Source organism: Papaver somniferum, unplaced genomic scaffold (assembly GCF_003573695.1).
Source record: "Papaver somniferum cultivar HN1 unplaced genomic scaffold, ASM357369v1 unplaced-scaffold_29, whole genome shotgun sequence".
NCBI lineage: Eukaryota > Viridiplantae > Streptophyta > Magnoliopsida > Ranunculales > Papaveraceae > Papaver > Papaver somniferum.
The window spans coordinates 82,156-154,244 of NW_020639929.1; the positions used below are offsets into that span (position 1 = coordinate 82,156).

At 39.2% G+C, this 72,089-nt stretch overlaps 1 protein-coding gene, 1 long non-coding RNA gene and 2 pseudogenes across 2 annotated transcripts; all 4 read left to right on the top strand.

Annotated features, from left to right (window-relative positions):
* The first annotated feature begins 25,887 nt into the window (after positions 1–25,887).
* LOC113341376 lies at positions 25,888–30,741 on the top strand. The gene is made up of 3 exons (XR_003355908.1): positions 25,888–26,020; positions 26,182–27,574; positions 27,695–30,741. It is a non-coding gene; the product is annotated as an uncharacterized LOC113341376 (long non-coding RNA).
* Positions 30,742–31,233: 492 nt separating this feature from the next.
* LOC113341322 lies at positions 31,234–33,406 on the top strand (annotated as a pseudogene).
* A 17,603-nt stretch (positions 33,407–51,009) lies between these two features.
* Positions 51,010–51,095, top strand: LOC113341496 (annotated as a pseudogene).
* Positions 51,096–64,229: 13,134 nt separating this feature from the next.
* Positions 64,230–65,189, top strand: LOC113341338. The gene has a single exon (XM_026586249.1). It carries the CDS (start codon positions 64,230–64,232, stop codon positions 65,187–65,189), a length of 960 nt encoding a protein of 319 aa, XP_026442034.1.
* The last annotated feature ends 6,900 nt before the right edge of the window (positions 65,190–72,089 follow it).

A 72,089-nucleotide genomic window follows, 5' to 3' on the forward strand; every position in this document is an offset into this window, starting at 1 on the left:
TAGAGTCTCCAAAGAGACCAATAAGGGTCCTGATGAGCCCGGCTTTGTTCCCAGAGCCCCGTTTCCCCAACTGCTAGTTCCGACTAAGAGGGAGTACAACTTTAATGATATATTGGAGGTTTTTAAGCAGGTTAATATCAACCTTCCATTATTAGATGCAATTAGGCAGATTCCCTCTTATGCCAACTTCTTTAAGGACTTGTGTACGCGAAAGCGTAAGCTCAGTGTCCAGAAGAAAGCCTTCATAGCTAGTCATGTGAGTTCTATTATTCAGAATACCACTACTCCTAAGTATAAAGACCCAGGGTCCCCTACCATTGCTTGTACAATAGGTAAATACCGTGTTGAGAAAGCGTTGCTTGACTTAGGAGCCAGTGTGAACTTACTTCCGTACCATGTGTACCTTAAGCTAGGACTTGGTGAGATGAAACCTACCCAGGTAACACTTCAGTTAGCTGATAGGTCCGTTAAAGTTCCTCGTGGTGTGATCGAGGATGTTCTCATAGAGGTTGACAAGTTTATTTATCTAGTGGATTTTATTATCCTAGATACTCAACCTGTCCCTTACCCAGAGAACCAAATACCAGTGATTTTAGGTCGCCCGTTTTTATCCACGTCTAATGCGATCATAAACTGTCGAAATGGTATTATGAATCTATCCTTTGGTAATATGACTATTGAGTTGAATATTTTTAATGTTAATAAGCTACATTCTGAGCTAGATGACACATGCATTGAAGAGGTCAACATGATAGGAACCTTAGTTCCGAAGTCTGTACCAAACACCGAATCGGAAGATCCATTAGAAAGTTGTCTAGACCGTTTTAACATGGATTTCGACGATGATAGCAACATTGAACAAGTAAATGCTCTGTTGGATTTTATTCCTATGTTAGATATCGATAGATGGAAATCTAGGTTTGAACCATTACTAGCTACCAAATCTACCTTGAGCCCTTATTTCAAAGAGCCTAAAGATCCTCCTAAGTTGGACCCCAATTATGCATTTGTAGGCCCATCTGAGATTTTGCCTATAACTTCCGATTTGGATAGTGATCATGAGATTAGGCCAGTAACCGTGCTTCAACAGAATAAGGAAACTCTAGGTATGACCATAGAGGATATGAAACATATAAGTCATATAGCTAGTATACCTCAAAAGAATTTAGAGGATGAACCACCTGATTATAACTCAGAGAAATCAATTGACCTTTTTCAGGAACCGGATGGTCTAGAAATTAGGAATATTGTGACTAGTTTATCTAGAGACACCCAAAACTCTAAGTTTGGGGGTAGTGAACTAGAAGAAGCTCTAGAGTATTTTAAATACTATCCGGATCTGGAAATTCAAGCCATAGTTAAAGGTCTTACGGAGAATAGTGATTACCCTAAATTTGGTGGTAGAGAGTGTCAATTATCCCCAGTAGAAGTCCCTAACTTGGGACTCAAGCCTAGTGCATCTGAGGTATCGCTTGAGTCTATTCAGACTCCATAACCTGATCCTCCTGATATTGTTCAGGAGGAAATCTATATATTAGAAACCCGTTTTTCGAATGAATCTATTTTTCAAGACACTCTTATGAAGCCCAACTGGAGGCTCTGGATAGATCCGGTTGTCTTTCAAGAAACCTTAGATGAGGATGTGCTCCTTTTGTTCATTTTTATGAACCAGTGCAGTTGTCTCATATTGGTGTTAGCTCTATTTGGTATTATGGACCCACAACGTTTTCGGCTATTGGTATATGACTTTGGAAGGTGAAGATCCTTTTTGAGGTATTTGATGTCTGGCTGAAGACTTTAAACTTAGCACTTCTTGGGAGGTAACCCAATTTCACGCAACACGGTAATATCTTTCCTCAACCCTTTTTGCTTCAAGTGGTAACAATTTCTCCTCGTTCATGCTGTTAATTTTATCATTAGAAACATTGAGGACAATGTTAGATTTAAGTTTGGGGGTATGGGAGAAACTTTTTAGTTGCACTTTTGAAACTTCTAGCGTCACATGGTATCCGGTTAGCTAAGTTTGCATATTGTTTCTCACCGAAAAGATAGAAATTTAATGCTAGAGATAACAACTTATTGAGACATTAGAGAAAAAGACATTGAGATCCTTGAAATTCAGGAGAGAACTTGTTCTTTTTAGAGGGTAACCGTGATGGACCTAACCATACATGATGGAAAGGCAAGTAGGTCAGGAAATGCCAGAAAGACAAAGCAACCTCACAATGTAGTCTTAGTTACTGTATTGCGACTCTCTCTCAGTAGAAACTTATCATCATCAACAAGCGGAGCGACATCAAAATCTATGAAGAAAGTGAAGACGTTTTAGGTTTAGAAGCAACAATAGAAGAGAATAATTCAAAAATCAAAGTTGAAGTTATAAGAGCAAATGATATAAGTTGTTAGAATCCATGATACCAAGACATCACAAGTTGCGAAGATCCAAGTTTTGAAAGTCCTTCTCTCATGGCCATGTAAATTTTTGTCTTGTATTTTAGCTAAAAAAAATGAAATAAATGGAAAAAAAAAACATCATTACGTTCTTTTTGTTCAATAAGGCCATAGGGAAGAAGAAATTTATAAGTCAAGCAAGAAATCTAAGAGAAGAGTTAATTGTCAAGGTTCTATGAGGTTCGAGAGTTTATCATCAACAGTTGAAGACCGAAGAAGGCGTTGTTTCTACTGGGCACTGTGAGAGAGTCGAAGAAATATGCATTTTGGTTGCTTTGTTAGTATGCTTTCAATCTGGCACAAGATCTTTCTAGCACTGGTTTAACTCATCACACGTAATTAGTCCAGCTGTGTAGCAGATGTCCCTCTCATTTTTATCTCTCTCCTAATCTTATCCAGCTGTAAAGCAGCGGACACATCTTACAATGTTTATCTAGCTGTATAGCGGATATCTCTTTATCTAAGTCGTGTGGATGTGTCTCCCCTTTTCTTCAGTTAGCTTTAGAGCTGACACCTTTAATTTCTATGGCATTCTATTTACTTAGAGATAGGTTGAGAATATGTATGTCCTCATAGCTCTTTGGATACTTGTGACCAAATAGAACTAAGGTTTTGTGGGTACACCTCTGGTAAACCCTCCGGAGACAACACTCCGCCACTAGGGCCACCTAGTGGTTTAACGGCTTACTGCACGTGCTAAGTGTAGTCATTTTATTTTAGATTAGATTTGCTCGAGGACTAGCAAATAATAAGTTTAGGGGTATTTGATAGACGCATTTATGTGTCTAATATAGCTCATTTGTATATATTGTTAGTGCTCGATATCGTACTTATTTGGTTATTTTATTTATTTGTAGGTGTTTTTGGAAGAATAAGGCTTTGTGGCGAAATTGGCTAAAAATGCGGCATTTGGACCTCCGTTGATAATTACCAGAAGCACCCCAGAAGTATGTTGGAGACACCCATAAATACCCCGGTGGAACCCCGAAAAAGTATGGAAAACATCCCAGAAGAATTGCTAAAGGAATCCATAAGTTGGATAAGGGGCACCCACTTGAAAAGGGTTGACCACTTGCTGTTCGCACCCCATCAGAGGATAGGGGGACACCCTTCTTCTTCACGTTCAAAATAGAAAAATGGCGGGAAATTTGGAGTTCACAGCAGTAAATTAGAGTTTGGATTTTTGACGTGATTTTATGAGATTCAACACTGGATTTCGATTGGGCTGGACTCTAATAGACTTAACAGGGCTTCTATGGGAAATTTCCTCGATCCAATTGGGATGGAATAGCCGGGAGAAGAGATCAAAGTCCAAACAGGACACCGCTTCTCTGTTTAGGGTTCAAGAATTGTTTGAGAGAATTATGGGATATTCTTACGTGAAATACACATCAAATCAGTTTATTCCAAGTCATAGAAGAGATTTGTGACGAGAGAATAGCTAACAAAACAGTGGAACGCAACAAAAAGGGAATTATTCTCCCAACTTCCCGTAAAGAATAATGGGAATTTTCAACGATTTAGATCGAGTTTCTAGGGGATTTAAAGCCTATAAATAGTTTGGTTTATGTCATAGAAGGGTTAGAAACCCTGAGGAGAGAATTGAGAGTCCAGGAGAGCCGAGGAGAAGCGATTACAAAGAAGACAGTGATGCTGCTGCTGCCATTGAAGAGATTCAAGAACACGAAGAACAGACTCACATAGTCAGTCGTTCTTCAACAGTCTTAAAAAACAGTACCAGTGTCGTTCTTTTACAGCAGTAATGGCTTATCGTTTACAGCAGTCGCACTTACCCCTTTGTAACAGTGACGCTGTAACACTTTTACAGCGTCGCTAATTCCTGTTTCATCTTATATACATCAATAAAAACACATATTTTAGCCATGAATTTATCTTGTGAGTGTGTTTTTGATATGAGGAGCTAAACCCCTTAGCCAAGGCGACGGAGGAAGCCATTGGTCCTTATTTATGGTATAATTCTAACTTTATTATTTATTTGAAATATTATTACATGATTATTTGCATGGAATTTTTATTGGAAAATTGATTTTTATTGAACAATTGTGATTCATTTTGATGGAGCATGCTTAGTTTAAGACTCTTGATGTTTCATGCTTGGTGTTTACATTTATTACTTCAAAAATCTACAAAAGGCATAATATTAGAATCACTCTAAAAGAAAAATTGCATGAATATTAATTATTAGAATTTATCAAATAATGGGTGAATGGTGGAATCCAAGTCTTGGTGTTTTTCCCTAAAGTTTTCAAACAAATTTATTTGCATGTTTAAATTTAAATCTAGAAAATTGTTTTCTTCACAAGTCTGAAAAGACCCAGTTTTACCACTACAACTACAATCACTTTTGAAATACCATCAGTGATCTAGAAAGTAGGCTAGTGACCGTCCTTCAGAATAACATGGAAGCTTTAGGGTGGACCATAGCAGACATTAAGGGTATAAGTCCTACTGATTGTATGCATCATATCTATTTAGAGAGTGACACCAAACCTTCTAGGGAGATGCAACGTCGACTGAACCCTAATATGAAAGAAGTAGTTCGAACCGAGGTTCTTAAGCTGTTAGATGAAGGCATTATCTACCCAATTTCAAACAGTAAGTGGGTCAACCCCGTTCAGGTTGTTCCCAAGAAATCTGGTATTACTGTAGTCCAGAATGATAACAATGAGTTAATCCCAACCCGGGTGACCACGGGTTGGCGTGTCTGTATTGAATATAGTAAATTCAACAAGGTCACTAGGAAGGACCACTTTCCCCTTCCCTTCATCGACCAAATGCTAGAGAGATTAGCTGGACGTAGCCATTATTGCTTTTTAGATGGATACTGCGGTTATAATCAGGTTGTTATTTCCCCAGAAGGCCAAGAGAAAACCACTTTTACCTGTCCCTTTGATACCTTTGCGTATAGACGCATGCCTTTCGGGCTATGCAATGCCCCTGCGACCTTTCAACGTTGTATGTTGAGCATATTTTCTGACATGGTAGAACGGTTCTTAGAGGTCTTTATGGATGATTTTTCAGTGTTTGGTTCGTCTTTCGATGAGTGCTTGCATCATTTGTCATTAGTTTTGACTAGGTGTAAGGAAAAGAATTTAGCTCTTAATTGGGAGAAATGTCACTTCATGGTTCGTTCAGGAATTGTTGTAGGGCATATCGTATCTTCGAAGGGTATAGAGGTAGACAGAGCCAAAGTTGACCTTATTAAAACTTTACAGGTCCCAAAAACCGTAAGAGATATTAGATCATTCTTGGGGCATGCAGGTTTTTATCGTCGATTCATTAAGGATTTTAGCTTAATTTCTAGACCTCTTTGCAATTTTCTTACAAAAGACGTTAAGTTTGTCTTTGATGATGCTCGTTTAGAGGCTTTTGAGAAGCTTAAGAATTGACTCACTACCTCCCCCATAGTCCAGGCACCCAACTGGAACCTACCCTTTGAGATCATGTGTGATGCTTCAGATTATGCTATTGGTGTTGTGCTAGGTCAGCGATAAAGTAAGTTACTTCATGTGATTTACTATGCTAGAAAAACTCTGAATGATGACCAGTTGAACTATACCACTACGGAGAAGGAACTATTAGCTATTGTGTTTGCCTTAGAAAAGTTTAGATCCTACCTCTTAGGTTCTAAGGTCATAATCTTTACTGATCATGATGCTTTGAAGTATCTTCTTTCCAAGAAGGATACTAAACCTAGATTGATTAGATGGATCCTATTGTTGCAGGAATTTTCCTTAGACATTAGAGATAAAAAAAGGTGCAGAAAATGTAGTAGCAGACCACTTGTCTAGGATTGTTGTGGATACCTTTAATGATTCTCCTCATGTTAGGGATAGTTTTCCTGATGAACAACTGTTCTCTGTTACCGAAGCACCTTAGTATGTTAATATAGTGAATTATCTTGTTACTGGTCGAATGCCCAAACATTGGGGTAAACAAGATCGTTATAGGTTTTTAGCCTAGGTGAAGCATTTCTTTTGGGATGATCCTTATTTGTTTAAGTATTGTTCAAACCAGATTATTAGGAGATGTATACCTGAGAGTGACCAGTCCAGTATTATTTCCTTTTGTCATGATCATGCTTGTGGGGGTCACTTTAGTGCTAAGAAGACTGCTGCTAAGATATTGCAGTGTGGATTCTATTGACCTTCGTTGTTTAAAGACTCCCATAGTCACTGTGTTACTTGTGAGCGTTTCCAGAAGTTAGGAACCATTTCCCGTAGGAACATGATTCCCTTGAACCCTATTTTAGTTGTTGAGGTCTTTGATGGGTTATTGACTTTATGGGTCTGTTTCCTAATTATTTTGATAACCTTTACATCATTGTCGCTGTAGACTATGTATCTAAGTGGATTGAGGCGGTTGCGTGTAAAACCAATGACCGTACGGTTGTGATTGAGTTCTTAAAAAATAATATACTTACACGTTTTGGTACATCGCGAGCTATAATTAGTGATGGAGGGTCTCACTTTTGTAATGGACCTTTTAGGCTTTTGATGAAGAAATATGGTATTACACATAAGGTAGCTACCCCATATCATCCACAGACTAGTGGTCAAGTAGAGGTTTCCAATAGGGAGATAAAACGTATATTAGATAAAACAGTTAATCCTAATCAGAAAGACTGGTCGTCTGAGCTTATTGATGCCTTATGGGCTTACCGTACTGCGTTTAAGACCCCCATTGGAATGTCGCCTTATCGGCTTGTGTATGGAAAGGATGTCAATTACCTGTTGAGTTAGAACATAGAGCTTATTGGGTTGTTAAGAAGATTGACAAGGCAGGAGCCCATAGGAAACTCCATCTCAATGAGTTGGAAGAGATTCGTGTAGATGCTTACGATAGTGCGAAGGAGTATAGGAACAAAATGAAACTTGTGCATGATAATAATATTTTAAGAAAGTCATTTTCTCCATGTCAAAAAGTTCTTCTGTATGATACCCGCTTACATCTTTTCCCTGGGAAGTTACGTTCTCGGTGGACGGGTCCTTTTATTGTTCGCGTTGTCTTTCCTCATGGAGCTGTTGAGATCGAAACACCAGATGGTAGTAGTTCTTCGAAGGTTAACGGTCAGAGATTGAAACCCTTTTTAGAGCCCTTTCTTACAGGTGATGTTGAGGAGGTCCCTCTGGAGGACCCTGTTTACCCTTGATTGGCCATCAAGGCGATTGTATGTTGTATATTAGTTTTTGATTTCTCTCTTCACCCAAATACTATCTTTCCGACTTCTCTCTTTACTGATCCCTCATGTTACTTTTCTTTTTGATATTGCTCTTTCATTAGAAACATTGAGGACAATGTTAGATTTAAGTTTGGGGGTGGGGAAGAAACTTTTTGTTAGCTTTTAGTTGCAATAAATAAACTCCATAGCCTTGAAATTTATGCTTATTATGGTTGGCACTAACCAATCTAAGTTGATGGGAACATCTTGGTTGTAGGAGTTGAGGAACCTATCTGATTAGATGGAAACATCTAAAGAGTCTATTCATAAGAGCACAAAGCTCAGGTGTTAGAATTATAAAAAAACATGGTAGTTTCGCCATAACTCGTTGAATCCTAATCCATTCGTCTGTTTTTAACTTTCTTTTTTCTCTCTCATGGTGCTCCGGCGACCATTTTGGTGATTCCAAGCCAGATTTTTTCTCCGTTTTCAACATGATTCTGTTGATTTTTCTTCTTCATTTGTTTTCCGTACTCGTTTCTTTCGATCTTCCACGGTTTTTTTTTGTTTTTTCATTTGTCTTTCTACGGTGTTTTGCTTGCTTTCCTTTTGATTTTCTAGGGTTCGAACCTTTTCTTTTTAGGATTTTTTCGTTTTTGTTGCCGCCATGCCTAGCATCACTAGGGCTTCTTCCTGTTCGATATTGCCTGCATCTTCTCCTTCCCGGTCTTCTACTTCCATAGACGAAGCCACGCCATAAGACATCTTTTGCCATTTTCTGTTCAAGCATTTCCATGGATGTATGGATGGGGTTAACATCAGAGGTTATGCAAAGGGATCCTTCTTGAAGCACGTATACGACAAGCACTTAATCTATGAAGATTCTAAAAACTTCTGCAGAGAACAAACGGCTAACAACCTGCACATCTACACAGCTTGGGAGAGGGTTCTACGATGTTTGCGAATGTGGTTATGCAGCAGATGTATGCTTCTGCATGGTTGGAAGAAATCTTGCAAGGGAAGTGATGGTGCTGTGCACAGAGACTTCATTGCTGGACCTTTCAAGGATCAAGGGGTTGAGTTTCTTCTTTATGGTTTAGATAAACCAGGTGAGGATACGTCAGTTTGCTTGGGTTTTACAACTAATGTGGTTTGTGATGACGTTACAGAGGATGGTGTTGCTGCTGTCACGGATGGAGCTGAGTCTATAAGCTTATCCACTGATCTACTCAACGCCGTACTCCAAAGACACTTCACGACCGTCACTAGTTTTCCCCACAAGTGCAGGCTTGCCTTTGCGAGAACGCTGAAGGATTTCCTAGAAAGAGTTATTGCTAATCCCGGTAGTCTGTCAGCATGGTTGCATCTTGTATTCCTCCCAATATGCACTTTCACCTTGTTCAAACCGAGGAGTTCAGCCGAGAAGAAATCTGGCAACAAGAAAAGGTTGCAGGTCGCAGCTATCCATCAAGCTCTGTCTGTTTAGAAGGAAAATAACGGTTTTTCTATATAGGGGTGATCATAAAAACCGGAACCGCGGATTTGACCCGTATCCGTCCGCAAAATTGCGGATTTCACCCAAACCGCAAAACGTATGGGCCGGACACGGGTGGGATTCTCAAATCCGCACGTTTTAGCGGTTTGGGTGCGGTTGAATATTGAAAACCGCGGATTACCCGTACCATAGGTTAGTAAAGTAAAACCTTATAACATAAGACAGGCCCAGACCCCAATTCAATAGCATTGGCTTCCACTAGGCTTAAATGGGCTTCCACTAGGCTTCCAATTCAATTCAATATTAAAGTAAAACCTTAAATGAGCTTCCACTAGGATTTACGCAATGGTAGTAACGACTACCCACTAAAAAAACGATGACAAAGACAGGCCCAGATCTCTTTTTTTTTTTTAATCCCTAATCCGCGGTTAATCCGCAACCGGACCGCACAATCCGCGGATGATTGGGCCGGTCAAGGTTTGATTTTTCAAATCCGCAGCTTTGACGATTTGGTTGCGGGTGACCCCTAATCCGCAGCCGTCCGTCCGTTGCACACCCCTAGTTCTATACTGTTATATAAACTCTTACACCAGCCTGCACTTAATGGGCTTAAGAAGACAGATGAGAAAAGACAAGGTGCTGCTACCTTGTTGGCCTGCTAAAAGAAGCTAAGTTGCGGACATTTTGCAGCAACCATCCATGTGTTATCTTCGTATGGGGTGGCTCCTTGTAACGAGGACACTTATCTTGAATTATTAGACAAGCATCCATCTGCGCCTCTCCTGCTATTCTCGGCGATGCGGTCATTGCGGATCCAATCACAGTGGATTCACGAGCTGTTTTAGGATCTATCAAGAGCTTCCCAAAAGGCACGTCATGTGGCCGTGATGGTTTGCGTGCACAACACTTAGTAGATGCAATGAGTGGGGCTTCAGAGGTTGTTGCAGATGATTTACTAGTTTCGATTACAGGAGTTGTCAATCTTTGGTTGGATGGAAAATGTCTTGCGGTTTTAGGAGAGTTTATCGCCAGTGCACCTTTAACTCCACTTATTAAACCTGGAGGTGGAATTAGGCCCATTGCTGTTGGTACGGTATAGTGTAGGTTGGTTTCCAAAGTGGCTGCTTTCTCTGTTGGAAAGGATATGTCGTCTTATTTGGGAGATTACCAATTCGGGGTTGGTATTCCTGCTGGTGGGGAAAGTATTTTACATGTTGTAAATCACTTATTGGAGATGAAGGGTCACTCGGACAAAATGTCAATGTTACTCATTGACTTTTCCAATGCTTTCAACATGGTGAGCAGATCGCAACTCATCAAGGAAGTTCGCCTTCACTATCCAGGTATCTCTTGTTGGGTAGAATTTTGTTACTTGAGACCTTCTAAACTCTATTACGATCATTATATTTTGTCCTCTGCACTTGGAGTTCAGCAAGGTGACCCTCTCGGTCCCTTACTATTTGCATTGACACTTCACCCACTTGTGAAGACTATTGATTCTCAATGTAAACTCGACCTGCACGCTTGGTACCTTGATGACGGAATAATTATTGGGGATACCTTGGAGGTATCCAAGGCCTTAAGCACAATTCAGACTGAAGGAACTGACAGGGGATTACATCTTAATATAAAGAATACGGAAGTCTTTTGGCCGAGCACAGATGACGGTTTTTTCCCCCACTGATATTGGCAGACCCTCTGATGGTGTTAAACTTTTGGGTGGACCAGTGAGTTTGGATTTGAACTTTATTAGCGATATGATGTTGAGCAGTATGAATAAGACTGTTCAATTAATGTCAGCAATCAAGAAACTCAAGGACCCTCAGAGTGAGATGCTATTACTTCGTAATTGCACTGGTGTGTCTAGATTATATTTTGCAATGCGTACTACCAATCCTGCAGCCCTGCAATCTGCCACTTCCCTTTTTGATGATCATCTACTTAAGTATTTGAGATTACTAATTACTGGTGATGGTGCGGGGTTTGGTCCTTTACAGCAGCGATTAGCTACCTTGCCTATCAAAGATGGTGGACTTGGCATTTACACTATAGCTGATACCAGCGCTTATTGTTACCTCGCTTCTCAGAGTCATACTACTTCGGTGCAAAAGGTGATTCTTGGTAATTCATTCTCCTCAGACAAAGGGTCCGCTTATCACTTTGCGCTTCAGAATTTTATTCAGTTATGTGGTTTACCTTCTACATACTATGTCGATGATACTGCCTCTCCTTCCATGCACTCCCTGGAAGTCACTTATTTTGATGCAGTTAAGAAGCAAATCCCATACCAATTTTTTATGTCTGCAAGAGATTCCATCTTATGGCAGTGTAATCGTATCAAGCGTGCTCAAGATTATTTATTGGCTATTCCCATTAGTGGGCTTAATCAGTGCCTTGGTCCCGGATATTTTAGAGTTGTGCTTTGTTATCGTCTTGGTATCCCATTGTTTGTTGAGAATGGCTTATGTCCAAGTTGTAAAAAATCCATGGACATCTTTAAAGATCACGCTCTTCATTGTGCTAAGGATATAGGTCCTAAGTTTCGACATGATTTTGTTCGTGATATAGTCTTTGACATTTGTTACAAAGCTGGTGTGCCTGCGCGTAAGGAAGTTTCTCTGGGTTTCCTGACGGATGATGACAAAGAGTTGAAACCTGCTGATATTCTTGTTCTCAACTGGGAAAACGGGAAAATGTTTGTACGGATGTCACTAGTGTCTCTCCCTTTACTGGTGATGGAGTCCGCTCTTTCGTCCCTGGAAAAGCTATTTCTTATGCGGTCTCACGTAAGCATACTAAATATTTGGATAAGTGTGTCTCACATGGCCATGGCTTGGGTGTTTTAGCTTTCTCCACTTTAGGAGAATTGGGTGAGGATACTTTTTGCTTTTTCAAGCGTCTGAAGAACTGTTTAGTTAGTAATGACGCTGGTAGTAGTTTTGGTAGTTTTATTTTTCATAGATTAAGCATTGATATTCAAAAGGGTGTTGGAGTCCAGCTTGTTGCTAGGCTACTAACCAAAATCTCTGTTTAATAATAAACTATAGAGATAAAAATATGTTAAAAAAAAATCGAGGCCAAACCATCAGACCAACCGGAATAATTTCAATAAAGTCGACCACTGGTGCCCTTGTATATGCCAGTTGTGTTGACCTAGAGTTAGATTTATCGACCACTGGTGCTCTTGTATATGCCAGTTGTGTTGATACTAGTCAGACCGGTATCTCAGTCCATTAGGATAGGTTCATCTTGGCAGAGGCCTTCATACAGATATGGGAAACACCGTTCACTTTAAACCATCTATTTTTCTCTTTATTCATCTTCTTAATCTTTCCATGTGATTGGTTTACTCCGGTAATGATGTCTAGAAACTATCTGAGTAGAGCTCTGTCACTTATATATGAATTATAGTATGTTGAGTGCAAACTCGTGTACATCAATTGGAATTTCGCATCAGGGTACTTCCTCCTATAGTCAATGTTTGTATGCCAACCAAGGAGATTCTTTAGTGCCTTCCAAGGTTCTGAGTAGATAGCTAGGGTCTTAAGTAATGGTTTTGTGGGTACACCTCTGGTAAACCCTTCCGAGACTATATCTCGGTCGCTAGGGCCACCTAGAGAGTTAGGATTTTATTTTTCTAGATTAGTTTTGCTCGAGGACTAGCAAATAATAAGTTTGGGGGTATTTGATAGACACATTTTTGTGTCTAATTTGTCCTCAATGTTCTGTATTGCTGGTACTCGATTTCGTACTTATTATGGTGTTTTATGTGTTTGTAGGTATTTTTGGGAAATAAACATTTTTGGAAAATTCGGCTCGAAAAGTTGCTCGGGGAACCCCCGGAAAAGTACTAAAGGCACCCTCATTGTGGATAAGGGCACCCCCAGGCACTCCAGCTGTTAAAAGCGCCCATACTCTGGATAGGGGGCAACCATCATCTTCCTCATTTGAATTTTGGTTTTGGAGGGAAATTGGTTTTTCACGCTGGCAGTATAGGGTTGCGATTTTGAAGGAGTTTTAGGGAGATTAAAGAGCTGATATTGATTGGGTATGTTCCTATGGGCTAGACAGGGATGATAGAGGTGTTAGATTCGATCCAGTGTGGCTGGATATTCCGCGAGAACAAAACAGAGGAGTTTATTCTCGGAAGAGGTTATCACGGGATTGCGCAAGATTTAGACGTGTTTGGAGTGTGCTAAACTGGATCAGAAACGTGTAGAAGACAAATAACAGTTTGTTGGATGGCTACAGACGCGTGAGAAGCTGAAAAAAAGGGAAGAAATCCCGTGACTGGCAGTGAAGAATATTATCGAGTAAATGAATATTATCCGGAGTTGTTGGCGAGTATTTTTGATTCTGGAGAGTATATAAAGGGTGCTGAGGGTTATTAAAAGGGTTACGGAGAGTTTGGAGAAGGACAATGCGTAAATCAGAGCTGCAGAGAAATCTTTTCTGCTGCTGCATAAGTTGAAGAACACGAAGAACATAGACCCACAGAGGCAGTCGTTTTGCTACAGTAACAACGACTGTTAGGTTCTATCGTTCCCTGTAACAGTTCGGTTTGTAACACTATAACTGTTACAAAGCCGGTTTTAATTGATTTCTCTCCCATTTCATCATTTGTACACCACCTTTGAGCAATAAAAATGAATATTGAGCGTGTTTTCCTAATGATGAGCTAAACCCAATCCTTGGGGTGACGGAGGAAGCCATTCTTTCAAGAATTATGTGGTAATATATTTTTTATAAATTTATGCAATATTTTTATATGATTAATTGCATTGATAAAAAAATAAATTAAATGATTTTTATTAATCAAATGTGTTTTCTCTTGATGATGCATGCTTAGTTTTAGACTCTTGATGTGTTATACCTGCGACTAACATTTGATATTTTGGGAATCTGATTTTGGCAATACTTTAGAATCGAATCAATTGTTTAAATTGCATGATATAAATTAATTTAGAACCACATAAGTATTGATGAATGGTGAAATCCTATCTCCATCCTCTCCATAATTTTCACAACATATCAATATTTATTTGCTTTATTTTCTTTGCTTTAAAATTAAGTCTAAAATCTATTGCTTTCACAAGTCTCAACGAACCTACTACTACAACTCAATTGAAAATCACATCAATAGTATCGATAGATAGAATGGTAGAAATAATAAGTAAATAGGATATATATCCAGTTTTCACATATATGTTTTCGTTGATCTTCAATCTTCAAGAGTCAATTGGTGAATTAATTCTGACGCTCAACTACCATGCTCCAATCCTAGTCCGATCCAGATGACTTTAGTAGACTATAAATCAAAATATAGTTTTGTACAACTAACAATAATAACAAGTCTGACATATCAAAACTTGTGAGTTTGACCGAATGATGCTCTAACAATCTTCCCCCTTATCAATTTTAATAACAAATCCATTATTTACATACATATTCAAAATAATAATAAACTTTGATCTCATTCCGCATAATGCTTCTTGATTTATTGAATCTTAAACACTTTTAAATTATTCGTTCTTTTATGGTTGGTTTTTCATATGTTCATTCAACACCTTGTTTGTGAAGATCCCTAGGTTGAAAACAACTTACGAGAATATTCAAGTTAGAGCATTTAGAATTAATGGTAAATCTAATCAAGCTATTATGTCAGTGGGTTGTATTTTTACCTACTTTAAAATCCATTGTACAAAAACTTTAAAGCAATACTATGGTGATATTTTCTCTCCTTAGCCTTTACTTGTTTCTTTTGCTATATTTTTAGTTTACCTTTGCACAAGCAATCCCCCCCCTCCCCCAACCAATAGATTATTACTAAATAATTCTCCAAATTTTTGTTATAAATTAGCAAAGGTTTCTATTATTCTAACTGATATAGTTCTTGATGTTGCATAAAAACATGTGACTATGTAAATATCCATAAACAACAGATGAAATGTACCATGGAAGAATATATCCATGGTCGATTACTTGTATTACACATCTAATACAAAACTTCATTGTGTTGAATTTTTTGGGATCAATGGTTGCGGTATTAACTAGAAATGAAATTCATTACGTTACATTAAAATGTTGGGTCAGAGAAAATATCGGTAATATCCAAAATTAGGCTATATCTTTTGCATTTTTGATTAATTTAGATTAATAAAAGGACAATTCCATTGTTATACTCCCTCCATCCCACACATATATATATATATATATATATAAGATGAGGGGTCTTTTAAATTAAAAAAATAATACTTGGAATTCATAATTTTTCATGTTTTTCTTTCTTTTTATTTTTACGCTTTTGTTCTATTCCTAACATAATTGTTCACGTACCATAAATAAGGCCATAAGGATATGTGTGCAAAAAATTATTTTGGAAACGAGTTCCGGTCCTCGTAATAGGGAGAGGGAGTTACAAATTTTCTCGTATATTACATCTTAATACCATATGGTTACTATCATGCCCACTTTAATTTTTTTTCCTTACACAAACCCATGGACGTAAAAATTCACGCGCATACCATATGTTTTTCTTTTCTCATTAGGGAACCATTTTTTTTTTGAAGTAGTGTGTTATTCATGATATTTTTTCTTTAATAATTGCCAATCAATATTCTTCTACAAAGATACGGAGAGGAGAGGTGCGACGAGAAAACTGGTGAATTTTTCTGACTATGATTCTTCATTTTTAGGATTTAGATTTTTGTGTTTATCAAATATCTCAAGGACACGAGAACAAACTTTTCTCTTTGTTAAATCGTTCCCGAAATATCTTTCTGAAAGACTCTCCCAATAAATTAGGATTTTTGTATCAAAATTTACATTCAAATTTGGGGATTTTTTTTTATCGGTCAAATTGGAGATTTTAGGTTTTAACTACTATTTGAGTTATTTGACGAATTGTATTGGAGATATTGAATGCAATTCTTACGTATGTCCAGCCTCGAAATCCTAAGGTATCCTTTATGAACTCTAGTAGTTGTCACTTTTATGAGTTACACACTGTATGTTTGTGTTCTATTTTTTCATGCTGCATACATAAAATTATTGTTTTTCTTTCTTTCTAGTAATATTGTTTTTAACCTTTTTATTTTTTTGCACTAGAGCAGGTTGTATATACAATAATGCACCTTCAGAAAATATCCACGTTTTAATGAGTTGCTAGAAAACATATATATTATATGGATTTTTAATTTATAAAATACTTCCTCATTTATCTTCTTTGATTGTTAGTAAATTATGGTTTCGTATTTGAATTATGATCAACTGTCTTTCTTTTTCCTAATGAAGACCTCCTTAGAGCAGCGCTCGGTCGATCTCGCAAGCTTTTATATCTCAAGCTTGTTGTCAGTGTTAGATGTACAAAATTATATCTTGATTTCTAGTCTACTAAGTCAAGTCCCAGATTAGGATTAAAGTATGAGAGTTGAGTACCAGACATCAATGAATAACCCTCAAAAATTGAACACTTAAGAAAATAAATAAATACATTTGCGAGAACTTCATCAACAAAGAGGTATGTGAAGACTGAATCATCCTATTTAGTTATGACGTTTGCCATTATTCTATCTTATGAGACCATGTCGTATGATTATAGTATCGTGGATTTAATATTGTGAAGAAGAATTTTCGAGTTCAAGACAACTATTGAAGTATGATCATTCAAGCAATGGATGTTCTAGATCCTTAAAATTCTTAGTTAAAAGCAATTTGTTGTTCAAGGACTATTTTTGTTTCATGTTGACCATTTAGAAATTTCTCAAAATGCATACATTATTATAAGGATATTGAGAATGTTTCAAATTGATTATGTAGAAATAACTACATGGTGTTAGGTAAACATACTTGTATGTTTTACCGAAGGCAGTTTGAATTCAGCAGACTGTAGAGGTTCGGAAACCCGGTTTGCAAACCTTTTACATTTGATGCTCGGAAACTAGATAGGTTTGCAAACCACTACCAACTGACGTATGCGAACTACCAAGGTTTGCGAACCTACCCATTCTACTATCAACACAAATAAAAGAACTATTCTATATGATTATGTTCAACTTTTTTATGATACTCATAAACACTTCTAAGGCAAATATATCACTAAATCACTTCGTGGTTGTGAGTCATAGATTAGTCATAAGTATTATTGAACATCGTTTGTTCCTGCGTGATTGATTTACAAAAGTGTCTCCCACCCCCTTCTCACACATGATTAATCCACATGGTATATATCATTTTCCAATTTATGCACTACCTAAAAACCAGGTTACACTTTCATTAATTAATTTAGTTGTTAAATTTCCCGTCGCAAATGTTGGGGGTGGGGGAATCAATATGGTGGTTATAAAAATAAAAGACCAAACAAAGAGAGCGGCTCTTGTGCAACCTGGTTATTAGGTGTGTGAAAATATTGGTTATCATGTATGGGAGCAAGCATCATGAAAGGGATTTTATCTTACCTTTGTTAGATTACAACCAAGAGAAACCATTGTAGGCTCTTTCTTGATTAGGTTGTGGATTTAAGCCGAGCTTTGGCTAATGGATGGATGTTAGAGATGTACGAAGCTCACTGGTCAAGAAATTGTTATAAAAAGCTAACTTGCGGAAACAAAATTTCCATAAAATACCTGTGAGCACACGAACCACGTCCGTGTCCGAACGCTCACAATCAATCTTTAACATCTAAGGAGATTATGGTGATGGTACCCTGGTGTTGATTCATTGGCTCAAAACCTTCGGGTTTATCATGGCCTCCTCCAACCACTCCAGGCGTGGCGTTTGTGCATGAGATATAAATATTAAGGAAAACAAAACACATAAGCAAACACGTGTGGAGCTAAATGAATGTAAAGTGCTGAAATGTAAATAACACCAAGGTTTACGTGGTTCAGCACTAAGGCCTACATCCACGGGATTTGTTGTTCTACTATGTTCTTCACGGTTACACGAACAGTTGAATGATTTTTGGGGTTTACATGTTTCTCTCCTCTCAGGGATTAACCTACCTTTGCTATTTCTCTCTCTCTCTCTCTCTTTCCTTCCCTTCCTGATATTTTTTCCCTCCCCCTCCTCTTGGTGGAGATTGGGTATTTATAAGGTTAGAACGTGGGTCCCATCTCTGAAGACCGTTGGAACCTTATCTTCTTGTGTCCTTTCGTCCATCGCGCGGAGGTCTGCGTTTCCCCCTTGATCCCGCAGAGGCATCCTCGCTCGTTCCACAGGTTGGTCGACACGTACACTGCTCGGAGTGTTTAATGTGGGTAGTTGAGGGGTCTGCTCGTGTCAGACAAGTGTCTTCTGCCCCTGTCAGTCCGTGTCAGCTAACTTTCTCTCCACCGTTGATCTTGGCTTCTCTTTTGGGGATGAGATAAAGTAACTCCTCGGGGTTTATTTGGTGTTTCGTGACCCATCATGTTTCGATGTTTTTGGCCTGCATGCTTTCCACGTGCCTCTTTATATACACGTGTATGATAGTGAGATATATGTGTACACAATTTGCCCCTTTTCTTCGGGCTTGAATGACTAATGGGTGCCTTGAAGAAAAACTATCGTCGCATATTCTTCTCACTCCTAATAACTTCTCCTAGATATTTGGGCACGTCTTTTATTCGTGCATTAACTACTTATGTAACGGGCACGTTTTCCCATTCCTCTCTTAATTTCATTCTCTTTCTTTCGGGTATTTTAAGGATAGAAGGAAAATTTAATTTCATTCTTCCTAAACACTCTCTCAGTTTTCATTCTTCCTTTAAATTTTCTGTCTGTCTTCATTGAACCTGTGACCTTAAATTCTCTGTCAGTCTTCATTGCACTTGTGATCTTAAATTTTCTGTCAGTCTTCATTGCCCCTGTGATCTTAAATTCTCTCCACCTTAGCATTAACCACGCCCGCTTCTCCTGTTTGTTTCTTCTACTGCTGTTTTTGCCGGTAAGTTTTCCTTTTCTTTATTTCCACCGTTTTATGCTGTGTTGACTTGTGAATTTTCTGCTACTGTTGTTCCTTGTTTGTGATGAAGAACTTCTTCTGATGCTTGTATACTAGTTTTCCCCTGTTCTTCATCTTAAATTAAGGAAGCCATTACTTCGAGGGTGAAATATTGAGCATGTATACTACTTTTAGGGTTGCTACGTTATCGTGTTTGTATTACTATGGATGTGTTTTTTGATTTTGGTGATTTTGGTGTGTAACTTGTTATTGATTTTATTCTTTCCGCAGCCATGTCTGACCGTCCGCGGCCTACTTATCAGACTCCGGATTCTGGGTTATCGAGATCTCCTCCGCGTCGAGAGTCTCAAGATGATGTTCGTCGGAGTCGAGTTTCTTCTGGAGCGAAAGCCTCGTCCTCTAGGGAAGATATTCCCCCGATAATTCCGTCTGGTTCTCGAAGAGTCTTTGATCGCTCAGTGGCTCGTCCTCGTGATGATACTAGGAGTACGCAGGCTTCGCCCCGCGCTGTTGCTTTTGATACTAGGAGTACGCAGGCTTCACCACGTGCGTGTCCGAACGCTCACAATCAATCTTTAACATCTAAGGAGATTATGGTGATGGTACCCTGGTGTTGATTCATTGGCTCAAAACCTTCGGGTTTATTATGGCCTCCTCCAACCACTCCAGGCGTGGCGTTTGTGCATGAGATATAAATATTAAGGAAAACAAAACACATAAGCAAACACGTGTGGAGCTAAATGAATGTAAAGTGCTGAAATGTAAATAAAACCAAGGTTTACGTGGTTCAGCACTAAGGCCTACATCCACGGGATTTGTTGTTCTACTATGTTCTTCACGGTTACACGAACAGTTGAATGATTTTTTGGGTTTACATGTTTCTCTCCTCTCAGGGATTAACCTACCTTTGCTATTTCTCTCTCTCTCTCTTTCCTTCCCTTCCTGATATTTTTTCCTCCCCCTCCTCTTGGTGGAGATTGGGTATTTATAAGGTTAGAACGTGGGTCCCATCTCTGAAGACCGTTGGAACCTTATCTTCTTGTGTCCTTTCGTCCATCGCGCGGAGGTCTGCGTTTCCCCCTTGATCCCGCAGAGGCATCCTCGCTCGTTCCACAGGTTGGTCGACACGTACACTGCTCGGAGTGTTTAATGTGGGTAGTTGAGGGGTCTGCTCGTGTCAGAAAAGTGTCTTCTGCCCCTGTCAGTCCGTGTCAGCTAACTTTCTCTCCACCGTTGATCTTGGCTTCTCTTTTGGGGATGAGATAAAGTAACTCCTCGGGGTTTATTTGGTGTTTCGTGACCCATCATGTTTCGATGTTTTTGGCCTGCATGCTTTCCACGTGCCTCTTTATATACACATGTCTGATAGTGAGATATATGTGTACACAATTTGTCCATTTTCTTCGGGCTTGAATGACTAATGGGTGCCTTGAAGAAAAACTATCGTCGCATATTCTTCTCACTCCTAATAACTTCTCCTAGATATTTGGGCACGTCTTTTATTCGTGAATTAACTGCTTATGTAACAGGCACGTTTTCCCATTCCTCTCTTAATTTCCTTCTCTTTCTTTCGGGTATTTTAAGGATAGAAGGAAAATTTAATTTCATTCTTCCTAAACACTCTCTCAGTTTTCATTCTTCCTTTAAATTTTCTGTCTGTCTTCATTGAACCTGTGACCTTAAATTCTCTGTCAGTCTTCATTGCACTTGTGATCTTAAATTTTCTGTCAGTCTTCATTGCCCCTGTGATCTTAAATTCTCTCCACCTTAGCATTAACCACGCCCGCTTCTCCTGTTTGTTTCTTCTACTGCTGTTTTTGCCGGTAAGTTTTCCTTTTATTTATTTCCACCGTTTTATGATGTGTTGACTTGTGAATTTTCTGCTACTGTTGTTCCTTGTTTGTGATGAAGAACTTCTTCTGATGCTTGTATACTAGTTTTCCCCTGTTCTTCATCTTAAATTAAGGAAGCCATTACTTCGAGGGTGAAATATTGAGCATGTATACTACTTTTAGGGTTGCTACGTTATCGTGTTTGTATTACTATGGATGTGTTTTTTGATTTTGGTGATTTTGGTGTGTAACTTGTTCTTGATTTTATTCTTTCCGCAGCCATGTCTGACCGTCCGCGGCCTACTTATCAGACTCCGGATTCTGGGTTATCGAGATCTCCTCCGCGTCGAGAGTCTCAAGATGATGTTCGTCGGAGTCGAGTTTCTTCTGGAGCGAAAGCCTCGTCCTCTAGGGAAGATATTCCCCCGATAATTCCGTCTGGTTCTCGAAGAGTCTTTGATCGCTCAGTGGCTCGTCCTCGTGATGATACTAGGAGTACGCAGGCTTCGCCCCGCGCTGTTGCTTTTGACATTCCTCCTCTACGTTCGTTAGTGCCCGAGCATCATCTACGGTCTTCTCCAACTTTTAAAGGGAAGAATACGAAGAGCGTAGCTCCTAGGGTTGAATCTTCAAAGAATCCCCCCGTGAAGAGAAAAGCTTCGGAAGCGTTCGTTAGTTCATCCGGCCCTGTCGAGGAGGATGAGGCTGCTCCCTTGATACGCAGTGTTTCTGTTAGCAGGAAAAAAGTAACTTTTAAGCACATCGATCTTGAAATATTCAAGGAAAAGCATGAGCTTCAAGCCTTCGGGGTTCGTTTCTATGCCCGTGAGGATGATATTACGTATGAGCTTATCTCCAAGTACGAATTCGATGAGTTTCATTTGTTAACGACGGTTGGGGCATTCGAGGCTGGTCTGATGCTACCGTTGTACAAATCCGGTGATTCCTTCTACTACGACGTGCTGGCTAGTCGTGAGGGTTCTTCCACCAATACTCATAGCCGACTATCGGGGAATTATCTCCGCGCCCTGAAGGAATGCTATCTGCGGAGTAAGGGGGAAACGTCGATGACTTGTTACGTTCCCAATCCCATGGAGAAAGGAATGATATACGCCTGAGAATTTCAATAACTCCTTTGGGGATTACGTCAATAGTAGGAATCGCAAGCCGTGGAGTGTCAGCCTTCGGAATCTCCCTGCTCCTCGAGGCGAGATTCGTCTGTTAAATGAGGTCAGCGATGCCAAGCTGAAGTATGTTCCTGGCACGGAGGCGTCCAGTCGTCGGAAACTCTTCCCCGCGCGAGAGAGGATCAAGCGCGATCATGATTACGAGTGGCACGCCACCGTTATCGAGATAGTTGGTCCGTGGGCTTACGGTTGGATTCCCGGTCCCCGCGGTTGGCGGCCTACCGAGAATAGTAAGCCGCGCGAATCTCCTCCTGTTCGCTATGGAGATTTCTGCCCCTGGCGTCTGAACTTTGCGGGCATGAATTTTCCTTATGCCCTGGACGTCATAGAGGGAGACGAGGAGGATGGTTCCGGTGCTATACTCCCACCGAAGAATATCTCAGCTGCTCAGGTATGCAGATTCTAGCTGCGCTTCTTTTTTAGAACTTCCATCAGACGGGAAAAATAATTCTTTTTGTGGTGTTGGTTTCAGGTATTGAAGAAGAAAAAGATTAGGCCGAAGCAGTCTTCTACTACGGTGATGGGCGAGGTTGAGGCCCAAGAAGAAGTTACTAGTCCAGTGAACGAAGAGTTTGCTGAGGACGAGATTACAGATGGGGAGGAACGTACTGGTACCTCCCCTATCAATGTCGGAGAAGAGGTCTTCGCTGGTCACGCTGGTGATGAAGGAAGGAACAAAGTTGTGATGGCTGATGACGTTGTCATTGGGGATGTTTCCGTCCCTGCTGGTGATGTCGCGGATACCCTTCCCACTTCTCAAGAATTTTCTTTTGATCGGATGTATTCCACGGGGGAGTTTTTTGACGAAGCCCTCGATTTTCCCGAGGACTTCTCTTTACTTTCCCCCAACTTGTTTATTTTTTAATTGCCTGATCTCTGCCATCATCTCATCTCGTAGTTCCTCCATTGCGCGTTGGTGCTCTAAATTCTTCCGCTCATTACCGTCTGACTCTCCATCGTCATAATCCGGGTCGGATACGCTACGTCTCCTTGTCACGTCTTCATTAGCCGCTAGGACGACTCTACAGTCTTGGTTTGGCTCTGGTGCTTTGGAGCTTGCTTCATCAAGTTGTTGGCTGGTCTTCATGCTTAGAGCCATCCGCTCCTTTAAATCTTGATTTTCTCTGGCCAACAGATCTACAGCTTCTGCGTAAACCTGCTGGTTCTTCCTCAGTTCCTCAAGCTCAGCCATTAGTCGGTGTGATTGGTTGGACCCCTGATTGGGAGTCCCAGCGCGTGCCGCTACAGCCGTGGTACCGCCCTCCTCCATGGTCTGTACTAAAGGTGGCAGGGGCTCAGCTTCGGTTGCTGGTGTTTCCAAATTGGAGTGAGCGCCCCTCTGCGGTGCCAGAGCAGCCGGTATGGTTTGATTCTGATTATTTGTTAGCGGCATTCCAAAGGTTAGCAGGTGCGCGGGTTGGAATGTTCGGGATTCATCCACCCTTTCTCTTGGTTGATTAAGTTGACTCATGGCGACGGTATTGCTAGCCTCCGCAGCCTTCGGAACTACCGCAGCCTCCCCGTATTTTATCGTTGCTGCTCTGAGAGCCGCCGCTGCAACTGAATTAGCGTTCATGGGTGAAGTGATTTCTGCAGTATCTTGCCTTCGATTGGTCACTTTAGCTTTATCTCCTTTCTGCTTGCTTCGGGTGATGATCGGGGTTGTCCTGGGCGTTTCTTTTGACAAAGCTTTGGATTTTCCTGCTTCCTGCGTCTTTTCCATCACGTGCCCTTTTGTTGATACTGAAATCTCGCGTAAACTTGCCTTCTTTACTCACAACACGTTCTCTCTGCATAAGTTATTTCAAACAACAGAAACGGGAATATCCGCGTGAAGCGGGTTAGTTGGCGAAATACAATTTTTCAAGAGGGAATTAATACCCGCAGGCTATAAACTACGGGTTAGAGTTTTATTAAAAGCGATCCTTAGTATAAAAACTACGAAAATTGTAAATCCGATGGATTAGAACAATAACCCGCTTAGAACAATAACTCTTATCGAAGACCAAAGGTGGGTTTTTGAACATAATACAGTTGACGAATGATCTATACGGTCCGAGCTGATAAAATCAGAGCAATCATATGCCAAATTAAAATGAAATCACAGGACAAGATAAATCTTTTACCGGGACGAAGTCCCTGTTTCTAGCGCCAAATTGTGAGCACACGAACCACGTGCGTGTCCGAACGCTCACAATCAATCTTTAACATCTAAGGAGATTACGGTGATGGTACCCTGGTGTTGATTCATTGGCTCAAAACCTTCGGGTTTATCATGGCCTCCTCCAACCACTCCAGGCGTGGCGTTTGTGCATGAGATATAAATATTAAGGAAAACAAAACACATAAGCAAACACGTGTGGAGCTAAATGAATGTAAAGTGCTGAAATGTAAATAAAACCAAGGTTTACGTGGTTCAGCACTAAGGCCTACATCCACGGGATTTGTTGTTCTACTATGTTCTTCACGGTTACACGAACAGTTGAATGATTTTTGGGGTTTACATGTTTCTCTCCTCTCAGGGATTAACCTACCTTTGCTATTTCTCTCTCTCTCTCTTTCCTTCCCTTCCTGATATTTTTTCCCTCCCCCTCCTCTTGGTGGAGATTGGGTATTTATAAGGTTAGAACGTGGGTCCCATCTCTGAAGACCGTTGGAACCTTATCTTCTTGTGTCCTTTCGTCCATCGCGCGGAGGTCTGCGTTTCCCCCTTGATCCCGCAGAGGCATCCTCGCTCGTTCCACAGGTTGGTCGACACGTACACTGCTCGGAGTGTTTAATGTGGGTAGTTGAGGGGTCTGCTCGTGTCAGACAAGTGTCTTCTGCCCCTGCCAGTCCGTGTCAGCTAACTTTCTCTCCACCGTTGATCTTGGCTTTTCTTTTGGGGATGAGATAAAGTAACTCCTCGGGGTTTATTTGGTGTTTCGTGACCCATCATGTTTCGATGTTTTTGGCCTGCATGCTTTCCACGTGCCTCTTTATATACACGTGTCTGATAGTGAGATATATGTGTACACAATACCCATCATTGTGATTACGTATCCAGTTTATTAAGGAAACTTAGTTTTTGTTTTCAGTTTTTCGTTTATCTACGCACAACACAAGTTGTCACTATTTGGAACCATAAATCCAAATGAAAAGCAAAAAAAGCTTAACCATCTAAGCAAAGTTGTCCAAGTCAGGTAGGTGATTTCCATAACCGATCATGGCGACCAAGTCTCATCATTAGTGTGTGATCCGACTGTAATTGGATCAATGGTTGAAAACCTTACCATTGTAGCCTCTTACTTATTCCAATAATAAAATGGTTCTCCAAATATATGGTTACTTATTCCACTTTATTTTTTTAAAGAGAAAAAACATTTGATTATTCTTAATAAATGAATAAAAAAAACGGAAATGCTATTTGACTCACTATTTTCCACCTCCCTACAATCTTAACCACACATCCAAATTTAGATTCACATTCAGGTAATGACAGGGTTCACCAATCTCCAAATGTGGGATTTAGATTGTAGGGAGATGGATAGGGAGGTGGAAAAGAGGAAGCCAAATAGCACTGCCGTAATTCATAAAAAAAAAAAATTAATAAAAAAAAGATTACTAATTCGCAGTAGTTTTTGTCTGATACAGTAGAGTATTTGTTGTTGGGTCTCAGCAGAGGCTAGCCGGCCTTGCCAAGGTTAAGGCAAAGGCTATTGTGGCCAGGTCTAAGGCAGGTAACTGGCATAACCGGTCAGTGCGGCCAAGTCTCATGCGTACCGTTTGATTTGACTACAATGTTCCAGGAGACAAAAAGTCTTGTTAAGACAATACCAGAAGCCAAGCAGCCGCTCCCAAATGAAACTGGTTCAGTTCAGTTCAGACAAAAAATTAGGGTTACCAATTTCAAGAAGAAGAAAAAGAAGAGAGGAAATTTCTATTCTACAGGTATGAAAGATCCACCAATTCCATTAATTTTTGGTCATAATACTGTGATTTAATTTTCAAAGGTTTCATTTTTATTTTCCCCTTTCTAATATCTCAAACTACACACTGGTTTCAATTGATTTCTTTGATAATATTGAAGAAATGTTTGGTTTTTATTGCAGATATGATGTTAAGATGTCTTTTAGAAGATCCAAGCATCTCTATGGTATTTGGAAATGAGGGATTAGCTCATGAATCCAGCTCCAGATCTGGAGGTTTTATCTGAAACTATGGATGTGTGGTGGTAATTGGGTACTTTTGACAGCTGAGGGTGTGACAAAATGATGTGTTGATTTCAAAATTTTGATATATTGATTTAGCTATTTTGTTGTGAATATTTGGGGGTCTGGATTGCATGGTATAATGAAAAATTAGATAGAGTTTAAAGGATGATATGTTTGTATATGCTTTAGATGTGTTGGATTTGGATAGTAACAACCAGAATATTGATATTGAACAACCCGATGTTGAGATTGATGAAAGTAGTGATGGGATTTGGAAGAACCCAGAGAGAGAAGAAGGGAGTTTGGCATACCGGAATCTGGTTCTCCTTGGATGGAAGAAGGTGGACAAGCTCGTGTATCTGTTTCTGAAGTTTCGCTAAAATGTTGAACAAAGACACAATGAGTATGAGCTGAGGAAGAAACAGATGGTTTCGGAATTCTTTTCAGAGCTGCTTTCCTGCAAAAGATAGGGGTATTGCTTTCGGTGAGAAGTTAAATCAACTTGAAGCGGATACTGGAGAACTGTTGAAATAAGGAGAAGAATTGTTGGCAGATGCAGTCTTCAAGACTAAGATTGGTTGGCATAGGTATGTGTGGAGGAACTGCGCGGATCCTTCCATAGCAGCACAAGCATGAAACGGTTGAGGAGTTGTTGTGCTAGTGATTCTAATCTTAGAAGAACAGGAGTGCCTTTGGTTTTCATGAGTTTATGAACTTTGCAACGGTGAGAATACTGAGCCAGCAATGAGTTGGAAGGAGTTTTTTGAGCTGTGCCAAGTCAAGGCATCTGCATTAAGAATCTGGTCGAGGCATGATAACCTCGAGAAGGTAGAGATAAGGCGGAGGGCCCTGGCGCATTGTCATCATCATATAGGAGAAGTGATATTCTTCGAAGATTCAGGGATCTTAGACTGTGAGTGGTTCTGGTGGGAAGTGCTTACTCAATTGGTGAAGTTTGATTGCCCAAGCCAGGCATCTTTGGAAAAGAATGTATGTATGCCAAAGAAAGAACTGGATAGAACTCTTGAAAAGATGTTTACAAAGTCGCATTCCAGGCATGAGCTTTTCGGGAATTTTTGGAGTCTGGTGATCGGATGATGTTAAAACTAGAACTGCGCCAGGAACAAGATCCAGATGATACAAATTCGCGGCTTCTACGAATTTCACTTTTTCAAGAAGGGAGAGGAAGATCACAAATATGGAAAATATCAGTGCCAGATTGCATTTACATGTTGAGTGGGCCGTTTCGGACGGCACTCTTCTCACTCCAGGCTTCTTTCCCAGGTTACAGGTACAGAATGCTATATGTCATTATATTTTGTTATGTTTTCAAATCGAATTCAAATGTATGCACGCAAACAGGGAAACAAGAAATTTTGGGGCTAATCATGTCACTTGTTTCTGGGTGCAGGTATACCTATCTACACAACAAGATCTCCAAGTGGCAGAATCAGCAAGGAGCAACTTACTGTCTTGGGAAATACGTCATCTCGCTATCTATCAACGGAATATATAGTGATGTACTTGCTTGCGTATCCTAAAAAAAACCTGACTGAAACTCCAAGACTCTTGGGGCAGCTCATAGTTCCAACCATTCAAAGCCAACTCCAGATCTAGATGTTTTATTTGAAACTATTGATATGTGGTGGTGGTAATTGGGTACTCGGAGGAAGGAAAAAATGTTGTGTTGATTTCAAAATTTTACTATATTGTGAATATTTCGGGGTCTGAATTTCATGGTATAATGAAATATTAGAGAGAGTTTGAAGGATGAACTGCGCACATCCTTCCATAGCAGCACTAGTATGGAACTCTTGAGTAGTGGTCGTGTTCTAATCATAGAAGAGGAGTTCCAGCAGTGAGTCGGTAGGAGTATTGTGAGCTGTGCCAAGTGAAGGTGTCAGCGTTGAGAATCCGGTCGAGGCATGATAACGTCGAGAAGGTATCCTCATCTTGCTATCTATCAAGGGAATACAGTGATGTCCTTGGTTGCATGTTCTAGAAAAAATCTGACCAAAACTCTAATGCTCTTGCGGCAGCTCATAGTTCCAACAATCCAGAGCCTCTGCCGTGGTCTCAGCTTAACTGAGAATGTCGTCGGCCACCAGAGTGCGTGAAAGATCTGACAGCTCCAAGATACAGGAAATCCCTCTCGGTTCCGGGCAGAGAGCATGTATGATTGATTGTCAACATAGATGGAGTTCAGTTTCTCATGGTGGAAGACTAATCTAATTTTACAGCCTGGGTCTGAGTTTGAAGGAGTTTTGTGAGCTGTGCCAAGTCAAGGCGTCTGCATTAAGAATCCGGCCGAGGCATGATAACGTCGAGAAGGTAGAGATAAGGCGGCGCGCCATGGCGCATTGTCTTCGTGATATTCTTCGAAGATTTAACATTTCGATCTTAGACTGTGAGTGGTTCTGCGTGGAACTTCTTAGTCAATTGGTGAAGCTTGGTTGTTGAAGCCAGTCATGATTAGAAAAGAATGGATTTATGCGAAAGAAAGAACTGGAGAAAATTCTGAAAGAGGAAGTTTACAAAGTCACATTCCAGGAATGCGCTTTTCGAGAATCTAGAGTCCGGTGATGGGATGATGTTAAAACTGGAACCGTGTCATGAACAAGATCCAGATGATACAAAATTCACTGCTTTCAATACCTCCACTTTGAAGAAATCAGGCAGCCATCAGAGAGTTTGCAAGTTAACATCCATTCCGTTCAGAGACTTATTGAGAGAGAGATTCCAAAGATTTGTTGAGTTCCAATTAACTGCGTTCACAGTTGATGCAAGATCATCCATCTCAGTAGGCAAACTCACTCGCCATCTTTGAAAGACCAGCAAGACAAGATACTCAAAAGAGTGGCTCGAGGTTATGAACTTCGCCACGATCTAGTAAAAATTCTATCTAGTTGGAAGTTGGAGAGTTTTGTGAGGTGTGTCAAGGCGTCAGCGTTAAGAATCCGGTCGAGGCATGATAATGTTGAGAAGGTAGAGATAAGGCGGTTTGTCTTCATCGTGTAGGAGAAGTGATATTCTTCGAAGATTCAGGGATCTTAGACGGTGCGTGGTTCTGTGGGGAAGTGCTTACTCAATTGGTGAAGTCTGATTGTCGAAGCCACGCATCTTTAGAAAATAATGGATATATTTCCAGAGAAAGAACTGGGGGAATTTCTTAAGAGGAGGTTTAGCATTCCAGGAATAAGCTTTTCAAGAATTGTTGGAGTCTGGTGATCAAATGATGTTAAAACTGGCAAGATCCAGATGATACAAATTCACATTCCAGGAATGATTTTTTTTGAGAATTTTTGGAGTCTGGTGATTGGATGATGTTAAAACTGGAACTATGTCATGAACAAGATCCAGATGATACCTTCACTTTTTCAAGATCACAAATATGGAAAATATCAATGCCAGGTTGCATTTACATGTTGAGTGTGCCGGTTCGAACGACACTCTTCTCACGCCAGGTTTCTATCCCAGGTTACAGGTACAAAATAAGATCCCCAAGTGGCAGAATCAGCAAGGAGCAACTTACAGTCCCGGGAAATACCCCATCTCGCAATCTATCAACAGAATATATACTGATGTCCTTGCTTGCGTGTTCTAGAAAAAACCGAAACTATTGACATGTGGTGAGGGTGGTAATTGGGTACTTTTGACAGCTGAGGAAGGAACAAATGCTGTGTTGATTCCAAAATTTTAATATATTGTGAATATTTTGGGGGTCTGAATTTCATGGTATAATGGAAAATTAGAGAGAGTGTGAAGGATGATGCATTTGTTGGTGCTTCAGATGTGTTGATATCGAACAAGAAGAGGCTGTTGTTGGATTTGATGAAAGCAGTGATGAGATTCAGAAGAACCCAGAGAAGAAGTGAACTTGATATATAGGAATCTGGTTCTCCTTGGATGAAAGAAAGTGGACAAGCTCGTGTATCCGTTTGCGAAGATTCACTGCTTCCGGAAATGTTGAACAAAACTGTTGCCAGGAGAGACACCGTCTATGGCACGTGAGTACGAGCTGGGAAAGAAACAGATGGTTATGCTACTCATTACACTATTATGAATGGGAAGCTGTAATTCAACCACAAATTACAAATCTAGGTTGGGTTGTTCAGAGATGGATGTTGTTTCGCAGCATTGGGCAGCGCTGAGAAAAACTATTGCTGGCAAGAGTGCATGAGAATGAGAGAGAAGCGGTGTTTTCAGTGTTGCGTGAGGAACTGCGTTCCTGCAGAAGATAGGGGTTGAAGCCGAGAACTGTTGGAAGGGATGAAATAAGGAGAATTCGGACTGGGGTTTTATTAGGTTTTGTTTTAGGGTTTTTGTAATTGATGTATTGTTATCCATGATTTTGGTTTTAATTTCATAGTATCATGAGATTCAAGTTCTTAGAGTTGTATGATTATTATATGATGTTCTTCTTTTGTATTTGTCTTAGATTATCATGCAGCAGACTAACAGTAAGTAACTCTATTCTTTTGTTTAGACTTGTTTTCTGAATATCTAAAACATTAGAAGGGTTGTATACTTGTATGTATGTAACTACACAACCTTATGCAGAGCAACTGTCAGTGTATCATTTCTAGGTATTTTGTATCTTCTTTTGCTATTCACGGTTTGATGTCAATTACGGTTCTCCATCATAGTTTTTCTACTTATGAAGAAGAGATATGAACATTAGAAGTAAGCAGAACTTGTTTACCTCATTAATTCTCATCTACTACAACAAAATTTATTGGTTTTTTGTTTGATTCATGGATTTTTACTTGGCACCAAACGTGGCATGTTCAAATGATTTTTGTTAACGGTATCCACTTTTCGTGGATTTTATAGTGTTTCTTCTTGGTGGTGGTGGTATATATATGGTTATTGAGTTGCAAGTTTTCATGTTTTAGTTAGCAAACGCGTATTTTGTACTCATGTGGATCTCTCCTCCTGTTTGTGCAGTACTCAGACATGGGTGCTGAGAAAGTGCACATCAGCATTGTTGTCGTTGGACATGTCAACAGTGGGAAGTCTACTACCATTGGTCACTTGGTCCACATGCTTGGAGGTATTGACGAATATGCCTTCCAGAGGATCGAGGAGAGGGCTGCTGAGATGAACAGGGCTTCATTCAAATACGCGTGGGTGCTTGACAAACTGAAGGCCGAACGCGAGCGTGGTTTGACCATGGACTACAGACACCAAACTTCCTGTTATCGGTCATTGATACTCCCGGGCATCGTGACTTCATTCACCAAATGATCGCTGGTACCTCAATGGCTGATTGTGCATTGCTGATGATCGACGCAAGCCCAGGCGCCTTTGAAGAAGGCATCTCTCGCAATGGTCATGGTCAGACACGGGAGCACGCTCTTCTTGCCCGCACTTTCGGCATCAGACAGATTATCTGTTGCTGTAACAAGGTAGATACAACTAACTTTAATCTTGTTTCACTTAGTTTTCCATAATCTGCACGGGCATGCCAACCAGGAATCTCCAAGTTTTTTTCTTCGTATGGTAGCAGCTGATAGCTCTTTTCTGCCCACAAAAACGCAGATGGATGCCACCACCCCCGTGTACTCTCTAGATAGGTACAACGAGATTGTGAACAAGACCTCGTCTCTATTGGAGAAAGTTGGCTTCAGGCCCGAACAGTTTACATTCGTTCCAATGTCTGGTTTCGGCGGCGACAACTTGGTTGAGATGTCCCCCAACCTCGGCTGGTTTCAAGGACCAACTCTCATCCAGGCTCTTGACCAGCTCGCTATGCTAACTAGGCCTGCAAAGAAGGAGAACCCCTTGCGTCTTCCTTTAGTGCGTGTACGTATGGTCGATGGTGTTGGCACCGTGGCAGTTGGACGTGTGCAAAGTGGTTCGCTGAAGCCTGGAATGGCTGTAAACTTCGCACCCTTTGATGTGACACAAGAGTTGACTGCTGAAGTCAAGTCTGTGCAGAGGCACAAGTATCACGAAGCTACCCGTGAAGCTCTGCCAGGGGACATTGTAGGATTCAATGTCAGTGGGATCCCTTGGAAGATGTTGGAGCGTGGTCTTGTAGCATCCGACTCAGTGGATGACCGTGCCTGGGGAGCATCCAGCTTCACAGCTCTTGTGTCTGTTCTCGACCACCCTGGTCACATCAGCGAAGGTTACACAGCTAGTCTACACTTGCATACATCCCATGTGCCTGTGACGTTTGTTGAGATCATGAGAACGGTCGCCATGGAAAGTTCAAATGTAATCAAAACTATCGAAAAAAGTCCCCCTTTCCTGCAGAGAAAGGATGTTGCAGAGGTACGAATGGTACCGATGAACCCTGTGGTGTTGGAGTCCAACTCGGAGAACCCACCTCTTGGACGATTTGCTGTCAGAGATCTTGATCTGAACAACACCGTGGCTGTTGGTATTGTTAGGAGCGTGGAGAAGATCATCCCTACAAGACAGCAGAAACTGGAAATGGAGTTAGCCGACGTGGATGCTAAAATCGAAAGCTTAGCAGCGAAGATCAAGGAAATGATATGAAGACTGAAATACACTCGCATTTACTTGGGTTGGCAGGTGATATAGAAAAGGGAAAGAGTTGTCAGAGTTTAAGCACTGTAAGCAAAGAATGCAAGATGATTTGGTTAGGCATAAATTGAAGTTGGATTCATCTTTCTCAAGGAAGGTTTGATTGCAAGGAAGTTGATGACCTCCGTCAGTCTCTGCAGGTTTGTTAGATCTAACTTGTCCTTTGTTTTTATCTGTAATTACTGATTTGCTAATTCACATGTTGTCTGTCTTTTCATATAGAGTTTGGAGAAGGAATTGAAGGATCTGGAGGAAATCAAAGGTGTGCTGAAGAGAGAAATGAAGGTAGCTAAGCACAGCAAGAGCTGAAACTAATGCAGAGAGTACTGAATGACTTCTGGGAATGTTGAACAAAACTGTTGTCATGCCACTCATCACACTAACTAACCAATTACAAAATTAGGTCGTTTGAATTAGTGGGTTGTTTAGCAGCTTTGAGATGTATCGTTTTATATGGGAAAAAAAATTACTGAGAAGAGATATAGATCCTTTGTTAAGATACTGTAATAGTTGTTTCATTGGATGTAACATCATTTGATGAAATTTTTCCTCCATTTTCTATATGAAATATTATGGTTCTGTGTGATTTATTCAGTTACACTCACTAAACTTCAGATTAAACAGTTCCTTCTTTTGATAAATGATAATAATTGAAGGTGAAATATCCATGATCATAATTGAAAATAAAATAAAATAAAATCGGAAACTAAAAAATAGGCACTACCATTTGTTACCAATATCCCTAACAACCCTTTAAAACTTAAAACCAAAAAAAATTAAGGCAAACCAAAAGCTTAGAGAAGCCATTGATACAGTCTTAGTTCGCGGTGGTTGCACTGCAACAGAGCCATACACTCGGCTATTACTCGATCAAGCAAAAAGATTGCAGTCTCATGTAGAACCCAACAGTACTTACCTCCAAAACCGTCTCCTTCACCTCAAAGTGAAATCTGGCAAAACCAATGATGCGGTTAAATTGTTTGGGAAAATACCTACTAAAGATGTGTTCTCATGGAATATAATGTAATGCTCTCAGCATACTCTGAAATGGGCGAGACTGGGAACTTACGGGCAGCTTTTAATGTCTTGCGATTTTAATGTCACCTTCAAGAATGGTCTATGAACAAGCTTAGTGGAAGATGCAAGGAGATAGCTTATCGAGCTCCTTTCTCGATCACAAGGATCCAACAAAGGAATTCTACAACTTCCACAAACCATAACATCTCTTGTGACGTGTATGGACAAAACTTGCATGTGAGGTATACATGCATCACGACACCAATAGACAACTGTGGTGTGTTCACTGTGTTGCGAATCTACCACGTAAAAGAACGGTCTTTTTCCTTTTTCAGACAGTTATAGTCTTGTAATAAAGCTTAACAATTCTGATATGCGGCACATAAACGCGTTCGCATCTTAGGCGGTCATATTGTGGACGCATATCACTTGTTTTTGCAGAAAATTCTCCGGAATAAATAGAATCCATAGAGACGTATAAAGGGCGGAATTATTATTATACACGCCACCACGTCGCCATACTGAGTTTGTCGACGCACAAGAAGAACTATCAAAAATCAAAAAATAAAATAAAAAATAAAAACAAGAGGGAGAGAGAAGCAGATGTTGATTGTGAAACTGTGTAAACTACTAACACTTCTAGTAATTAAGAACATCATGGCCGATGGAGGAAATAGATGCGGGTTTTATCGGTTCTCTATTGTTAAAAAGCTTCTAGACAAGGGTCATAACGTTAGCGCTACATTAAGAAGCCTAAGTATTCATCACACTTCCTCTCTTTGTCACTCTCTGATGAAATAAACTTGATCTCTGAACTATAATTTATTTATTGTAAGAGGTGATGAAAACAAGGTTGGGTTGTTAAAGAGACTAGAAGTAGCAGAAACAAGATTGAAGTTATTTCAAGCCTGACATTTATAATCATGAAGAATTCGAAGTTGTGACTGTAGGAGTGAAATATCGCACACTTACTATCTATGCGATATAATGATAATCTAGTATGAGCGAAGGGCGTCACTCATGATTAAACTAAAATGACGTATCAAATGATGTTAGCACAGTTACGAGTAAAGTGTGAAGAACCGTGCGAAGTGTATGCGAGAATGATCTATGTGAATGTACGCTAGTAACGCACAATGAATCCGAAAATAAATGATTTTTTAGCTGTCATCCACAATAAAGGATTTATGAGCTGTCATCCATTATGTATAACCCTATATAAAGGGTAGATCAACCATGTAAAGGGAGATCTTTTGGAGTGCTTAAACAAGAAATTTATGAGAGAGAAAGTTTATTTGAAGAGCAAGTTAGGGTTTTCTTATTATCTTGTATCCAATTTTGAGATCTTAATGAATGATTATGTGATTTCCACCATTATTTCTTAGATTATTGTCTAAATTCTTACATGGGTGCAGTTGTGGGATTTCCTACAACTACATTTTGACGGTAGAAAGAGGGACTGAACCTGTATGATATACCTTGTTGATGGAGACAAATTAGAAGATCTAGACAAGGGTCTTAATGTTCGCGCTACATTAAGAAACATAAGTATGTATGCATCACATTTCCTCTCTCTAAATAGGTTTTTTCCTCAAGTAATTAATAAGCTAGATTTCTCAACTACAATTTATTTATTGTACAAGGTGATGAAAACAAGGTTGGGTTGTTAAAGAGATTAGTCCCGTTTGGGATTGTTTTTTTCTACCAAAAGTACTTTGTAACAAATTTATAACAAACTTTTATTAAAAATTATGTTTGGTAAAATTTTTTCAAAGTGCTTTTGGAAAGAAGCACTTCCATTTTAGGCCTGCTTTTAAAAGCTACTCACCACTAGCTTTTAAAAGCTGGAAAAATAGAAGTTGTGGACCCACATGATTTGATTTAATTAATTCTCTATTTTAACCTTATATTTTATTATAAAGACAAATTATACTTTAGAATATTCTACAATTATCATTATATTTCTAACTTCTATTTTTTTTTGTTTGAAATAATAAAAGTTAATTACAATAGTAATAATAAATTATTTAGGAAAAAAATTACAATAAAACTGAAAAATAATAAAATTAAAAAGAAAAATTAAAAATATTTTTCAAACAAACAATAGTAATATTTTTTTTATCAAAAGATAAAAAATAATAACAAATAGACTTCTTATTTATTAATAAATGTATAATAATAAAATAAATAAATATATTAAAATTTAAAATATAATTTATAATAATTACGGTGTATTTATAAAATCATGTCTATTTTCGTCATTAGCTACATCACCAGCATTTTGAATACCAACTTACCAAACATAATTTACAGTTTGTCAATTTCACAGCGCTTTTTAAATTATTGTTTACCAAACGTCATGCCTTTTTATTTGCACAAGACAGCAACGCACAACACAACATAACAGAAAAACGCTTTTCTAAAACTCACAACAATACCAAACTAGGATTAGGAAGGAGCGGAAACAAGATTGGAGTTATTTCAAGCCGACATTTATAAACCGGACGAATTTGATGTTGTAATAAAAGATTGTGATTTCGTTCTTCATGTTGCAACCCCTTTGCTGCACTCCACTGAAAACTCTCATCAGGTAATTCGCAACTCTACTTGGTAATAACCGTTGATTAAGCACTTTTGTCATAAAGATCTGCAAATATTTTCAATCTTCAAATGCTTGATAATTATTGTAGTATCAGAACACAACAGAGGCAGCATTAGCAGGAGCCAAAAGTATTGGAGAGTCTTGTATAAGATCAGGCACAGTGAGGAGACTCATCTATACAGCTTCGGTGGTCTCACCATCACCGTTAAAAGAAGACAGGACGGATATAAAGATGTGGTTGATGAATCTTGTTGGGACGCCTCTTGGTCATCGTTTCCCATATGCCAATGATTTTGTGGAGGTGATCACAAATTATATAATTGAACTACTAAACTAGAGTATATTATTAGGACTGAACTACGCTTTGGAAGATTTTTTTTTGGTTTAGTTTTTCTTTTACTTATCCAGAAAATTGAACTGTACTGTACGGGTGAGCTAAAATTGAACACGCAGTTGGGGATAATGGAAACTAGTTGGGGATATGAATTACTTTCCCCAACCAAAGGTGTCTGCTAAGGGGTGTTTTTTGGGGCAAAAATACTAAAACATCCTTAGATTAATTATAAAACATTATGAAAAGACTGTTATACCCTTTCAACTAAAACATAAAATCAAAAATCAAATTAAATGTCCTCCATTTCTCTATCTATCAGTTCCGGCATTCTCAGTTAGGGTTAGGTTTCAAAATTTGTTTTTCTTCATCTTCTTCATCGTTCACACCATTGTTCTTCATCGTCGATTCAAAAATTTCTTCCTCGCTTAAAGCTTACCCAAATCCATAACAATGCCGCCAAGAAAGAAATCTGATGCCCAATCAAAATCAAAATCGATTGCTCAACAAAAACAACAAAAGAAGCTTGCTTTGATTGCTCAAGTGCAAGAACACGAAGAACAAGAGTTATCAGACGATCAACTACTCAGACACATGGCTTCTGTGAGAAGGTAAGTGATTTAAAACTGCTTAATTAGTGTTTCAATCGATTTGTAGTTATGAGTTTAGGTCAAAATCGGGAAACCCTAACTGAAACAGTTGAGTTTCAGTTGTTCCGGCATTCAATTTAGTATGAATACCACACCGGAAACACATACCGTCACTCAATTTAAGATGAAGACCACACCGCTAGATTCTTCCGGCATTTAAATTAGGTTGAAGACCACACCGGAACTTAGTTTTAGCAATCTATTTAAGATGAACACCACTTCTGAACCCAGTATCGGCATTGATTTGAACTTTTACGAATACGCGGGTGGTGAGCTTCTCATAAACAGAAAACCAAGGAGTTTGTTATATGTACCGGCATACATTTTAGGTTAGCTTCCATGCCGGTACTGGAGTTTTGGTATCCAGAAACTTCAGAAATAGTACCGGCATCCTCGACATTTTTTTGTCATGCCGACATTAGATCCCGGCATTTGTTTTTATTTTACGTGTCTTCCGGTACTCCTGTTATGTTATCCAGGAATTTCCTAAAGTGTACCGGCATCTTCGAAATTTACCTGTCAATGCCGGTAGTTATTCCCGGCATGTATTAGTTTGAGTTTACCATGCCGTTATTTACTTACGGCATGTTCGATACCTATTTTCAGTATGCCGGTAAGGATTATTCTATACAGTAATGTGGTGTATCTATGCCGGTATTAGAAATGAAAGTTAGTTGTCTTATATTTATTTCGTGCTTCTTTTGAAATAGATCTAAAGCAAAGGAAGCTAAAGCATAGCAAAATAACATAGGAAAAGGTAAAGATGCTGTCACTAAGAAAAGAAGGAAGGACGGTCTTGATACTCCTCAGTCTCTGCCTCCTCGAGGGAAAAACAAAAAACGTTTGGGTGCTAATACAAGAGGGGCAATTTGGGAGAGTGGTCGTGATCGTAGTAAACTCGTAATCCGTGAATCTACCGGAGCAGTTGAGGAGGAAGATGAACAAGATGAAGAGGAAAGTGAGGAGGAAGATAACGAGATTAATCCAACCCAATTAACAAACCAAAGGCAAGGAGTAGTGGAACAAGGTGGTCCAAGTGAACAAGCCACACAAGGAAATGGAAAAGGCAAAGTCAAAGGAAAAGTAAAAGTTAAAGGTTCTCACCTTCCTCATGTTGATGACATGATACCCGACCTTGATCGTGGTGGTAAAATTTACGCAACTTCTTTTGATCCGGGGCATCTATTTGGATACAAGGACTCATGGGCTTGTACTATATATCAAACTTATGTAAGAATTTCTATCTCGTGCATATGTTTGTTTTGTATTTATGCAAAATCTCTTAATCGTATTATCTCCTAATTGTAGGATCATACGAAGGATGTACGTGTTTTCCGAAACCAATCCGCTGCTCATTGGGATTTGTCTAAGGAGCATGAAGAGGTCCAAGCAATAGTAAAGGATTCTGATCTATATCCTTTGGTTGAAAATTATGTGAAGCCAGATATTGTGACAGTCAATTGCATCGTCGAAAGGTTCCGTGGTGAAACTGATACCATGCACTTCGCGTTTGGAGAAATGACCTTGATCCCTGATGATGCTCAGAACATTCTAGGCTTAGAGGTTATTGGCATCAATTGCAGAACGAGATAATCATTCTTTTGAGCTAGAATGGACGAAGTTGCACGAGCTTACTAACAAGTTGTTTGGTTGGGACTACAAAACTTCTGTGGAAAGCTTCTATGTATCTAAGGTTAGTAGGACAAATACCATCAAGCCGACCCTGCTGAAGGAGAAGTTTGAAAAGTCAAAGGAAAGAAGTTTGAAGGATGGATGGGACCCCACACAGATTCGTTATACAGCCGCTGCGTACCTGTTATTCATCTTGGGCACTAGGGTGTTCCCTGACACTAGTAGAAACAGGATTAGTGCAAACTACCTTCAATATCCGTTGGAAGAGATCTTTATCTATTCATGGGGCACCGTGGAAATGGAACATTTGATGACAAAGATTAGAAGTGCCTCTAAGGCGGTTTCAAACCAATTTTTTAGGAATTTCACTCTACTCCAGGTATTTTTGTTTTTAAACTTATGTTCTTATTTATATTGTTCACATGTACCCTTATCATGAATTTAGAAACAAAATTTACTGATTTTTATATGTATCATTTCACATTTGTATAGGTGTGGGCTTATGAACATTTCCCAACATTGTTCAAGGACAACCCCTTCTTGAAGTTTATTCACATTGATGACCCCGAGGAGACTAGAGCCAAGAGATACAAGTTCAACAACCATCTGAAGCCCGGTAACAATCATCGACTGGCAGAAATGAGATTGGCTCTGGACGCGATGACTACCAAAGATGTTGTGTTCGACCGTTACAAGGAGGCTAGAGAGAACCTCCAATAAAAAAGGTATTATAACGTTGCATTTTATCAAGGGCCTTTGTTCCACCCAAAGGGATACGTTATGGCTGATCCTCGACGTGTGATGCGGCAACTTGGATAGAAGCAATTACCTAGAAGCATGACAGCCTCTCATGAAAGATACATTCTTGATATTTCTCAGTGCATGACAAGTTCCACAAAGTTGAGGGTAGGGTATGATCTAACTCTAGAACCAACACATTGGAGGGATAGGGAACCACGTTGTTTGGTAGATGCTACTAATTGGGAGCTTGTGAACAACGGTGACGAAGCCGACCCAACCTACATTGATGATTACTTGGAATGGTCACATCCTTTTGTCGTGCTCCCGGAAAACATCGAAGTTCCACCCCATAAAAACCCTCCCGTTCCAACTCCTATAGAGGCACCACCTACGATGACCCAACTTAATAAGACCGTTGGATTGCTAGTAAGTATTGTTAATTGCTTACTCATATAATGTACACATAATTTTATATTAGCATATATATACTAATTATATGTTGTATGTATGAAACTAGAGGCGTCGACTTGGCAAGTTGAAGAAGATATTAGGTTGTGAGTACGAGGAATGAGAGGTGTTATCCCTTGAAGAGGTGAAGGTACTCGCGGAAAATCTTGATCGAATTGAAGACCCAAATGCAAAAGCTTTGTTTGGGGAAACGAGGAACGCGCCCGTTTCCAAGAAGCAAAAGACCAAGTGATGAACTATATAGTTGTGTTTCGTTATTTGGATGGCGGTTGTTATGTTTTGAACAATTTCAAACTTGTTTTTGGTTGAAATATTTAGTTGTTTGGTTTACTTTTGGTTTGTGATATCTTGATGAAGAACATTTAAGCACGATTTAGTTGTTTGGTTTATGTTGAACATGTTTAGATTTCTAGTAAAATGATGTCTTTCTAAGTTTTGTTTACACGAGAAACGCTGGCATTCAAATGCTTAAGTTCCACAACACCGGTAAAGGTTCCGGCATTATAAAAACGTAAATTGTTATGCCGGCATTAGCACCGGCATGGAAGATTTTTCTCCAAAATCATGCCGGGTACAATGGATGAAAATGTCAAAGTTCTTGTGTAGGTTATGGAGAGTTCCGGTATTCAAAAGTTTTAGTTCCACTGCAACGGTATATGTTCCGGAAATCCAACTTGATGAAAATCTATGCCGTCAGTTGTACCGGCACAAAGTAGTTTCTCTAAATCAATGCCGGATACACTGGATGAAATTGACCAATTTTCTGTGTACATCATGGGTATTTCCGGCATTGTCGATATTATTGAATCCATGCTGGAATTCTGATTTTCTTACTCTTGCATAGTTTTTCACAATTCCGGCATTAAAATGGATAAAAATACTATGCCGGTATTGTTTATAAATAGGTTATGAATGCTCCATTCATTTCATTCCTAGATAATCAATTACATTAGATTTCAAACTTTAAATTAAAACATACTAAAACATGGTGATGGAGCATTTTTGGTTTAAGATGCTCTCCTATTTAGTAACCCATCCCTTTTCAACAATTGCGGAACCTTTGAGCCTTTCGCGAATATCTTCGAAGACATCGTCTGAAATCTCGGTGTCAAGGACCATCTTCATTGGTTCATCTTCTATTTCAACATATTCCTTTCCCTTCATATAACACCCATCACACCCATCAATAGGCTTGCACTGTCCCTTGTGATTTTTTATTGCCTTTGATAGTTCTACAGCTTTGTCAAACCACTGGAACTCATCGCATTTTGGGTGATTCAAACACCTTAGAAAAATTCTTCCATTTTCAGCATCATTAGTTTTGGCAATCCAAAGCCGGCGTGTACCATCACATTTCCTGCACTGGGAATAACCAAATGGACAGTCCATGGATAAATGAGAAGGAGACTTGCAAATTTGACAGATGTAATGATGACTCTGTAAGAGAAAATTCAATTAGTGATGCGTTCTAGTAAAGAAGATTTTAACTCTCGATGGTAATGGTGAATCCGTAAGAGAAGATTAGTAATGGCGAGTGTACTTACTTTGCAAATAGAGCTTGATGGTAGTTTGTTGAAAGAGCTTGTTGATGAATCATCCATCCCTTGTGAAACTTGAACCGTGATTGCTTGATCGATTTTCTCACTCTTGCGTTCTTGAGAGAAGGATTTTTGTTATTTGGTTGGTGCTTTAAGTATATGTTTACCATGGAATGGTTTTGTATTACGTAGAATGAAACTCCAACGGTCATTTTTTTTTTCAAAATTTTTTAGAAAAAAACTAGCCGTTTTTTTGAATTCCACCAACTCCGGAATGGTCGTGTGAACAAACACAATGCCGAGATTACTTCCCAAAAAAACCTCCCAAAAACATATGACATGATTCCAGAATGCAGTGATGGAAAACACTGGGGTCAGCCGAGAGATCCGAAACTCTTATTTGACTACAAGGACTCTTGGTCTCGTTGGATCTATTTAACTTATGTAAGACGTCTGCATCTTGTTATTATATTGTTTATATATGATCAAGTGAATTGAAGTTTGTTTGGTGTGTTTTTATAGGACCACAAAAAAGCCTTCCGTGTTTGCCGCCATCAGCAAATGGATACATGGGATTTGGAAGGGGAGTGTGAGGCTGTTCAAGCGGCAGTAAGAGCATCCGGGTTGTATCCCGCGGTAGAAAACTATGTGCCCACTGATCAAGTGACGGCGAATTGTTTCTTGAAGAGGTTTTTTGCTTCAACTGATACCATGCATTTTCATTTTGGCGAGATGACCATTATCCCTGAAGATGTCCAAAGAATATTAGGTCTAGGAATCCTTGGAAAAGCAGTTAAGAAAGAAGATCACGGTAAGACCCTATAATGGTCAAAGATCTATGAGATGACTAAAACGTTATTTGGTTGGGACGAGGCAACGATAAAAGGACATATGTACATGTCAAAGAATACCGTGACAAAGACTATTAAAGTCGTCAAGCTCAGAGATTTGTTTGGGGAAACACTGGGCAAGGACTTGAATGCCGAAGAAATTCAGCAAACTATCGCTGCTTATATGTTGTTCATCTTGGGAATCGCAATATTTCCTGACTCTAATGGTAACAGGGTGCATGTGAAGAACTTACAATACTTGGATCCCTTGGAGGAGGTCCATGAGTATTCATGGGGCACTGCTTTCTTGGCACATTTTTTGGCGGAGATGCGTAGATCTTCTAAAGCGACAGCCTGACAATTTAATGAGAATTTCACTGTATTACATGTAATGTGAACTAGTTATTTTGTTTTCCAATTAGTTCTTTTCTTATACATTTCTTTGGAACGATCTTTCATTGGCTTAAGTGTGGGCTTATGAACACTTCCCAACATTGTTCAAGGAGTACACATCTTTGGAGTCGTCAACTTATGGTTTGGAACCACAACATCCTATAGCTCAGAAATACTTTTTCGACAACCATCTGAAACCAAATAACAGAACTCGGTTACTCGGAATGAGAGAGGCTTTGGAATCTATCACTGTCGAATATGTTGTGTTTGACCCATATATGAATGAAAGAGGAGATCACTTTGCAAGGCATGACAATGTAGCATTTTACAACGGACATTTTTTCATCCAAAAGGATTTGTTATGCACAACCCTCTCCGTGTGATGCGCCAACTTGGGTACAAACAGAAAAAAATTACGGGTAAATATAATCAGAAATTCTCTCATAACTTTATTTAGTGTCTATCAGATGAATAACATACGCTGATAGTTTACAAACCAACTCCTTTACTTGCACATTGGAATGAAAGGGAAGAACAACAGTTAGTGCTTGATAGGGTTGGTTGGGAATTGGTGGAAAACGGTTATGATCCGAAACGAAACTTCCTCAAAGGTCATTTGAGGTACTCGCATCCTTATATTGTACGCCTTGCCACCGATGAAGTGCCTCTACAAAAAAAACCTCCCTACAAAACTCCATATGAACCTACTATACCCGCACTTCAGAAGACCCTCACGTTGTTGGTACGTAATTCTGGTTCACTTTCTATTATTTGATTCTATAACTATAATTTTTTAAAGTTTACATACTAATTGAACAATATGACAACAACGTTCGCTGTTAGGGAGATTTGGAAACTGGTTTAAATGCAAGAACAAGAGAGGAGAGGTACTGACCCCAGCAGAAATGAAGAAAGCCGAGGAAAAGATAGAAAAAATTGAAGATCCAAGTGCAACTACCTTGTGGAACGAAACAAAGAAGAGGGTACACAAGAAGCTAAGGGCCGAGTGATATAAGATGCTTTTTAATTTTTCTTTCATGGTATTAGTTATGTCTTTAAACAATCTATTGTTGGTTTATGTTTGTTGGTATGTTTTACTTTGGACATCTTTAGTTCATTTTTTTTCGGTTTGGAACATCTTAACTTTACAAATGGTTTGTTGAACAATCTAGTGTTTGCTTACGGTAACTTGTGTGTCTTGCTGAACTTTGGATATGTTGATTTCATCAGTTTAGGCTTAACTTTATATATGGTTTGTTAAACAATCTATTGGTTATGTCAAACATTGTATTTCTTAATGTATTTTTTTCACAACCGACGTGGTCTAAAATCGTAAATTATATTCCGGCAACCTGTTTTTCTGAACCAAAGGAATTTAGAGTTCCGGCGTAAACTATAGTTTTACGACCATGCCGGTTCTCTTGTTTTCCCTTACACATAAGGCATTTGTGTAGAATTCCGGCATTACCAAACCGTTAAATTCAATGCCGGAATTAATACTAATATCTCTGTTTACTTATCATTCTACTACAGCGTACAAATAAAATATCCTTCCTTGCCGGGATCTGTTCCCGGCATTGAAGTGTTTGAATTAAATCATTCCGGCAATTCCATAGCGTATCGTTTAATGATTACAATTCAAACTTCCAAAAATACAAAAGGTTGCTTAACAATGAACCAAACATATCCAAATTAATCATCAAGAATTTGAATTTCTCCCGTCTCTGGCTTTTCTGATAGCTTCAAAGCATCCCACAGTTGGTGGTTCTCCTCATAAAATTTCATCCATCCCTCCGATTGATTGTGGACTATTTTCTTGTTTTTAGTCAAGGGAAAAACCGGTGGAAACGATTAATTTTACTTCAATTTCAGAATAATGAAATGATTCCCGTTCAGGAACGCCAAGACAACTCTTCTCTTCTTAAGAGATCCTTCGCACTTTTGCCACTTTGGTGTATAAGTTGCACTGTCGGTGAGGCTAAAAGAATGAAAAACACAGTTAAATGTATCCTCCACAAGATGACCACAAACCGGCATTTTCATGCAATATTCAGTAAGAAGGAACTTCATCTCGTGCTCTGGCCATAACACCCGAGCATACAAACTATCAAACTATTCTTCATTATCTACCAATTGTTTATAACAACTCTTCTTTTTAACAAGTTGATCGACCATCCTCTTTCTCGCTTATCGGCATGGTGTCATCCTTTTACTAACCGCCGTCTCAAAGATTCCTAATTATTCGGTAACGACATGATATCCACAATTTCCATCTCCATCGACATCATCCGTATACATAACATACGCGCGAATAATCTTGGGAAGTTGATATATATAAGACTCTATTTTGGTATGGTAACTTCTAATGGTCCTACCTGTTTGGGAATCCTTATACATCTTCATATTACCTTTTTTTAGCTTAATTATATCTAATCCATTCTCTGCAATCTCCACACTTCCAGTGTCTTCGGTGTGTGTTGGGAGTACTTCCTTGGCATACCTCTTCCCTTTCTAACCAAAATAACAGACTTGTCGCCGTTTTCAACTTGATGTTATTGACATGATGTGGGTTCCTTGTTTGGTGTGGATTCAGACTACTCACCTTGTTGTTCTTGTTCAATCAATGCGGTTACCTTCGTCGGCCTACCCCTTTTCTTTGCAACCAGCACTTCATTGGCTTGTGGTGTTGATACAGAATCCATCATTTGTTCTTGACTTGATGGCGGTAGCTTCGTCGGCCTAACCCTTTTCTTTGGAACCTGCGAAACATCGACTCTAGGTGTGGTATCCGCTTCCTCGGCTTGTTTTTCTTCTTCAATCGATGAGGGTACCTTCGTCGGCCTACCCCTTTTCTTTGGAAACGGCACTTCATCGTCTTGTGGTGTGGATACAGAATCCGTCATTTGTTCTTGACTTGATGGCGATACCTTCGTCGGCCTACCCATTTTCTTTGGAACCGGCACTTCATCGACTTGTGGTGTGGATATGGAATTCCCCCTTTGTTGTTGACTTGTTGGCGGTTCCTTCCTCGGCCTACCCCTTTTCTTTGGAACCGGCGCTTCCGCGAGCCTTGCTTTCGAAAGATCACATCCGGTTGGGTCTCTTTTCTTACTTGCCACGTCTTCGCATTCGCGTTGACTCATTGCATTCAATTCTTTCCTTTGTTTTCTCCTAGTCATTTTAGTTTGTCGTCTTTCAGGCGGATCTCCCTTTGTTGGCTCTTCATTTTGTGCTATCCATGGGCGTGTAATTAGCCTTAGTTGGCTCAACAATACTTGTCGGCTAGCCGAGTTTCCACGTGAGTAAGCTTCATAGAATTCCTTTGCTTCGGGAGTATCCCATGGTGATTGTCCGGGAGCTTCCGTAGGGGGAGGGTCGAAAGATAATTGCTTCCAGAACGGATCAATAACCTCAATAGGTATCACTTCTTCATACTTCACAAGCATATGACGACACAGAAGCCCCAATGAACACATATCGGGACAAATACACACATCACCCGATCTGCCTTAGTTTCTCTCCTTTTCAATTTCTTTAATCATATGTTTTATTTCCCATTGCGAGACGTTGAATTCTATTCCTTGGAGAAAATTATGATATCGAAGATGTGATGTCATCCTTTCCTTTGAGCTTTTCTCAAAGGACTTCTTGATCATATTGATATCTGACTTAAAGTAATGCGCAAAAGCCTCAGTGACCGTAACCATGTTTCCTTAGCCAGACTGGATGAGATCTTTAAATATTCCATGAGAGGACTCCGCAATACTATTTGCTTCATTCCCATAGTGTCTATACCGATTTGTCCACGCACGCACAAATCTTTCCTTGAACTTAGCCAACACTTTATCCCGACAGTACGAGACGACACTTGGATACACTTCGTTATATTCGGCACTAAACATGTTCAATCTGTTTTCATACATATCCTCGGTAAGAGACCAATAAACTTTCTCCCAATCCTTTAGAAATTCCGACCAATTTTTAATCTTTCCTCTTTCATCTTCTTCTTGTTCGGGTGATAGTTTCTTCTTGAGAACATCTTCCTCTAGTTGAGCAATCATTCTTTTCTTAATATCCGCCTTAGAGGGTTCAAACAAAGCTTGACCTATATGATACGTCCATAGGAAATTTTGTGCATCCGGAAATACGTCGGATATAACATTCATTAGTGCGTCATCTTGATCGGTTATGATGACCCTCGGAAATTGATTTTCCGGGAACAATAATTTCAATTGTCGTAATGCCCAATGACAATTGTAATCCCTCTCGTTTTCCATTAAACACCAATACAATGTGAATGATACCTTGTCCGATGTTTTCCCCACGATGTTGAACAACGGTATGTTGTATTTGTTTTTCTTGTAGGTGCAATCCATCATAAGAACACCATAACATGTATGAGCCAATTGTGAAAGGAAAGGATGCGCAATGAATATTTGAAGGGGTTTGTTGTACGGTCCTCTTTTAATGATACGCATGTATTTGTGATCCCAAACTATCTTCTCAAATTCTTGCATAACGGTCCTTCCTTCCTATTCCATCCTTCTAATGGTTGCTTGCGCGCTATAGATTGTACTTAGAGAAGAAACGTTCGTCTTATCCTTTTCCTTGAAGCCTCTGAGAATCACTCGTGGTTTGATACATGCTTTGGTCATTTTATTTACATCATCGAATTGATGAAGTTTTAGCTTCGCAACTAGGGAGTGACCAACAAAATCTTTCGGATCCCGGTGGTTATGATGGCCAAACCACACCGTACAATCCCATTCCTTTTCATTAGTTTCTTTGTCTCTTAAATAGAATACAAGCTTAAAGGGGAAATCATCCTTCCTCGTACGAGTCTTCTATACCATATTAGTCTTCTTTGGATATACATAACCCTTTCTCTTATGGCTATCCTTCATCTTGTATTTCCCACTTCTCTCGCAAACCATCTCAAAACGATAATCTGAACGTTGGGTATTCCTCACTAACACACACATGTGTTTAAGTGCCGTCTCTTTTTCCCAAGCGATTGCTTCCTCTGGAGATTTTATTCCCTACATGAGGACAACAATGGAAGATTATAAGGTTCATTACAAGAAATCCCCACATAAAGTTTTAAAGACTAGGTGAAAAGTACTGTTTGCTAACATACCGGAGGAATTTTATAGTATTCGGACGTATCCGGACCAAGAGGTTTGGAATTTGTTGGATCAATGTAGGGAACAATCTAAGGAATGAATGAAAAGAAAATTGAATTAGTTCACAAAAAAATTAAATTACTATACTAGTTCCATCATGCTCGACGACAATTCCGCCAAAATATCCAGAGCCGGAAACAAGTGCCGACCTTCAAGAATAATGTTCTGGCATTTCGGAAATAAACTTGAAAAAGAGGACCTAATTTTAAATACTACCAGCATTGTATTATCCTAAATATTAATGCCGGAATGGATAATACCGGCATGCACGATCCACAAGGATTGAAGCCAGAAAATGACGCCGGCATGCTCGATAAATTTAACACCAAGACGGTAAACTACTACCAAAGTGACGAATTTCTGAATGTTTTTCAGTGGTACCGGCATTCTTGAATATGTAAGGTCCCAAGCCGGTACCCTGTGCCGGCTTAGTCCGTAATTTTCAAACCACGACGGGATTTAGTACAGGCGTGCTCGATAATTTTTATACCACGCCGTTACCTATGTTCAAAATTCTTTAAACTCCTTGATGTTTTCTTGTGGTACCGGCATGGTAAAGTTAGGATAGAACCATGCCGGTCCGAATATTCCATGGAATATTTAGTGGTAGGTAAAAAGTTTTCTGCGTGCCGGGATGTATTTTTTGGTTGAAGACCACGCCGGCAGCTGTTTCAAAATGGGGGATATCTGGTGCCGACATGCAAATAGTATGAATACCATGCCGGTTTTGGTAGTTCCTGCATAGCATTCATACTACGTGTATGCCGGCACCAAGCTTTTTCAGAGAAAAATGGCGGTTTAAATTTTTTTTTTGAAATTTTCAACCTCTTAGCAGCATTACTTGTGTGTTGGGGTTGCTTGTATGTCGAACATATTTACGTTCTTGGGTTGGTTCTTCAAAAAACACTTGATGCTCACGAAAATCATGATCCAAGGGTGTTGGTTGTTCATATAACTCCAATTGTGAGTTGTTATCATTAACCGAAGATTGGAGATATGATTGTTGTTGTAGTTGAGCTAAAGATTCAACAGCTGAAATTCTCTCCTCACAATCATCTTCCATTTTCACAAAAAAATTTCCACCCAAAAATATTTTTCCCTCCTTCTACTCTGACCTCACTCATACAAATTCAAATAAAAATACACACTAATCTATCCCCAAATAATTAAGATTTTACTAATTATTATTAACCACTAAACTTGATTAGTGAGGGCTAGTTAAGGAATTAAAAAATAATTACATAAGAAGTGATCCAGATTTAATATTTGGATTCCTATTTTGTCATGTAGTTATGTCCCCCAATTAGTTTCCATATCCCCAATTACGCGTTCCTAAAATAACCTTGTAACAGTAGTATATTTTTATAGGCCTACCTAGATTCAAAGTCATTATCAGAGAAAGAGATCTTGAAGTTTGGTGAGAAAGATATGAATGGAGGAGCAGGATTTGAGGCGGTATCTCTAACCCGTGGACTCGTAGGAGGAGATACCATTCTTTCGTACTTACCTGATAGCATATAGGTATACTTGCGTCGCATCCTACGGTAATTCCAAACCATGCTCCTAAGTTTGAAACTCTCAAGTTTTTGGAGGCAGTAGTAGGCAAGGTTCCAATTGTACACATTGAGGACATTGTTGACGCACATCTCTTCTGCATGGAACAAGCTTCTATGAATGGTAGCTATTTCTTTGCAAATGGATACGTGACAGTAAATGAAATCGGGGATTACTTCCGGCAGTACCATCCAGAGCTCACTATAGCACAGGAACAAGAGTAAGGAAACTTAACTATTGATTCATCTGAATTATAAACTTCCAAATTTTGTGTACATTTTGATCCACACTCTTTTTAAGTTGACTTGTTGTGTTGAAATTGCATTGCAGGTCTGAGGAGGATGAAAACATGGAAAGAAAAATCCGTTGGGGATCAACTAAGCTGAATGATTTAGGTTTTGTTTACAAATGTAATGTCAAGAAAACATTAGATGACAGTGTGAAGTGTGCACAGAGATTTGGTGATATCCCATTAAGACTCTAATTGTATGGGAAAACCTAGATATCAGCAGGTACGTCCTGAAGCACAGTGTTAATGGTGAGACTGCGTCTCAATAAATTAGAAGAGGAGGAGGATCTTAGCAACTTCTGCAATCTCGCCAGGCAATCCATCTCTGCTTAGGGGCTTTGCAACGGAGAATAAAGAAGTGGGTTTGGTTGTAGTTTAAACTAATACACCCTCCGTTGTTTTGTTTTTAGAAAAAATTAAGAAAATTAAGTGAACTAATCACTGAAAGTGGTCTCCATAATACTTGTCAGCAAAAAAAGTAAAGTGAAATGGTTCATATGACACTTGTCATCAAAAGAAATTAAGAGAAAAGTGGTCTCATAAAACTAAAGTAATATTTGACTTTCCCAATTAGTAAACCAGCCTATTAGAAAGGATTGGATGGAGTATATCTTTTGAGTAGTAGATGTTACATTTTGGATTGATCAGTAAGGAAATTTTACATTTTGGGTTGCCAAATTTAAATCCACGTAGGGGTTCCTAGAAGAGATTACGATGAGGCAACGAAAGGAATGAAGGTCAGTTGTGGCTAGCGAATTTTTATCTCCTAAAAAATAAAAGAAATATAGGTTGTGACTACCAAGAACACTGCATACATGGCGACATATAAGATTGGACTCTAGTTTATTTTATTTTTGAAGCATGACTTTAGTTTATTAGTCCCACATCTCTCAGTTTATAAAAGGAAGGCAGGTTTAAATAACATGAGCTTCACAACTAAGTGGGCCCTTTGGGGACATCCGATAAAATTGGAACGATATAGAGAAGATTAGCATGACACGTACAAACCTAGAGAAGGTCCAAACCTTTTTAACTTTTTTTTTTCCTGCTCTAGGTCTCTGTAAATCTATCAATGTTCTAAACTAAGTTGCGAGTATTGTGATTTCTAGAAGAGAAAGATGTAGAAAAAGGACATATGAACTAAACCAATATAACTCATCAGACAACCACCAAATACCTGCTTCAGCACAGCAGCCTTTCTACTTTCTCTTTGGGTGTCCAGCCTAAGCCTGGTTACGACAGTATGTAAACTCCCATTTGTTACCCAATCTCATGGGATGTAATGCTTTCAGCATACTCGAAAATGGGTGAGACTGAGAAATTACGGGCTACTTTTAATAAAAGTTGATTAACTATAAGCCTAACATATCTAATATTACACATAGATCATTCTTGAATCAGGAATAACATTTAATTTTCAACGAGTAAAGTATGAAGAACCATACGAAATCAAGAGTATATGCGAGAATGATCTATGTGAATGTACGTTAGTAACGCGTTAGTAACACACAGTGAATCCGAAAATAAAGGATTTATGAGCTGTCATCCACTATGTATAACCTTATATAAAGGATAGATCAACCATGTATAGGGGATCTTTTGGAGTGCTTAGACAAGAGATTTAGGAGAGAGAAAGTTTATTTGGAGAGCAAGTTAGGATTTTCTTGATATCTTGTATCCAATTTTGAAATCTTAATGAATGATTATGTGATTTCTACCATGATTTCTTAAATTATTGTCTAGATTCTTACAGGGTGTAGTTGTGGGATTTCCTACAACTACAGTGATCAAAGGTTGTGATTTCGTTTTTCATGTTGCAACCCCTTTGCTGCACTCCACTGAAAGCTCTCATCGGGTAATTAATTCGTGGCTGTACTTGGTTATAGATCTTTAAATATTTTCAATCTTGAATGCTTAATATTTAATGCAGTACAAGGACACAACAGAGGCAGCATTAGCAGGAGCCAAAAGTATTGTTACTAACAACTCTTTTATTAGCCAACTCTTTTTCCACGGTGCTAACTTCTCTTTGCTTCAAATTTTTTTTTTCAATTTCTGCTTCCTCATTTAGCTGTTGGGGACCGTAATCAAGAAATGTGGGGATACTGTTCATATGCATGTTGCAGAAAAAGACGTTCTTCATGAGATGGTTAGGATAGTAAAGAAGAAGGTATGTCATGCTTTTGTTGCTGCATTGGTGTCTCAATTATTTATTGGCGACCCAGTAATATAATCTTGTTCCATGTGCACCGGCATCCTGATTTTCGTGTTAAGGAAAAGATTTTGATTCTCACAGATACCTGGCAAGAAGCTTTCGGAAGACCAGGGAAAGATATCCTCAATACTAGGATGCTTACCAAGAGTTGCTGGTATGCTTTGAATTTGGTACTCACGATTCTTGGAGAAACGAAAATTTAAGAATATCAAAACCTTTATAATCCTAACTCATGAGAAGCCCCACGTTCAGTGGTGAGCCACCGTTCGCTTAGAGAAGAGGAAGGCTGAGGAGCGAGTATACACAATTGCCGAGAAAAGAGTATCCACAATCACTTGGAGTAAACCTGGAGAGGACACTTGGCGTGACTCTATTGGTTGACCGGTTATAAACCTAATAAACTTCCGACCCTAATCGTTTATCCTAAACCTCTCCCTCTACGTTTCTTCTAAAACATCCCATGGATCTTCAGCATCAAATGCCTGGGCTAAACAACGAGATCACCAAACTTGCCAGGAAGTTACGCATTTCACTTTTACTCCATAAACCATTCTATGCAGAGTTGCGATCTAGCAGACTACAACGGAGTAATCTTGAACAACGGAGTAATCTTGAACCAGTTGCGATCCAAGCTGAGAGAAACCAGGCGGAAATAGATGGTGCTATGTTAAAAAGACGGGCTAAATTGATGCTGATATCAATATGGAAAATGCTGCTGATCATGGTTAGGATTTATTTCCTGTAAAATACAATCAATTAATATTTCATCACTGATATCTTATTTGTATTACAACAGGCGTCAAAAGAGAAGCCAGGAAAGCAAGGCTCGCTATTTTACAACAAAAATCTTTTTACAGGACTTTACCATGTAACAAACTACAACAAATAAATCATCCAATTAATGTTTCAATATGGAAAATGCTGAGTTAGTATTATTTCTATACATACGTCAAAGGAAAAATAAAAATATGATCGATTTATTTATCATCTTTGTGTTGTGAATACAACAGGCGTCAAAAAGACAATAAGCATAGCACAAAAACGACAAGCTAAAATTGATGCTGATATCAATATGGCAAATTCTACTGATCATGGTTAGGATTTATTTCCTATTTGCTGATGCTGATATCAATTTATTTATCATCATTCATATGTTCTTTGTATTACAACAAGCGTCAAAAGGGAAGCCGGGAAAGCAAGGCTCGCTATTTTACAACAAAAATCTTTTTACAGGACTTTACCATGTAATAGACTACAACAAAGTATTCTTAAACCTATGCCAACACAAAGTATAGGCCAAGTGGAAAGGACACAAGCTGAAAGAAACCAGGTGGAAAAAAGCCAGGCAGAAATTGATGCTGCTATTAATACAGCGAATGCTGCTGAGCATGGTTAGTATTATTTCTTTGCGCTTGGTTTGAATATGATAAATAAATTGATCATCATTAATGTGTTATTTGTATTTCAACAGGCCACAAGAGGGATGCAAGGAAAGCTTGGCTTGCTATTTTACAACAGAAAATATTTTACCGGAAATTACAACGACAAACAAGGGGTACCAACATATGTATTATTAATGAATCAATCCTATTCAGTGAGGTATCAATGACTTATTAATTTTAACTATTGTTTTTTGCCATCCTAAATCAGGTTTTATCAAAAAGCAATATACAATCCATGCTGCAAGTAAAAAAAACCCAAACCATAGAGAAAGCACGTCTAATCCAGAGATTTATAAACAAAAATCGTATTAAATTATTTATTCCTATCTACGTGTATTTCATGAAATACTTTTTATTTTAATCTGATTTGGTTGTTTAGGTGTTTAATGAGATAGTATTGCACTATTTTCATATATTGGCCTGTATTTCATGAAATAAATGTGAAAATTATAATAGCCTAAGTAATTAAATTGACTACGTTATAGTCTTTTAAAGTATTTAGATATACACTTAAAAGATACCTCCTTGAACTTCTCCGAAATTTCTGCTTCAACCAAATATGACGTTAACTGTTTCAGTTTGATGTGAAATACGCGACTGATTATGTCTGGTTTCTCACTTGGTTTTTGTTCAGGGAACATTTTGATAGCTTTTGCAATTTCTGAACAATTTGGATTACATGTGAATGTAATAAATAAGTGATAGACACATTTTTGTGTCTAATTTGATCTCAATACTATATATTGCTGGCACTCGATTTTGTACTAATTTTGTTATTTTATGTATTTGTAGGTATTTTTTTGGAAATAAATATTTTTGGAAAATTCGGCTCGAAAAGTTGATTTTGTCACCCGGAGGACAAGTGTTATTCGGACTCTCGCTTTTGGATAAGGGGTAACCTAATTACTAAGGGGCACCCCCCAGGTCACCCCCTAGGAAGATGCTATTCACACCCCAGTTCTGGTTAGGGGAAGGACATCTTCTTCCCAAATTCAAAAACCAAAAATTGGCGGGAAAAAATATATATCAACTGGCAGATGTTTGTTGGAATTTTTGAACGTGTTCTAGGGCGATTCAATGGCTGATTTTTGGTAGGAAGTTGTGTTATGTCCTATAAAACACGTTTTGGGCTTTTGGTTCGATCAACTTTGGCCATAATTAGCTGGACAATTCACGGAAGCAAAACAGGGAAACACGGGTTGAACACGGGATTGGAGAAGATTTGAACGTGTTCTGATCATGCATGAGGGCTCTAGCAACGTTGTGGGTCGTGTGTAAACACTTCTAGAGTGACCAGGATGGAAATATATGCGTACCAGAGCAAGAATGGAAAGAAAATATTCCCAAGAATATCTTTCTTTTCTGCCGAGTTAAAGAGAATTATATGGAGTGAATGAGCGAGATTCGATGGGTCTGTTGGCTATAAATATGTTTCTGTGGTTGCCTAGAAGGGTTGTCGAGAGTTTGGGGTCGAGAGGAGGAGTGTAGAATCCATAGGAATTGAGAGAAAAATTGACAGAGAAACTGCTGCTGCTGCTGCTCTGAAGAACAAGGAATCGGCCACGGTTTCTTCATCCGAATCGCAACAGCGTATTCAGCCACAAAACTTTATTTTCCATCACCATTTGTTTCTCTGTAACAGTCCAACATCGTCTTCGCAACAGGAACTGCTGTTGCGATTTCTCTGTTGCATTGTTTACTCATTTGTAATCAATTTTGGAGCAATAATAATATATTTTGAGATGAATTACACCATGATGAGCTAAACCCAACATTGGGACAATGGAGGAGGCGATTTTCGTCATTCTGGTAAATTTAATTTATTCTTTTTATGACTTTTGCATTGATTTAAAATTGAAAAATGATTTTGATTAATTAGTTATCATTTTATTTGATGCGGCATGCTTGCTTAAATGTTTGATGTCCCATGCTTACGATTTATAACTAATATTCTGAGAATCTATATTGGCAAAATAAGAGTCCTTACATTTTATGTTTTGAGCGATAATTGTTAAGGATAAATAAAATGTACCATATGCATGAGAATTGGCCAAGTCCTTAGTCCCAGTAACTCTCTACCAATTTGTCAATATTTGTATATATATTTATTTTCTAAAAAATACCTACAAATACATAAAATAACAAAATTAGTACAAAATCGAGTGTCAGCAATATATAGTATTGAGATCAAATTAGAAAAAAAAATGTGTCTATCAATAAGTCAGAGGGACCCAACTCTCTGCATAAGGATATCGCATCTTGACAATGCTGAATCATAGATTTTGGTCCACCAGTGAAAGATGATGGTAAGATTATTCGACCTGTGGTACCGGGTTTAGTGTCTCCAGCTCTCACCGCTTCTTTTATGCCGTTGTATAAGTCACAACGTATTTCTTTTTGATGGCCTTTAACCCACTGCAATCTGCTTTGCTCAATTGTAGCATAAGCATCTACTACATACTGCTGAAACAGTCGCCCTCCCCGAGAAGGGTTTGACTTTCACATGATCTTTGTTGTATTCTGAATGCATAACATTCTCTCATAGTTATGTTTTTTCTCTTCTTTTCCTCACCTATTTCATCATCGCGTACAATATTAGTCTCCTTATCATATGGAATATCAATATGAAAACCATCTTCACCATAAGGAAAGAACAGCTGATACTGTAATTCCATGTAACTCGGATATATCTTTCAGCAAACCACTTTTTTTCCTGAATAATGATATCCTTTTTTCCATCATATTTTTCATCATCAATTACAACTCCCGCAATTTTAGATGTAGTTGGAAGATTGTATTTCCTTGCATCTGTTTTTCGTGTACCAATAAGACGAAATTCTACCTTACTTAGTTCATCTTGTTTGTACCTGTCTCTCCACATTCTGAATTTCTGGAATATCCAGTTGTGTGTGTCCAGCATTGTAACTAAACCAGCAACGGTTCTTTCATCCAATGTACTTGTGATTTTCTTTCCATATTCATCGATGGATGTCATCGAAATATCAGCTTTTGAATTTTTATCTTGTTTTCCACCCTCTTTCTTCGTGGTAATATCATTTATCCTATTTCTGACTTCATTTTCTGTGTCTAAGCCCATGAAGTGATGATTAAGCCCATACATTGTAAATACCCATGGTGCCGAACCATTGTTCTGACATTTTTCACTTTAGCCCCTTGCGAGGTAAATGCAAACATTGAATTATATGCCCTGATGTTCATTCTGAAATTTGATGCTTTCGGCTCACCACCTATATATCGCAATAGCTTGTCTAGAAATTCGGGTGCCTCTTTAAGCAATGGTAATTTTACAGCTCCTTTCCCACAACAATAGCAAATTCTGGTTGACTATTCTTTTGTTTTTTGTTGACACTCTCCTCATCCCACATCATTGCTTGACAATGAGGGCATACTGCACTTGGTCCACCAATATTATGCTTTTCCAACACCATCACTGTTCAACATAGACACATTTGCTTGAAAGTTAAGAGTTTATATTGCAGATATAGTCAACATATTTTCTACTTACAACTACAGTCAACATATTTTCTAAGTACAACTGGAAACACTTACATGTATATGGGAGTTCATCATAAGAGTCATTATCTATAGGCTGGTCTTCCATATTCTCAATTCCTTTTTCACCTAATGATGAAAACTCCATCAAGTATTAGAAAATATAAACCTCACACAAACATTTTACCAATTGATATTTGGATACAAAAAATATTTTACCATCCATGTAACTGGCAGCGAATGTCCTAGATCGCTTATATGCACCTTGAGTTATGTCTCCTTAGGATGCTGCAAAGAATTTGGATATGGAAACTAATCATGGATAGGACATTATTAAACTAAATTCTATTCTATGCAAGTTAAATGTTATACCTTTTTTTTTTTTGTTTTTTTACTCCTTTTTCGCCTGAGTAATTTTTTCCTATGCGTTACTAACGTACATTCACATAAATCATTCTCGCAGAATTCTTCTTCTATATAAACAAATACTCAAACAAAATATAATCTTCTTCTTCTTCTTGAAAGTTAAATGTTATTCCTGCTGGGCACCCCTTCTAGATGATGATATGGCTAAAGCTGCAGATCTTGCAAAAATAGAGCAAGATGCTCTATTGGCTAAATTGCAAAATACTAGACAATTACTTACGGCAAAGAAGAGGCAAGAGGAAGAGAAGAGTGCTCAAGAAGAAGATGGTATTTTGGACTTAGAGAAACAACAACAAGAAGTTGCTCAACAAGATTTTTCACAAACGCAACAAACTCAAGACTCACTCTTAGTTATAGATGAGCTGCAATCTAATATTGTTTTGGAAAAACTTGATGATGGTTTTAGTTCTCCAACTACAACGTCTAGAAGGTCCTCTCCAGTTCGAACTGACGAAGTTCTTGAGACTTCTAATATGTTTAAAACTGGTATTGAAGATAGTGAAGATGAAGAAGAAAACATTGAAGATGATGCATTTCCTATTAAGGAAAAGCCGCCAGATTCTTTGCAATCTGCTCGCAGCATAGAGACTGAGGCTGAAAAACTGGAATGGAGTGCCGCTAAAGATGAGGAGGATAAACTTAAAAGGGAGTTAGCTGAGAAGAAGAAGTTGGATAATTTGTCTAAGAAGGGCGCTGTTAAAACCGCGCCAAAAAAGAAAAGGAAACCTGGTGCCAAGCCGGTTGAGGATGATGGCTAAGTTGTTAGAAGAGGTCGAAGTCAGACACGTAAAGAAGATGATAAGGGTTCAGCAAGCCCTTCAAGGAGCATGGTTAATTAATGCGTGTTTTTTATTGGAATGCGCAATGCTTGGCTAAGGATGGTGCAAGAGCCAAGTTGCAGGAGCTTTCTTTCTTGCACATACCTGACGTAATTTGCATTGCAGAGACGCATGTTTTCTGCAATGTACGTTTTGTTAGGTCTCTTAAATTGGTTGATTTTTCTGAAGATGTTATTACAAATGAGGTTGATGGATAGAAAGGTAATATTTGGATTTTATGGAGGAATACTCTTTTAAGGCATGATATTTTATCTACTTTAAAGCAAGCAATTACTATGAATTTTGCGGGGGATTTCATTACGGATGTTCATGCTTCCTATAATCCGGTAGTAAGAAAGAGACTTTGGCGTCAATTGGGTTTAGGTTTTATATCTATTCATTGGTTGGTGTTGGGAGATTTTAATTTCGTTTTACACCTGGAGGAAAAGAAGGGTGAAAGGCCGATCAAAGAGGTTTACATGAATGAGTTTCATATCTGTATTTATGTGAATGGTTTGGTTGAGGCTGATGCTATTGGTAAAAAATATACTTGGTCTAATTGTAGAAGTGGAGCTCAAAGAATTGTCTCTAAACATGATAGAGCGGTTGTTAATGATGCTTGGTGCTATAAGTATGCGAACTGGAGATGCAAGGCCTTGCCTAGAGTTTGTTCAAATCATTCCCCCCTTTTTTGTTTGCTTTTGAAATCCAAGGCCGGCTAGAGTTCCTTTTCGAACTCAGAATATGTGGCTTTCCCATCCAGGTTTTATGCAGTTGGTTGAAGAGAACTGGAGTTTGGATCTTCATAGTGCTCCCCCTTTTGTTTTTACTTCTAAGTTGAAGAGACTAAAGGAGGTGTTGAAGATTTGGAACAGAACTATTTTTGGAGATGTGAAATTTCGCTTGAAGCAGGCTTAATTGAAGCTTGAAACTGAGAATGATCTTCTTGATTATGACCCGGCCGATGAATTTCAATTCCTAAAGGTTGCGGATGCCAAAAAGGATGTTGATGATGTGAGAACGGAGTTGGCTATTATGCTTAAGATGAAGTCGTGAGTAACTTGGTTGGAGGATGGTGACTAAAATACTCGTTTCTTTCATAACAACATCCGCATGAGGAGAAGTCAAAATACCATCTCAGAGCTTAAGATTTCTAAAGATACTACTTTGTTTTTGCAGGATGAGATAAAGGACTACATTGTTAACCATTATCAGGCCAAGTTCAATGGTGGTGACGTTCATATTGATCCAGTTTTATTTGATATTGATCATGAGAGCATTTCAGTTACTGAAAGTGCTTATATGGATGTTATTCCATCTTTGGAGGAAGTTAAAGTGGCGGTTTTTGACTTGGGAGCTGATTCTGCGCCTGGCCCAGATGGCTTCACAGGTTCTTTCTATAGACAGTGCTGGGACATTATTTCTAGAGATCTCTTTAATGCAATTGCAAACTGTTGGTCTATGCGTAAAATTCCCAATGGCATTAACTCTAGTTTTATTGTTCTTATTCCAAAAAATAACAAGTCTGATGTTATTAAAGATTATAGGCCAATTGGCTTGAGTAATTTTTTCTTCAAGATCATTACTAAGATTATGGATACCAGGCTTGGTACTGTTTTAAATAAGCTGATCTATGAAGAGCAAGTGGCGTTTATGAAGGGTAGAAATATTCATGAAAATATAGCTTTGGCGTCTGAATTGATCAATGAGATCAATACGGAAAGGAAGCATGGAAATGTTGGCCTCATACTGGATATTGCCCAAGCTTTTGATACGGTAAGTTGGGATTTCATAGCTGAAGTTTTTCGTCAATATGGATTTTCTGATTCTTGGTGCATGTGGGTTCTTAATATCCTCAGCTCAGCTCGGATTTCTGTCATGATTAATGGATTCCCTGAAGGTTATTTCAGTATTACTAGATGTCTGCGTCAAGGTGATCCTCTCTCACCTTTGATCTTTGTTCTTATTGAAGATGTTTTAATTCGCAATCTTTCCAAGTTGTTTGCAAATAATAGTATGAATGTTATGGTTAGTAAAAAAGAGTGGCGCCTACTCACTTACTTTTCGCGGATGATGTCCTTATTTTCTGCAAAGGTAGTCTTCATAGTTTGCAAAATTTGAAGAATATGCTTGTTTTGTATGAATGTGAGTCTGGTCAGTACGTAAACTATACAAAGAGCAAGTTTTATTTTGGAGGTGATAAAATTTCTCGTGCTATTGATATTTCTAACTATTTGAGTATAGAGAGAGCTATGTTTCCGGATAAACACTTAGGTATTCAATTGAAACCTGGAATTGTTCGGCATATTCACGTTCGCTAAGTGGTTGAGAATATTATGGACAAGTTGGTTGGCTGGAATGGTAAACTTTTATCATTTCAAGCGAGGCTTGTGCTAATTAAGTCGGTGATTTCTAGTTATGTTATTCATTCTATGGCTGTTTATAAGTGGCCATGCACGGTTATTAAGCAAGTTGAGAGGGCCATTAGAAATTTTCTTTGGTTCGGGGATGCTGAGAAACGTAAATATTTTACGGTTTTATATGATGATCTACGTCTCTCTAAGCGTGAAGGTGGTCTTGGCATTAAGAAGTTAAATGATGTTAATAGGGCTATGCTAATGAAGCTTTGGATTTGTATTCGGGATTCAAACAAGATTTGGGCCAGATTTTTTAAGGCCAAATACTTTAATATCAATGGCAATCTAATAAATTATAAGTTGGGTTCTTCGGTTTTTCCTGGAGTTCGTTTGGTTTACAATTTTGTGCAGAAGCATATACGCTCAATTATAGGTAATGGTGCTAATACTTCCCTATTTTTTGATAATTGGTGTGGTGATTTTTCTATTGCGCAAAGACTTGGCATCACTTCCAAAGGCCCTAATGATTTTACAGCTAAAGTAAGTGATATCATTTTTGATGGTGCTTGGGTTATTCCTTAAAAATAAGAGATTTGATGATTCGTTGTAATATTGATGTGGAAAACTTGCCGGTTATTACTGGTGGTGAGGACTATAAAATTTGGGATTAAGATAGCAAAGGCGTTTTTTCAGTTAAGTCGGCTAAGGCCTCTCTTAAGATGCCGGCAGAAGTTGTGACTTGTGCAAATCCGTTTACTAGACAGGTTGTGCACCCTACCTTGAGTGTGCAATACTGGAAGATTTGGGCCAAGTAATGTTGTGCTAGTGAAGACAATATTATTAAGAAGACTGGTAGGAGCATGCCTACTATGTGCCGCTTATGCAGGAAAAGTTGCGAAACTCTTAGCCACATCACTTGGCATTGCAGAGTTTCTAGGAGGATTTGGGCTTGGGTGGATGGAATTTTCAAGATGGATCCAAATGAAGACCTGGTGGACTCGTATAAGGCTGCTAAGGGTCTAAGTAGAATGATAAAGGATCTGTGGTTGGTTACAAATCTTGCAATTGTCACGGAGTTATGGAAGTTACGTAACAAGTCTTATTTTGAGAATATGGCTGTTCAATGGCTGGGCTTTAAAGGGAGAGTTTATCAGGTTATTCGTGATAATTCAATTAGAATGACAGGCCACATGTATAATACGTTAGAGGAGTTACGCATTCTGAATTTTTTCAAAGTGCGGCATAGATCATGAAAAACGTCTACTCCAATTGAGATTAGTTGGACTCCTCCTAACCAAGATGAAATCATGATCTGTTGTGATGGTGCTTCTTTCGGAAACCCATGCCAAGCTGGTTCAGGTGTTGTTTTCCGTGATGCAAATTCAGAGGTGCTTGGTGTTCTCTGTATTGTCCTTGGTTGGCAAACAAATTTCTACTCGGAAGTATGTGCGATTATTTATGGTGCGATTATGGCTAAGAGATGGAATCTGCGGAGTATTTGCATTCATTCTGATTCGAAGAGTTGCATTCAAGCTTTTCAAAAGGATGAGCTGCCTTGGAAGCTGGTGCAGAAGTGGAAAATTGTGAAGTCTTTCTACACCAATGTTGGTTATATTCATAGCTATAGGGAGGTTAATTTTTCAGCTGATGCCTCAGCCAAGCAAGCCTGTTTGCTGGCTGAGGATATTTTTGAGTTTTTTGAGGGTAGGCCAGGTTTTATTCCATCTGTGGAATGGCCTGGAAGGGTTTATTATTGTTTCAAATAGGTTTTCCAGTGAGTGGCCTAGCAGCTAGTCATTAGGAAGTCCTAGTCCCTGTACAGATTTTCGCTTTTTTAATTTTATTTGACCGAGAAAAAAAAGTGCTCACCCTTTCCCACTTTCAGTTTCAGAGACAGATCAGAGTTGCGCAGCGAAAGCTTCGAGGAGTTGAGTCCGTTAGTTGGTTAACTTCTGATATGTATATTATGTGGTATATTCCATTTGTAAACCAAATGACTATTTGATATGTATCATTTGAGAGGAGTTCTTGTATATGCATTTATTTCAGAGCGGGGATAGTTTTCGGTTAAGTTTTGTAGCAGATTTCTTAATTGATTGTTTAAGTAAATGATTTATATTTTTAGTGCCTCTTATTTAGTTAATCTCTTGGATTAGTTAGCTTCTATCTTAGGGGGCACTACACTTGTATCCAATTTTAAGATCTTAATGAATGATTATGTGATTTCCACCATTATTTCTTAGATTATTGTCTAGATTCTTACATGGGTGTAGTTGTGGGGTTTCCTGCAACTACATTTTGGCGCTAGAAACAGGGACTGAACCTGTGTGATATACCTTGTTGATGGAGACAAATTAGAAGATTTTCATAATCTTGGAAGAGTTTGAAAAATTCAGTGAACGATCTTTGTTGTTTCAGAAAAACATTCATAGTTAGTAAATTGTTATAGACATAAATGATGGTGAGACAAGCAATTGCAGCAGAACAAACGGTAGCAATCAGGAGGATTAGAAGAATTGCTGGAAGAAGAAGAGGCGAGGTTACTGAATCTCCAAGAAGAGTAGAAAGATATAACCAAAGGAATGAAGCTCAACCTGAACTTTCATGCGAACTAGAATAACGTAATGATGCTGATTATGATAGAGTAAGTGTTCATACTGCAAGAACAAATTCTACAGAAGAAGATATGCAAGAAACTGGAGATGCAGGATTAGTACAAGGAAATGACGAGAATATGACGATTGAAGAACTTCGACAGAGATTGAGGGCAGAGCGAAGAAGAGAAGGTGAAGAGCGTGCGAATTTGATACAACAAAACAATGATTTGAGAGAAGAGATCAAGGAGTACCACACGTGCAAGTTCCATAACGAGAACAAGCAGAATCTCATCAAGATGAAGCAGATCCAATAGGCAAGATGCTAGGCGAAGGCAGCCTTTGGGTACCGTTGAAGAAAATCTACAAATAGATGATAACTTACAAGATCAACGTGAGAGAAGAAGTGCAGTACAAGATCTAGCAAATAATCGATATGCACACCCACGCGAACTTCTCCGCAGACAACAAAATCAACGAGCTAACAGAAGAGAAAATGCCTGCAAATCCCGTCGAACACATCATAATTATGAGAGTGAAGAAGATGATCCAGAGCAAGGGAGGATGATAATGCATGGAATAGAAATGTTGAGAGATCAATATGAATGTGAATAGAAGATGCACATGCAAGAGATGAAAGAGATAAATGTAGGATAAGAAGAGAAGAGGAAGAAGATGAAGAAATACAGGAGGCTGTGCGTCAAAATGCTCATGAAAATAGAATGAGACAAGCGAGATTAAAAGAGACCTATGTGACATGACATAGATCAGGCTATGAGCAAAGAAATCCTTAAAGAAATGGCGGAACTAAGAGAAATGATGACGGCGCGAAGAGATGGTGGAAGGAGACAATTGGAAGAAGTAGTAGGGGAAGCTGGAAAAACACCTTTTGCGAGAAAAATACAACTCGCAATAATACCACCTAAATATAGATTACCCGTATTCATTAATATATTTGATGTAATTACATGCGCGGTACAACATATAAAAGCCTATAACCGATCTCTATTGCAATGGGAAGAGAACGATGCGGTATTGTGTAAATATTTCCCAACGAGCTTGACAGGAGAAGCTTTGCAATGGTTTGAAGGGTTATCAGTGGGAACTATTAGATCATTTCGTCATCTACAAAACGTCTTTTTGGGACAATATATTAGCAATAACATGTCACGTCCAGGAATTGAAAAGGCGTTCAGTCTTCGCAGGAGGATAAATGAGAGTTTGCGTAATTTAACCACGCGCTGGAGAACCATGTGTAGTGAAATGGCAAGACGAGTAGATGAGAGAAATCTCATATTAGCTTTCATCAACTTGCTCTTTCCTACAGATTTACTGTATACGCAAATATTCGGGATAAAATATACAATAACTATGTCAGAGCTGCGCGAATATCAAGAACAATATATAGAACTAGAGGAGAAGCAGAGAGATATGGAGTCTTACCCAACTGCGATCTCAAATTCGAATGAAAGGAATGCAAGTTTACTTCCAAATATGACAAATGTTGTTGCGGGCACATCTCAAGGAAGTCAAGGAAAGAAAAACTTGGTAGAATACAAAGAGGAAGGACAAAACCTTGTATCCATGGGAAGTAAAGATCAAAAGGAGTTCGAGAGAGAGTATCAGGAAAAGCAATTTCAGAATCATGGAGGAAATAATAAGATTCAAAGAATAGATAATCATCCTGAAGGTTATGGAGGTCAACAACCGTATTATAATGACGTCAAGGAACTGGTAAAGTGGTTTGGGAGCAGATAAAAATGCCTCATCTAAATACCTCAATAGATAAAATCTGGGAGGCTGTAATTTAAATGGAAGACATTCCAGAACCACATAATGTGGGAGATGAACCACCACCAGGAAGAAGAAGTAAAGAGTTCTGTGCATATCATCGCTTTCATGGTCACACCACAAACAACTGTAGAAATGTAAAGAAAATCATATTGCGAATGATTGATTAGGGAAAACTAGATCATTTCTTGGTGAAATAACCATATAATCTACCACCACCACCAGAGGGGCATACACAAAGTACAGAGAAAGGAAGGACTACATACTTAATAGAAGGCTAAGATAAATTCTTAAGTGGGAGCGAAGGCTAAGAACTTGTATTGTAATTCGATAATACATTCATCCAGAAGTATAGAGGACTTTCATGATAATATCTTAAGTCGAGTCTATGCGAGAGATGTTGATGGAAGATAAATTCTTAACCTTGTCAAGATGTCGCCATTGAAAGGTTGGAATACACAACCGATTTCGTTTAACGCAGAAGAAGTGCCAGGAGGAGGAGATCCAAACGAATGCCCGTTGGTGGTGAAGTTATGAATAAATCCAAAAGTGAAAGTTGATGAAGATGAAGAGGATGATGCGAATAAGTGGGCTATAGATATAATATTAATAGATCCTGGAAGTTCTGTAGATATTCTATTCTACCATACATACAAGACTATGGGTGGAAGAGATGATGAGTTGATTCCATCAACGTACAAGATTTATGGTTTTAATGGTACAACCAATAAACCGAAAGGAGAGATAACTATGTGAATTCCTTTGAAGAGCATGACATTAGAGATTGTACTCTGCGTATTTGACATAGAATCACCTTATAATGCTTTGACTGGAAGACCATGGCTACAAAGTGTTCATAACAATGTGAGAACAGGAACAAGCTAAACAACGGAAACTCTAGTTTCTTCCGGTTCTTACTGTGAGAGCAAGAAGTTGAACTTTTGAATTTCGACTTCCAATGCGCTTCTTAAGACCTTTACAACATCTCTTGCTTGGGTGATTATAGAAACCAGTTTGATTATCAGACAAACACAACAAGAAACAAAGCGTGTAATTGAAGCGGATGGATAGCATGACAGTGTGCAGATTACAAACATACTATAAAACATCTACTACACTATGTTCCTGAAAATATAGATGTCTTCAAGTTACGCAAGTAACTGCTATTTTTTATCATATTTTCCTGTTAAGTTATCTCTTGTTAAATACTCTCACTGATACAAAGGAGAGATCAAGCATATAAGTAGTACTATTACAAAAGTCCAGCCAACAAGAGATGCTTGGTCGCCACAATGATACGAATTTTCTGATCAGATGCAGAAAAGATAAATGAGTATGTCAGATATCACAAACATGCTTAGAAGAAAAAAACAATTCACGTCACTATTACGAGAAGACTTGTGACGTACCGGAAAATTACGCCTTTGACGCGTTGCCCCGCAGGCCGTAACTTCCCCGATGCGCCATGATGAAGCTACGATCCGGGCCACAAAGCTAGGCAAATGCAAGTCCATTATCCCTTGTAAGCATGCTCGTGGAGCATGATGCAGCTAACTTATCTTCCACACCATTCCAACTTACCCTTGTTCCGCGAAGGGTTTATTAAGAAAACAAAAATCTTCCTAAAACGACAAAAACGGCATTTTGAGGCCCTAAACGATGGAATTTGTCTAAATTCTGGTGACCATGTGGATCTAGATCGACATGTCTTGATCTTTGGCCGTTACCCATCAAAATGGACTCCTCTTGATCTAAATTACGACACTCGGGTTTTTAGCCTATGTCGAATGCCTTGATAGGAAGTATGAGCATCCAAGGAATGTAATGCAACTATCCTCATCAGGTTTGGCCACAATCATCTCTTGCATCGAGTTACCGAGCCATATGATATGAGAGGCCAGAATGTTGCAATCATCTCCAAATTAGATGATATGAGCGACAAAGTGCTGGACCGGCAATACTGCAACTCATTGCGGGCTGCCAACGTACCCTTCCCTACTCTAAAGGGATCAAGCACAGACCGTAGTTCATCATAAGGGACAAAAACTTAAGCCAACTCGTTTGCATGGCCGTGACCAAACTATAATAGTAATAGCCTAGTCCGTATAGGTCGTTCTGTCAAAATGCATCCAAGTGATGAACACTTGGTCTGCGGTATGGCATAGTGATGCCTATGCTTAACACGCTCCATTGGTAAGGATACACATCTATAAATGAGGCCTAAGCATCATTTATACTCTTCCGTCTAAGCTATGAAGCTTACTTGGTGCATAGTCCGCATATGCACCATCAACCAACTACCCCTCCCTATATATGTTAATTTGACATTTTTACAACTCAAATTGGGGGAGAAAAAATCATTCATCAACTCCCCAGGCCATGATGGCTACACCTTACCATTCTGGCCAACTGCGATGTACGGCCGTAATAGCTGTACATTTAGTTCTGGCTCACAGGCCAATTTCAATGTCCGTCCATGACGGTTGAACATTTACTGAGCCATGTTCTGTGAAGGTACGTGATGGATGTACTTTCGTCTTTGGCCCATAGGCCACTCCAATGTCCAGCCGTGATAGCTGTATATCTCTAAAGCCATCTCACTTGGTGCATGGTCTGTATATGCACCTTCAACCAACTATCCCTTCCTATATATGTTAACTTGACATTTTTACAACTTGAATTGGGGGACCAAAAATCATTCATCAACTCCCCATTTTACTATTCATGGACGTTGCCATATATTTTCGAATAAGCGACCAAGATGGTTGTCCACTGCCAATGTCAACTCCAATGTTCAGCCATGTTGGTTTTCCACTGCCAAACCGATGTGCAGCCATGTTGGCTGTCCGCTGCCAACCCAATCTCCAGCCATTTTGGCTGAACATTGCCAACGCATTGGCCAAGGGCCAATGTTCCTTTTTCTACTCAATGGAAGCTTTGGATGAAGCTTCATCTCGGGTCATGGCGCATCCGTTAGCATGCCCCATACTAAAAAGTACGTGGTGTTATATTATCATACCCTTCAAAGAATTTCGTCCTCGAAATTCAAAATCAAAGCTATTGTGGACAATCTCTTCGGTTTGGATTTCCTGTGCAAAAGTCCCAGAGCAGAAACTCAGAAATCACGAGTTTATTCAAGTTATCGTGAACAATAATTTAGACCTTCGGAGCAAGCATCCCATACCGCCTGCCCAGGAATCCAAAAGTGCCCACAACAATACCAAGAATCGCAATTGGCAGTGCCAAGAGGATATCTCGACCAGGTATCCTAGACGGCATCCCATACTACCACCCAGGAATCCCTAAGGTTCACAAGTTGAATGGTGTCATCGAAATGAAAATATTTCAGCACAGTACTGTGAGGAACAGTTTCCAGTTGCCTACCGCCCCTGACGGTCATCCAGGTTGTCACTCGTAAGTGGGATGCTAGCCGGGCCTGACAACGCACACCCTTGGCGAGTGCCAACGTGTGGGGATGATTAGTCACATTGTCTACCCACCGTCCCAGACGGTATTCCGGATATCCACTCGTAAGTGGAGTGTCACTTAGGCCAGGAAAACTCACAGTACTTAAACAAGCTCAACTCGATTCGCAAAGTAACTGGTATAGCAGTTACAAACTCCTTTCCGTGTAAAAGTTTTCCTACTCTCCAACTTTAAGTTTCCATTAAGGAAAATACTCGTGGACAAGTCCACTCCGCACATTCCCTAGAGTTTTCTCGGAACTTTCTCTGATACCAACTGTGACGGACCAGATTACGTCTTTGACGCGTTTCCCCGTAGGCCGTGACTTCCCCGATGCGCCATGATGAAGCTATGATCCGTGCCTCAAAGCTAGGCAAATGCACGTCCATTAGCCCTTGTAAGCATGCTCTTGTAGCATGATGCATCTAACTTAGTTTCCACATTGTTTCAACTTACCCTAGTTCCGCGAATGGTTTATTAAGAAAACAAAATCTTCCTAAAACGGCAAAAACGGCCTTTTGAGGCCCTAAACAATGGAATTTGGCTAAATTCTGGTAACCATGTGGATATGGATCACATGTCTTGATCTTTGGGATGTTTCCCATCAAAATGGACTCCTCTTGAGCTAAATTACGACACTCGGGTTTTTAGCCTATGTCGAACGCCTTGATAGGAAGTATGAGCATCCAAGGAATGGAATGCAACTAGCCTCATCAAGTTTGGCCACAATCATCTCTTGCATCGAGTTACCGAGCAAGATGATATGAGAGGCCAGAATGTCGCAATCATCTCCCAATTAGATGATATGAGCGACAAAGTGCTGACCGGCAATGCTTCAACTCATTGCAGCTGCCTATGTACCCTTCCCTACTCTTAAGGGATCAAGCACAGACCGTAGTTCATCCTAAGGGACAGAAACTTAAGCCAACTCATTTGCATGGCCGTGACCAAGCTATAATAGTAATGGCCTAGTCCGTATAGGCTGTTCTGTCAATATGCATCCTAATGATGAACACTTGGTTTGCGGCATGGCATAGTGATGCCCATGCTTAACACGCTCCATTGGTAAGGATACACATCTATAAATGAGGCATATGCATCATTTATACTCTTCCGTCTAAGCTATGAAGCTTACTTGGTGCATAGTCCTCATATGCACCATCAACCAACTACCCCTCCCTATATATGTTAAATTGACATTTTTACAACTCAAATTGGGGGAGAAAAAATCATTTATCAACTCCCTAGGCCATGATGGCTGCACCTTACTATTCTGTCCAACTGCAATGTACGGCCGTAATTGCTGTACATTCAGTTCTGGCTCACAGGCCAGTTTCAATGTCCGGCCATGACGGCTAAACATTTAATGAGACATGTCCTGTGAAGGTACGTGATGGATGTACTTTCGTCTTTGTCCCATAGGCCACTCCAATGTCCAGCTGTAATGGTTGTACATCTCTAAGTCTATCTCACTTGGTACATGGTCCGTATATGCACCTTCAACCAAATATCCCTCCGTATATATGTTAACTTGACATTTTTACAACTTGAATTGGGGGACCAAAAATCATTCATCATCTCCCCATTTTACTATTCATGGCCGTTGCCATATATTTCCGAATAAGCGGCCAAAATGGTTGTCCACTGCCAATGCCAACTCCGATGTTCGTCCATTTGGTTGTCCACTGCCAACCCGATGTGCAGCCATGTTGGTTGTCCACTTCCAAATCAATCTCCAGCCATGTTGGCTGAACATTGCCAACGATTGGCCAAGGGCCAATGTTCCTTTTTATACTCGATGGAAGCTTTGGATGAAGCTTCATCTCGGGTCATGGCGCATCCTTTAGCATGCGTCATGCTAAAACATACGGGGTGTTGCATTATCACACCCTTCAAAGAATTTCGTCCTCGAAATTCAAAATCAAAGCTATTGTGGACAATCTCTTCAGGTTGGATCACCTGCGCAAAAGTCCCATACCAGATGCTCAGAAATCACGGGTTTCTTCGAGTTATCGTGAACAACAATTTAGACCTTCTGAGAAATCATCCCATACCGCCTGCCCAGGAATCCAAAAGTGCCCACAACAATACCAAGAATCGCAATTGTCCAGTGCCAAGAGGATATCTCGACCAGGTATCCTAGATGGCATCCCATACTACCACCCAGGAATCCCTAAGGTTCACAAGTTGAAAGGTGTCATCGAAATGAAAAGATTTTAGCACAGTACTGTGTGGAAAAGTTTCCAGTTACCCACCATCCGTGACGGTCATCTAGGTTTCCACTCGTAAGTGGGATGCTAGTCGGTCTTGACAACGCACACCCTTGGCCAGTGCCAACGTGTGGGGATGATCAGTTACATTGTCTACCCACCATCCCAGACGGTCTTCCGGATATCCACTCGTAAGTGGGGTGCCACTTAGGCCAGGAAAACTCACAGTACTTAAACAAGCTCAACCTGATTCGCAAAGTAACTGGTATAGCAGTTACAAACTCCTTTCCGCGCAAAAGTTTTCCTACTCTCCAACTTTAAGTTTCCATTAAGGAAAATACTCGTGGACAAGTCCACTCCGCACAGTCCCTAGAGTTTTCTCGGAACTTGCTTTGATACCAACTGTGACGGACCGGAAAATTACGCCTTTGACGCGTTGTCCCGCACGCCTCTCTTTGCAGTGGTGATAGTATGGATCTTAAAACAGATACTATGAATCCTATTAATGTTAACCAATTGGGTTATCTAGGATGATGTTGATTTTCAGATTGTTGTGGTTCGCTTGGTGATGTTTTTTCAAGTTAGCATCATGTTTCTTGTGTACAAAGTACGAATAGAAAGAGGTGTTGGAAGAGCAAGGAAACCTTAATGGTAGCTTTCAGATTCTGGGATGACCAAGGGCGGTTACCGATGGTTTCCAGATTTTGGGATGAGGGGCAAAATTTGATTTGCCATGTTGAGTTTTTTTGAAGTTGTTTTATGTAGTTGTATGATTAATTAGAAAAAATGTGAATGGAAACTATGGTTATGTTCGGTTGATTCTACGTTTTGAGTTTTTCTTGGCATAAAACTACGTAGATTAAACCATGTTGCAGAATCAACCAAGTAGCCAACTGTGCATTGTTAATGGAGCTTCTTCTATCTTTCATCATTTTCTTTTCTCTTCGTATGACCGCGGAAACTATCGTTGTGTTCGGTTTATAATCATACATATTTTTGTGTATATAACTTTGTCAAGGTCTCGTGCACATGAACCTTGAAACATGGGCAACTCTAATTTTTTGAAGACTCTAAACTTAAACTGCATGAGGTAAAGGTGGTAGACTACCAGACATGGTCAAGCATAGAAATTATAAAAATTATCCTGATATTTTCAAATTTATGTATTGGGCACCCAATCTGAGACCGTACA

What these genes read in the sequence shown, in the direction of transcription:
- LOC113341338 (XM_026586249.1), top strand. Translation starts at nt 64,230, where the DNA reads ATGGCGGAACTAAGAGAAATGATGACGGCGCGAAGAGATGGTGGAAGG.